The sequence below is a fragment of the Chenopodium quinoa genome, unplaced genomic scaffold (assembly GCF_001683475.1).
Source record: "Chenopodium quinoa cultivar QQ74 unplaced genomic scaffold, ASM168347v1, whole genome shotgun sequence".
Lineage (NCBI taxonomy): Eukaryota > Viridiplantae > Streptophyta > Magnoliopsida > Caryophyllales > Amaranthaceae > Chenopodium > Chenopodium quinoa.
This window is the reverse complement of record NW_018745170.1, coordinates 1,947,257-2,019,345: the sequence shown is the minus strand read 5'-3', so window position 1 is coordinate 2,019,345 and position 72,089 is coordinate 1,947,257. Positions and strand designations below refer to the sequence as shown.

The 72,089-nt window shown below is 36.2% G+C and overlaps 4 protein-coding genes across 4 annotated transcripts; 3 read left to right on the top strand and 1 right to left on the bottom strand.

Annotated features, from left to right (window-relative positions):
* Positions 1-18,112: 18,112 nt before the first annotated feature.
* Positions 18,113-25,287, bottom strand: LOC110710315 (endonuclease V-like). Its single transcript, XM_021888598.1, has 8 exons — positions 25,138-25,287; positions 24,752-25,037; positions 24,420-24,482; positions 23,464-23,503; positions 20,633-20,697; positions 20,089-20,199; positions 19,381-19,509; positions 18,113-18,902 (listed from the first exon to the last, which is right to left on the bottom strand). Exons 1-8 carry the CDS (start codon positions 25,212-25,214, stop codon positions 18,822-18,824), a joined length of 852 nt encoding a protein of 283 aa, XP_021744290.1. The 5' UTR covers positions 25,215-25,287; the 3' UTR covers positions 18,113-18,821.
* A 2,113-nt stretch (positions 25,288-27,400) lies between these two features.
* LOC110710367 (DDB1- and CUL4-associated factor homolog 1-like) lies at positions 27,401-40,692 on the top strand. Its single transcript, XM_021888655.1, has 14 exons — positions 27,401-27,798; positions 31,631-31,712; positions 31,850-31,966; positions 32,056-32,237; positions 32,323-33,226; positions 33,336-33,433; positions 33,551-33,971; positions 34,130-34,732; positions 34,805-34,984; positions 35,095-35,622; positions 35,864-35,974; positions 37,630-37,748; positions 37,860-39,462; positions 39,765-40,692. The coding sequence occupies exons 1-14, from the start codon at positions 27,509-27,511 to the stop codon at positions 40,443-40,445; spliced, it is 5,919 nt and encodes a 1,972-aa protein (XP_021744347.1). The 5' UTR covers positions 27,401-27,508; the 3' UTR covers positions 40,446-40,692.
* Positions 40,693-40,884: 192 nt separating this feature from the next.
* LOC110710368 (protein NRT1/ PTR FAMILY 6.4-like) lies at positions 40,885-45,314 on the top strand. The gene is made up of 6 exons (XM_021888656.1): positions 40,885-41,410; positions 41,500-41,617; positions 41,713-41,930; positions 42,757-43,304; positions 44,081-44,655; positions 44,759-45,314. The coding sequence occupies exons 1-6, from the start codon at positions 41,408-41,410 to the stop codon at positions 45,034-45,036; spliced, it is 1,740 nt and encodes a 579-aa protein (XP_021744348.1). The 5' UTR covers positions 40,885-41,407; the 3' UTR covers positions 45,037-45,314.
* Positions 45,315-62,878: 17,564 nt separating this feature from the next.
* On the top strand, positions 62,879-65,998 carry LOC110710230 (disease resistance protein RGA2-like). Its single transcript, XM_021888502.1, has one exon. The coding sequence runs from the start codon at positions 62,879-62,881 to the stop codon at positions 65,996-65,998; it is 3,120 nt and encodes a 1,039-aa protein (XP_021744194.1).
* Positions 65,999-72,089: the final 6,091 nt, after the last annotated feature.

Genomic DNA, 72,089 nt, shown 5'->3' with positions numbered 1-72,089 from the left:
AAGTTCAAAACTTTCGCATTAGCTAGAATGTAAATTAGCAACTCCAACCCACCATGTTTCCTTTAAGTCCCATTATCTTTATCGTCTTTAGTTTATTTAATCAACAGCTTGGTACAATATCTGGTGCACGCCAACATGTCTGCTCCATTCTTTTAAGTTGGGGAAGCATTGAAGCGAAGCCAACAGATCCTTGCAATGATCAAGACCAAACTTAAATAAGGTCACTTTAATACTGACTATATTAAAAAACATGGGCTGATTCACATTCAAACAAGTGAATATAGTAATACAACTCTGCACCACCAATAGCTCAAGCTCGCTAACATTAGGAATTCCTGTAAAAATCTTGGAGAACTGGTGAAGCTCATCATTAGAACAGACTCCATCTCCATATTGATTCATATATAGCCTCACCGAATCAATATATGCTTTGACTAATGCAGTTGTAATACTACGAAATTTATAAGGTAAAGCACAACCATTTATCACAAGGTTTGTTAATTGGGGTGCATCGATAGAAACCGGATTAATGCCCGGCAACACTCTCCAAGGGAACAACTCTAACTTCAATGACTTTAAATTCGGGAAAAATATATTTACGGAAGGTATTGCATCTAGAGGCTGTACAAAGGGTAGAGCAGAAATGAGAGTTAAATCTTCTAATAAAGGGGAAGATTTATATAAAGACCCTAACCAAAGAGGCAGAAAAGTAAGATTATTTAACGAAAGCTTCTTCAAATTCGGAAGTTGAATATCAACAGCTTTACTATAAGGAAAATTTGTGCAAAAGTACCTTTTAAGTGGTCGATTTTGTTTAGAAGGACCTTTTAAGTGAAAAGTTGTGAAAAAGGACCTTTTAAGTTGTATTATGTTGTGAGGGGTACTACGCTGAGTTTTCCGGATGGTCGACGGCGAAGCTCCGACGTTGACTCTCACGTGAGGTCACACGACTTCTAAAATAAAGTCCACACGTTTTTTTTTCCCTTTTTCCCGGCCCTCCTTTTCGAACTACCCCTTCCATTTTTTCCCCCAAATTGGGGGGATAGGGAAAAAAAACATGTGGGCTTTTTTTAAGAAGTTGCGTGACCCCCTCATTAGAGTCAATGCCGGAGCTCCGCCATGACCACCCGGAAAACTCAGCGTAGTACCCCCTCACAACATAATACAACTTAAAAAGTCATTTTCACTTAAAAAGGCCTTTTTAAACCAAATCGACTAGTAAAAAGGTCCTTTTACACAAATTTTTCTTACTATAATCATATGCAAAGGGACCATACAAATCCAATATCACCAAAGATTGACAATTAAGCAAACAATCAGGTAATGGGAAGATTATATCATGATCAAAGTCATTGAAAATGAATTGTTGTACATTACGACAGCAAATATCATGAATGAGTGATTCTAATGCATGGTCACATACAAACCACTCGGATATCCATGCGACCTCAACTTTGAATACGTCGAGTTTCGGGGAAGTCAGTTGCAGCAGGATGTTGCTGAGGAAGTTGGTGAGGTTTCTTGTTTTAGCTATATGATGACCTTCACCTCGGTATGGTAATAACAATGGTTTAGTGCGGAATTTAAAGCGAGTGACTCCGGTCCAGAGGTGATGACATCGATGAGATAAGACAGAGATGGTGGCTGCAGAATTGACTGTAGGAATATAGATGCACTTAGCGGAATTTCAAGAAACAATTTCTTAGCACCTAAAACAGGATCTCATGCATATAAATAATACGAATCACATAAAGTAGTATATCATACCCTCGATGCGTGATTTCCACAAAGTAAGAGGGCACTTCTTTCTTCAATTAGAGATCTTTAGAACATCAATTGTCGTTCCTCTAATATTGGTCCACAAGCAATGATCGAATCTCCACGTATGCTAGTATGGAATAAGGAACAATACCTTATTGCTTTTATTGGAGGTTATGTGAGAGAGAAGTTTTTTGTGATTAATGAAAAGATATATATCTTTCATTTATGTCACTTAGTCATATTTAAAATAGACTATCGCACCTCTTCACATAATTGCATCTCTTGGGCTTTAATGCCTTTTCATGCATATAATTCAATCATATACTCATATGTGTGACCTCATAGGACCGGATTATTATTAGTAGTAAACTAATCGCATTAGTTCACAAATCATAGTTGGTTTCTAGCAAAACATTATGATTACCTAAAATAACCGATTATAATTAATTTCCATATTGTCCTAATTATAATTAATGATTACACTTGATCGACGGACATTTCCTTCAATCTCCCACTTGCCCTAGAACAAGTGTGTGACCATAAATTCCTTAAGTCACTTAATGTCGAATTTGATAATATGATAACATCTTATATCATCCACATTAAGATTCAAATTGTTTCTTGAAATCTAAGTTAAGAACCGTAGAAACAAGTGATAAAACCTTTAATCCACTTGAGCACGGCTATGCATTTTCAGTTTCTAACTCTTCAAGAGGCCAAGACACCAATCCCATTTAAAATAGGAGGACTTATCCATTCTTGTCCAACCAATACTCCCACTAAACTTTTAGCATTCCTGATTGCTGCCTTTATTACCTCCTTTTACGGCACGACGTTTGACATCATCAAGGATATACCAATTATCTCATGGAAGAATGTTGTTCTCATGTATGAGGAATCCACTAATTATAATTAAGTTAGAAATCTTATTTCAATTTTGGTCTGTTCCATACGCATCACAATGCATATCTATGTAGTCGACTAAACATCTTTATGTCCCTATAGCTCATGAAACTGAGCTATCAATTGATCCACATACTAGTCTTTTGATTGAGCCATTTATGTTCCATTAATGTCTCATACTAGGAACACTAGTAATTTATAATTTATGTTCTCCTAATAGGGTTTCATTTGTCAAATCACGCATTTGACAACCTATAAAAATTACAATTACTTTGAACATTTTATTTAATTCTAAACCACAATTAAATAAGAATAATTTACTGATAAACATAAATATTACATGATTCAATGTCTTTACAATTATGAAAATCAATTACATAATCTAAAGCCATTCTCCAACATGTTTTATTCCTATAGCTTTAGCGTCGCGTGACTTTCATGCTTTGGCTGTGGTAGGGGTTTAGTCAATGGATCAGCGACATTCTCATCTGTATGAACTTTGCAAACTCTGACATCTTTTCTAGCAACAATTTCTCAGATTAAATGGAATTTCCTTTCCACATGCTTTGATTTGTGATGTGATCTTGGTTCTTTTGCCTGAGCAATTGCACCATTATTATCACAGTACAAATCAATACCATTCACAATGGTAGGCACAACTCCCAACTCAATGAGAAATTTCTTAATCCAAACGGCTTCTTTGGCCGCTTCAACTGCTGCCAAATATTCAGCTTCTATTGTAGAATTTGCTACAGTGCTCTGCTTTGAACTTTTCCAGCTGACTACACCTCTGATCCATTTAGACAAAAAAATGAAACCAGATTGTGATCGGAAATCATCTTTGTCGGTTTGGAAACTTGCATCTGTGTAACCTTTAACAACTAAGTCACTCTCACCTCCATACACTAGGAAACTATCCTTAGTCCTTCTTAAGTACTTAAGGATGTTCTTAGCTGCACTCTAGTGCGCATCGCCTAGATTTGATTAGGATCTGCTACATACGCTCAAGGCATATGAGACATCTGGCCTTGTACAAATCATAGCATACATAATGATCCTATAGCAGATGCATAAGGAACATTTTTCATTCGCTTAATCTCATCAGATGTCTTTGGACACTGAGTCTTGTTTAGCGATATGCCATGTTGCATTGGAATGAATCCTCTTTTAGAGTTTTCCATATTGAACTTTGTAAGAACCTTATCTATATAAGTTTCTTGACTTAGTCCAATCATCCTTCGAGATCTATCTCTATGGATTTTGATTCCCAAAATATATTCGGCCTCTCCTAGGTCTTTCATAAAGAAACAGCTTTTCAACCACTCCTTGACAGATTCAAGCGTTGGTATGTTATTATTTCCTATGAGAAGTATGTCATCCACATACAATACCAAGAAGACTATGTTGTTTCCACTTTCTTTCTTGTAAACACAAGATTCTTCGTTGCTTCTGAGAAAATCAAACTTTTTGATTACCTCATCAAATCGAAGATTCCAACTCCTAGATGCTTGCTTAAGCCCATAAATGGACTTCTTAAGCTTGCATACTTTCATAGGATTTTCTAGATCTATAAAACCTTCTGGTTGTGTCATGTACACATCCTCCTCCAAGAAACCATTCAAGAAGGCGGTTTTCACATCCATCTGCCAAATTTCATAGTCATAAAATACAGCAATCGCTAGAAGTATCCGAACGGATTTAAGCATCGCTACTGGTGAAAAAGTTTCATCATAGTCAATACCATGGATTTGCTTGAAACCTTTAGCAACCAGTCGAGCTTTGAAAACAGTTACATTTCCATCCTTGTCAGTTTTCAATTTGAAAACCCATTTGCATCCAATAGGTGTTACCCCATTTGGCAAATCAACCAAATTCCATACTTGGTTTTCTGACATGGATTCCATTTCGGATTTCATGGCTCCAAACCATTTTTCGGAGTCTGGACTTGTCAAAGCTTGTCTATAACTAGTAGGTTCTTCCTTGTCCAAAATCATAATTTCAGAGTTTTCCGTTAAGAGAAGTTCAACAAACCTCTTAGGTGGTCTTGTTGGTCTACTAGATCTACGTACGGGCTGAGCAACAGGAGAAATGTTCTTCTCAACTATTTGAGAAATTTCGCACGAATTTGATTCGAGTGGGACGATAGGAGGTTCTTGCGTTGAATGCAATTCCTCCATCACATTGTTAGTAGTGAGGGGAGGATCGTGCGTTTCAAGCACTAGCTCTTCCTCATTTACTAATGGCCTAATCGGTAAGAAATAGCCCTGTGATTGCATTTCTGACGTGGTTTTATCCACATTTTTGTTGCTCTTCTCGAATTTCTTCGAGATAAATACTACTCCCACTTGTCTTTCTGGAAATAAAATCCTTTTCCAGAAAGACACCATCTCGAGCAACAAACACTTTGTTCGTATTTCAGTGGTGTAGTAGCCCTTTGTTTCTTTAGGATAACCTATGAAGAAACATTTGTCAGATTTGGGAGAAAGCTTATCTGAGAGTAAATGTTTTACATAAGCTTCACAACCCCAAATCCGTAGAAAAGATAATTTTGGAATTCTTCCTGTCCATAACTCATATGGTGTCTTTTCTACTGCCTTTGACGGAGTCCTGTTTAGTGTAAAAACAGCGGTTTCGAGGGCATGTCCCCAAAAGGATATTGGAAGATCTGCAAGACTCATCATTAATTGAACCATATTAAGTAAGGTGCGATTCCTCCTTTCGGATACACCATTTAACTGAGGTGTTCCTGGTGGAGTTAGTTGGGAAAGTATTCCACAACCCTTTAGATGATCATCAAATTCTTGGCTTAAATATTCTTCACCACGATCTGATTGTAATGCTTTTATTGTTTTGCCAAGTTGATTTTGTACTTCATTCTGAAATTGCTTGAACTTTTCAAATGATTCAGACTTATGCTTCATTAAGTAAATATATCCATATCTACTTAAATCATCAGTAAAAGTTATAAAGTAACTAAACCCTCCCCTGGCCATAGTGCTCATTGGTCCACAGACATCTGTATGTATGAGTCCCAAAAGATCACTTGCTCTTTCACCTTTTCCTATAAAAGGTGACTTAGTCATTTTACCCATCAAACACCCTTCACATATATCGTATGATTCAAAATCAAACGATGTCAGAATGCCATCTTTTTGCAATTTCTGAATACGTTTTGGGTTGATGTGTCCTAAACAACAATTCCATAAATAAGTAGGGTTCGAATCGCTTGATTTATTTTTCTTGCAGTCTATGTTATAGATATGTTTGTCAAAATCTAATACATACAAACCATTAATTAATTTAGCACTAGCATAAAACATCTCTTTAAAATAAACCGAACAACTATTGTTCTTTATTTCAAAAGTAAATCATTCGGTGTCTAACACAGAAACAGAAATGATGTTTTTAGTAATAGAAGGAACAAAATAACAATTATTTAATTCTAAAACTAATCCAGAAGGCAAAGGTAGACTATATGTTCCAACTGCCAAAGCAGCAACTCTTGCTCCATTTCCAACACGCAATTCTACCTCTCCTTTAGCCAGCTTTCTACTTCTTTTTAGGCCCTGCACATCCAAAACAATGTGAGAACCACAACCGGTATCAAATACCCAAGAAGTAGAAGTTGTTAAATTAACTTCTATAACAAAGATACCTGAAGAGCCTGTCTTCTTCTCTTCCACACAGTTTCTCTTCCAATGGCCTATTCCATCACAATAGAAACACTTGGCATCCGCTTTTGGATCGCCCTTGGGCTTATTAGATGTCTTAGTCCGAGCAACTTGCTTGCCCTTTCCTTTGACAATCTTTTTGCCCTTCCCTTTCCTCTTGAACCCCTTACCCTTTTGTACCATAAGAACTTCTTTCTTTGGTTTTGGAATGTCATCTCAGCAGTGACAAGCATTCCGTGCAGTTCTTCTAAGGTTTGCACTTTATTGTGCATGTTAAAGTTTTGCCTGAATTGCTGAAATCCATCATGCAATGACATCATGATTATGTCAGTGGCCATTTTAGTGGTATAGGTCATTCCCAGTTTAGACATTTTTTGGAACAATTCCATCATTTTGAAAACATGTTCTCCCACTGGTTCATCAACCTTTTGCGCACAACGGAGCAACTCTCTATGAGTCTCGTATCTTTCTATCCTTGCTTGCTTCTGAAACATCTTTTTCAGTTGCTGGATAATGCTATGAGCATCCATACCATCAAACTTCTTTTGAAGGTTTGGTTCCATGGAAGCTAGCATGAGAAATGGGACAAACACTGATTTGTCTTAAACAACCTTATGACTGGCCTTTTCAGCATCTGATGTTGTGGCTGTCAAAACTGGTATAGGGGTGTCAAGGACATCCTCTCTTCCTTCGGCCCTAAGAACAATTCTTAGGTTTCTTTCCCAATCAAGGAAGTTAGTGTTGTTCAATTTATCCTTCTCAAGATATGAACGTAAGTTAGGACTATTGTTGTTGTTGTTACTAGACATGATATCTACAATAGTAATATAGCAAAGTTTAATTATATGTTTATCATAGTAGCATACAAAATTTGAACAATTCAAAGCTACTTATCACAAAAAAAATTGTCCCGTATAATTAATGTGAATACCAAGATCCTTTAAAACAATAAATTTTAGCGGACTTTGGCCCTATGTATAAAATCTAATGTTTTATTGGTAAGTAAACAACCTTTACTAATTATATCTCATATAATTTTTGGTCGCTAGATAACAACTTTTGTTTCCATCTCTATGTTTCAAGACCCAAAACTTTGTCTTTTGATAATCTTGTTGAGCAAAACCAAACAGTGACATGTAAATTTCATAAATATTACCCTATATTCTCGAGATTATATGCAACACCCCGCTTTAACGGAACCTATTACTTATGATCAAAGGCTTTATAGGTGTCTGTTTGGAAAAAGATATCTCAATATTGCTTTTAAGGACCTAATTTACTATGTTGATTTATTTATTAGAGAACTTATACCATAAATAAGCATAATAAAATGCAATAAAATTGTGATCCTAGTATGGCCCCTAATTCTATGAAAAAAAAAAAAAAAAAAACTATCTTCATAGTCTCCATCCATGATAAGTCGCGAATCTCCATCCATGATTCATCGTGGATCATGCCGGATAACTCTTGTTTTGTATTCTAATTTAAATAAACAATAAATAAATTACAAAAATACAAGTGGATTGCTAAACATCGCCCGCAAATCTCCACATAAAGCCCACAAAATTAGAGTGAAATGACACTTTTGCCCTCAAAGTAAAAAACACAATTTCTTCTCTCTATTCTCTACTTCCACTTTCTCTCTCTAAAAAACTTTTCGAGCGATGTCGAGGCGGCCCGGCAAGGAAGTGGCGGCACCGGCGGCGGGTGGACAGCGGTTTTCCGGCGAGAAGGTATTTTTTATTAGTTTTGTTTTTAAAAAATAAAAAAAAAGTTCGGAGGCGGTGGCGGCGCCAAGGCCAGACGCCACCACCACGGCGGAGGCGCCTAGGCCAGACGCCGTGACGGTGGCGGCGGCGCCTAGCCCAGACGCCACCACCACGGCACCAGCGTCTGGCCAATGCGCCGCCGCCGTGGTAGTGGCGTCTGGGCTAGGCGCCGCCGCCACCGTCACGGCGTCTGGCCTAGGCGCCTCGTTATATATTTTTTTTTTAATTTTTTTTTGGTTTTAAATTTGAAATTTTATTTTCGAAAATAATTTTTTTTTTTGTTTTTTTTAAATTTGTTTTTCTTTTTTTTAATTTTAAATTTTATGTTTCTGATTTTTTTTTATTTTGTTTTAAATTTTGTTGCTTTATAAAAATCCATTAAAAAAAACATAATTATAAAAAAAATCAAAAAAAAAAAAAAACAAACAAACAAACAAACAAAAAATTCAAAACAAAAAAAAAAGAAAAAAAAAAGAGAAATTAAATTAAAAAAAAAAAAAAAATTTAAAGCAGCCCCTAGTGGCGCCTGGCCAGGCGCCCCGGTCGTGGCTCCGGCGTCCTGGCCACGCGCCACTCCCATGGGTAAGGCTTCCCCACCAGGCGCCTATGCCACGGTGGCGGCGTCCTGGCTAGGCGCCACAACCACGGCATGGCCTTCTCGGCTAGGCGCCAGCCACCATTTCGTCCTTACGATACGTTACGAACCTCGTTTTCCGACGACGATGGCGACTCTCCGGTGCATATCGCCGCCGACGACGTCTCTTCGGTGATCCACATTTTTTTAGTGCGAAAAATTTGTTTTCGGTTAAAATTATAAAAAGGGCAAATTTGTCAAAAAATTATAAAATGCGGGCTTTATGTAGTAATTTGTGGGCGATGTTTAACAAATCCCAAATACAAACGGTGCGCAGACCATATTTACAAAAATACTAACGATACGCAGACCGTATTTTCTATCCTAATTTGGGTCATACTAGTCACTGCATGCAAACATAATATCACATATTATAAAAGGCATACAAATATTAATAAGATCACATATTATTAATAACATGCATAATAAAATATTAGATATTCAAAACATATCATGCCATTAACTAAATTAAAAGGCACTCAATATTTAATTTAATTAATCATATTAATTAAATTAAAATTGAATAAAACATTCCATTACTAATAAAAGTTACAAGAAACGACATGAATGAAACTCCATCCATGAACAGACATGAATGAAACTTCATCCAACAGCCATAAAACGCAATTAGAAACAATTAGATGCGATTATAAACCGTTAGCCATGAAGAGGCATGAAGGAAAACGTCGGCCAGAACGGTTCCAGCCAACGGCAGCCATAAACCGCCGCTCCGCAACTCAATTGCAGCCACGATCTCTGCCAGTGGCGCAACCTCGAGCAGCGAACTCTGAAAGTCGTGGCCGGAGTGTACTCCATGGCCAACGAATTTCGGAATTTAGTGGCATTGGGCGTGGCGCAGATGGCTTATTACCACTGGATTTCAGTTCGCCGCAACCCAATCTGCCTACCTTCATCGCCGGAGTTCTCCTTGACCACCGGAGCAGCAATCGTGGCCCATCAAAGATGGTTCTGCCACCCAGCCATGGCTGCTCACACTCAAAAAACTTTGCTTTTAATTTTTTTTTTTGAGTTAATTAATTTTACAACTTTTGTAAAATTAATCGGAGATCTTTGATGCGGTTTAGTCCCAAATTAAGAAGCCCTAATTGAACAAATTAATCAAAATCTCCATTCTAATTAAAATTAACAGTATACACATCAAATTAAATTAAAATTAATTATGATTATGATTATATTATTATACGCATCAAATTAATCGAATTAATTATGATTATATTATTATACGCAAGAGGCAAACTGATACCACTGTAGGAATATAGATGCACTTAGCGAAATTTCAAGAAACAATTTCTTAGCACCTAAAATAGGATCTCATGCATATAAATAATACGAATCACATAAAGTAGTATCATACCCTCGATGCGTGATTTCCACAAAGTAAGAGGGCACTTCTTTCTTCAATTAGAGATCTTTAGAACATCAATTGTCGTTCCTCTAATATTGGTCCACGAGCAATGATCGAATCTCCACGTATGCTAGTACGGAATAAGGAACAATACCTTATTGCTTTTATTGGAGGTTATGTGAGAGAGAAGTTTTTTGTGATTAATGAAAAGATATATATCTTTCATTTATGTCACTTAGTCATATTTATAATAGACTATCGCACCTCTTCACATAATCGCATCTCTTGGGCTTTAATGCCTTTTCATGCATATAATTCAATCAATACTCATATGTGTGACCTCATAGGACCGGATTATTATTAGTAGTAAACTAAGTGAATCGCTAAACATCGCCCGCAAATCTCCACATAAAGCCCACAAATATGTGTTGAAGTGACTTTATTGCCCTTTTCTTTTAAAAAAAAAAACACTCTCTACTTCTCTCTAAAAAAAATCAGAAAATCTACCTCTTAAAAAAATTAATTACGACAATGTCGAGGCGGCAAGGGAAAGAGGTGGCGGCGGCGACGGCGGAGGAAAGGCGGCGACCTGGTGGCAAGGTAATTATTTAATTATTTTTTTTTTAAAAAAAAAAATGGGCGAAGGTGGCGCGTGGTGGGGCGTCATGTCCGGCAGCCAACGCCGGTGGCGTGGCGTCTGGCTTGGAAGCCCAGCCACCGGGACAGGCGTCCAAACCAGAAGCCAACCCATTGGCTGTGGCGTCCAGATCTGGCGCATGTGCCTATGGGTGGGCGTCCAGTTCAGGCGCCTGCCCACTGGCTATGGCTGCCGGAGCTAGCGCCACCGCCAGTGGGTGGGCGTCTTGGCCAGGCGCCCCACCCTTTTTTTTTGTTTTTTTTTTTTTGCAAAATCAGAAATTTAGTTTTATTTAAAATAATTTTGTTTTATGTCTAATTTTTTTTGTTAATGTGTTTTATTTTTTTTTAAATATTTATCAACTTTATGTGTTTTTTTTTATAAATCGTGTATATTTTATTTTTATAAAATAAGATTTTTTTTTGTGTTAATGTTTTATTTTTTTTATGTTTGATGTTTAAACATTTTTTATGCCTTAATTGATGTAGTATGTGGAAATTGTTTGTGTTAATGTGTAATTGTTTTTTTTTTATTTAAAATGTGTAATACATTAGGGTATTATGTGTGTATTTGTGTATGTGTAATATATTTGTTTTTTATTTTTTATGTTTAATTATTTGAAATAATTTTTATTTTTTTTGGAAATCATAAATTTTGTAATATATTAGGGTATTATGCGTGTATTTGTGTATGCCGTATAATATTTTTCTATGTTTAATTAGTTGAAATAATTTGAAAATTTTGTTTTGTGTCCTATTTATTTATTATATCTTTGATTTTTTATAATTTTTATTAATTTTATGTTTATAAACATGACGATATGTTGGAAGTGTTGGTATTTTGTATCTGTAGGTAGTTATTTATTTTTGTAAGAAACTTTTGTATGTTTATATATTTTTTTAATTTTTTGTAGAATTCACTGGGTCGTCATGGTGCGGGGAAGAATGTAGAGCTTCTTAGTAGAAGCTATTCAGTGGAGAGGTCGGGGCATAGACATGTTAGATCCCGTGGTATTTCGGCCTCGGCTCGTAGAGAACGGATCCACCGTCGGGATGAGGATGACGATGACGATGATGATGCTGAGGAGGGTGACCAGGAGGAGGAGCAGGAGGATGACGCATATGAGGATGAGTATGTGGATGATGGGAGTGGACCGTATGATGATTACGGTCCATTCAGTCAGAGGGTTGATGACATGTACGAGACACATATGGTGGAGGTGCGTAAGGGTAGGGGTGGTAGGTTTGTTAGTAGATCTGGCACATCATCTACGTCCACTGTATCTGGGGCAAGCAGGAAACGGTCGAGGGCCGTTAATGGTTCTTGGGTTGTTAGGAGTGAGGTGGCCGGTGGGCCTGTTGACGGGAGTGTGATTCCTAGCTTTCTAGGACACATAGCTGCCCGTATTTGGGAGGACCAGGAGAGGCCTTCAGTTACGGGGTTGTTGAAATGTCATACCAGGGAAAAGACTTGTAGCTTGTAGCTTGTTGAAATGTCCACCTTCCGTTCGGTGAGATGACGATCATGTTACATGACGTCGAGGCCATTCTGGGGATTCGTGTTGAGGGTAAACAACTTTGTGCTGTGGCTGATGCGGATCAGGCCGATTTGCTGGCGGAGTTGTTGGCGGTGGACAGGGCTGCACTGTACACCGAGGCGCTTGGTGTTTGGGAACACGAGTGTGAAGATCGCATCCGTGTTGCAGCGGTGTTTGTACCCCAGTGCACGTAGGACGCACGACGCACAGCTGGGTGCTTATGTTTTTCTACTCCTTGGATGTACCTTGTTTCCGGATAAGAGCGGCGGAAACAAGCTCAGGCCCCGCGACATAGTAGAGGCGTGTGACCCCGACAGTGTAGTCCAGTTTTCTTGGGGATCGGCTACGTTGGCGTATTTGTATCACCAACTAGGATTTGCGAGTCGGGCTGACGCGGCAGGTATCACTGGGTGTCTGACTTTATTGCAGACTTGGATATACGAGTACTTTCCTGCATTGCGACCACATCGTGACCCAGTTCCTATTGATGAGGGGATGCCGCGTGCTTGTGCGTGGAGTCCGCGCTCGGAGAAGAAGTCCGTTGACCGCCTCCGATCGATACGGTTATTGCTTGACAGGCTGTCCCCCTTAGAGGTAACGTTTATAAATTATTTCTACATTTTATTATATGCACTTATTATATTCATGTTATTAAATTTTAAAACTATGTGCAGGTGAACTGGATGCCTTTCGGCCCGAACCCTAGTGTTAGGGTACCCAGGACCCTGTACACGGGACTCATTCAGTACGTGAGATCGTGGAGGCGTACATGCCCTAGCGTTGTCTTCGCCAGGTTGGATTTGTCCAAGTTGTCCCTCCTCCCCCGGCATGCCCGATGAAGGCGGTTCGACCTGCATCGTCGAGGGACTACGTCGTGCATTGGCCGGATATCATGACTGGGACGTGGGACCAGTTTCCGATGGTGGCCCGCTTATGGACTGCGGAGTTGCAGAGGCCGCCATCTGGGGTTCCTCCCATGTGTGACCACTACTACATGGAATGGTTCAACCGGTATTCGCACCCGAGGTTGATCGCAGATCTCGACCACAGCGATGATGATTATATGCCACCGCCTACTGCCATGGAAACGGTATGTCTCATAAAATATTTATCGTTGTTTTTTAATTAAGTTTTATATGTTGTTATTGTATTTCATGTTTTATTTTTTGTTGTATGCAGTGGATGGGAAAGATAATACAGGACGTACAGAAACTCTCTCTGGAGAAGGACAGCATGAGTGCAACAGTGAGAGCTGCTGTTGATAGTCTGGAACAGACCCTTGCGCATTGGGAGTCGGCGTCGAGGAGGGATTACTGATGGTTTTGGCATTTTATTTATAAAGCACTTTAAATATTATCGTTTTAATTTATTAAATTGGACATTATGTTTTAAGTTTGTAACATTTTAGATTGTTGTTTTAGCTTTCAACTTTGACATATTATCATTGATGTTTTTAAATTTTGACATAACCGTTCGTGGATCCGCGCAACTTACCCATGCAACATATAGAATGCAGTAAGCAATACAATATAAAAAATTAATATTCTCATTAAAAGAGCAACGTACAAATAAGGTTATATAGGAAGAATGTAAACATGAAAAACTAAAATGCAGCTAGGGTGTTCCATTCGTGGATCCGGTCATGATATAGCGCATCCCAACCCTCTACGCTCGCTGTGCGAATGGTGTACCACCGAGGTATAATCGGTGGCACTGGAAAATCGGATGACATGTCTAGTCGGATGAAATGTCTGTATGACGACCCAAGAAACGCAATAGCTACCTCTCTGACCGGTGTGGTGACAGTCTCACGCGAACTCCAAGGGAGAACCGTGGTACAAGGATAATAAGCTTGACTATGCAATCCCAGCCCGAAATGCATGACTGTGCACTTGTAAATGTTTGCAACGGCAAACAGATCTAGGGGCGCGTCAAAATAATGATTTTGACCGCAAGGTCCACCTCCCCACCGGATACGCCGCAGAGCGCCATCCAAGTCATCCTGGTACACATGACGATAAACATTTCGGTTAGAGGCAATTTCGCTGTACATCAACTGACGCACCAAACCGTAGTTGTCTTCGCCCATCTGGAAAACATCAGCCACGACCCGGAATCCGCAGTTACCATCTCCGACTACATCATTCCACCCTTCCAAGTACGGCATGATGATGTTAGGTATCCTATCCTTGTACGGAAACTGATCAACATCGTTTCTTCCTATTCACCATATAATTAAACACAGTTAAGAAGGCATGAGTAACCTTATAAACAATGTGCAATGTAAAAAACCAAAACGTACCAGTTCTCAGGGGCATATTCACAGACGATGAAGATTGAGTACGACTAGATGACGATGTCCGACCACGAGCACGACCACGACCAAGACCACGAATATACTCAAACGCACTCTTGTTCCGCCGTTGCCGACCTCGAGGACGGTCAACTCCTTCGGGTTCCTCAAAATCTAAGGTAGACGTGTGGAACATGTCATGAAGTACATGAGTAGCGTCACGAATAATAGAAGGATGACTGGAGGACACTCGGTCGTACATCGAACGAAACTACTCCAACTCCTCATGTTCACAGTTGGCCGTTTGAGTATCTGCATGCTCACCAATAACGAGCGTCCGCCAGAATGAATGAACCTGATCAACATGTAACGACGCCCTTTCTTCTGTAATAACGCGGTGAATGGTGCATGCGCAAGGTAATCCATGAGTTACTGAAATAGCACACCCGCACCGAGCATACACTTCGTCAGCCAAGTCCCTCATCCTGTTCAGCTCAGTGAGAATCAACCCCAAGCAGTAGTGCGACACACGACCATGGAGAATCTTAAATATGAAATGGCTATACATCGTACCATGTCGTCGTCTGGAGTCCTCTAGAGAGTTCCTGATGCCGTTCTTCTGAGTTTCAATTGACTTGTTAAGTCTATCGAACAGTGTATCCAAAGCAGCGGTCGATGAATCAATCCAGTCCTTGGTAGCTCTATGAGCGCTCTCAACTCTACATGTTGTAGTGTTCCCGAAATGAAGTACCTGGTTTGTCCAATATTTGACAAACTTTTCCCTGTGAGGGACCCATTTCTGCATCACCACTGGTACGAATCCCTGAAGTTAGCCAATTCTCGCTCGTACACTTCCTCTGTGGTAGCCTGTAGGATCTTCCGCCACTTACCATTCACCAATCTCTCTGCCATTTCCAAATTCTTGTTGAAAAGGTTGTAGGCTTTCACTTTCACGCAGTTGTTGATGTGCCATGTGCACAACAAGTGCTTCGACTCTGGAAATAACTCCCTAATGGGGGCAAAGAGACCTCCCTCACAGTCACTGACGATGGCTGCTGGATGAACATTAGGCCCGATGTAATTTCTCAGCTTCTCCAAGACCCAATAATAACTTGGAGCCGTCTCATCCTTGATGATTGCATGACCAATCAGAAAGTTCTGGTTCGTTGGAGTCATCCCCATGATCTCAACCAGTGGGAACTTGTACTTGTTTGTCTTGTACGTTGAGTCGATCAAAATCACAAATGGCCAACACTTGATCATATCAGCACAATCAGGATGCACAAGGAAAAGATGAGTCACCTCCGCTGTATCTTCATCAGAATCAAACCAGAACAGGTAACCACGTGATTGTGCCTGGTGTAGCAGCTGCTGTATAGGGTTCCTTCCCTCTGACCGTTCAAACCTGAGTTGCTGTCTGACGTTGTAGATGTGTCTTCGGTTTGGATGGTCTTCTGGAAATTTCTCTAACACAAATGCTAATATTTTAGCAGGCTTGACTTGAGCATCACTCATTTCTTTCACAACTAGTTTCGCAACAGGACTTAAGCCGCTCAGCTGTCGATGACCCTCTTCATATACTATCATCTCATGGTTGTGATACCCCCATTTAGATTAACCAATCACTTCCCAACCGTCACGACTCCGTAGTTGTCGAACCTTTATTCTGAACTCACACCCACAACCTTTCCGCTTTGTATCAAACCGAGTGGCTGTACGAAAATCTCTTTCTTCTCTTTTGCGATAACGGTCACATCTCAAAATGCGATCCATTCTACCATCCCGTTGAGATTTATGAGTTACTACTACCAAGCAAAATCCAGCTGCAATTGCAACCTATTTTGCCCAATCAATCGCTTGTTGAGCTTCTTCGAATGGACCATCATGTCCAAATATCCCACTGTAATCATTTCCGTCTCCACCATAATCCTGCATCAAATATATATTATAATAAATCCATTTAACGGATAATACATTTAATTTCTATATTTACACAGAATTAACACAAAAAAAAACATAATTATGTATAATATTATTCATACACATACACATACAAATTTTAAACACAATCATTTATAAAAGTCACATAAACAATTAAATATTTTGGTATACATTAACACAAATCTACTCACTACATAAATAAAAACATCAAATTATTAAACATAATTTAAAAAAAACACTGTTTTGAATTTTCAATATGAAATAAATTAAAAAAAAAAAAAAGCATTTCCAATTTTTTTTAATACAATTTCGAATTGTCAAACTTAATTTAAAAAAAAAAACCTTTCTCAACAATCAAACTTAATTTTTAAAAAAACCCATTTCGAATTTTCAAACTTAATTTAAAAAAATACCATTTCGAATTTTCAAACTTAATTTTAAAAAAACCTATTTCGAATTTTCAAACTTAATTTTAAAAAAACCCATTTCGAATTTTTTTAAAAAATCATTTTCGATTTTTAAAAAAATAAATAAAAAAAAACAACAACAAAATCAAAAAAGAAAAAAAAAACAAAAAAAAAAGGGTGGCGTCTGCCAGGGCCGCCACAGCCACTGGACTGGCGCCTGGCAGGGCCGCCTCAGCCAATGGACTGGCGCCTGGCCAGGACGCCTGTCTGGTGGTCTGGGCGTCTGGGCTGGACGTCGGTGTGGTGGTTCTGGCGTCTGGCTTGGACGTCCATGCTACGGTAAGGGCGTCCATCCTAGGCGCCGGAGCCACTGCTACGGTAAACCGTGAGTTTTAATGGTGACTTACCTCGTTTTCCGTCGACGACGACGTACCTCCGGCGTCCCCCGCATCTGCGGCCTGCCCTCCGGTCTCCCCCGGCGAGCCAGTACGGCTCCACATTTTTTAAATCGAGATTTGTTCAATTTTAGAAAATGGGCATAAACGTCATACCAAGTCATATTTGTGGGCTTTATATGGTAATTTGCGGGCGATGTTTAACAAATCCCTAAACTAATCGCATTAGTTCACCAATCATAGTTGGTTTCTAGCAAAACATTATGATTACCTAAAATAACCGATTATAATTAATCTCCATATTGTCCTAATTATAATTAGTGATTACACTTGATCGATGGACATTTCCTTCATTGATTGGAAGGTGAGATAGAGAGGATTTCGGTAAGGATTTCATCTGGAATGAGCTCAACCGATCTTGGCCTTTGCCCTCGGGAATTTGATCTGCCAACTCCATAGGCAATTTCACTCTCTTTGGGTTTCTCCAAAGATATTCAGTTTGAGCAAACGAGTATGGAGGGGATTAGAAGTTTATGATCTGTAAAATATGCAACGGATAAATATGCAAAGTATTTTAGAGTTTTATATTTTTGTATATATATATTCAATGTTTTCAATATATATCTTTTTACCTCATTTTAAAATGTAGGAAATTGGATTTTTCACTAATGATTATGTTGAAGTTTTAGATACAACTGTAAAGAAAAGATAGACTGGAAGAACAAAACAGAAAAAAGAGAGAGGGTAAAAAAAAAAAAAAACAAAACAAAAAAAAAAAACAAAAAAAAAATGAAAACAAATGACAAATTAAAATTACACAAATTTTAAACAAAATGACACAAGTTTTAAGCAAAATTATATGGAGTACAAGTTTTGATTATTCACGTAATCACGTTAATTTTCCTTTGGACATTACATATAAAACTCACCTTGTTAGAGACTTTGTGGAACTGATCTTTAAGTACATCCAATTCACCTTGTTAGAAAGCAAAATATGCGTTCACGGGGCAGAAACGTTCTTCGAGTTCCCTCTTTAACACTGCCCAGTGCCCATGTGTTAATCTTTATCTTTCCTGCTTTGATGTCGGCATGCTTAGTGAGCCACCGGAACTAGGCATCATCTGATAGGTAGATGATTGCAATATCCACTTTTAGATCGTCACTCAATCGATACACTCAGATGTACTGCTCCACGTCAAAGAGGAAGTTATCTCCTCTTTTGCGTCTTTAGCGCCACTATAGTCGCCAGTTTGGTAGGTTTGATCTTCACCGCACCAAAACCACCAACATCCACATTAGGACAGCACACTTCTCAAGTGCTTCCTCACCTTGCTCTTGTGCACAATTCAACTACTTACAAAGCATTTCTCTTTCTTTCATTAACTCGTCAACCACACTCTCAAGTCGATCGATTTGTTTGGACTGCTCGATCATACCTGCTTGAGCTTGGTCCATTTTTCTGACATGCCTTCGAGACATCAGGGTCTTTCTTCAATGGTTTCCATCGTTAGCCCTCACTAGGGTGATCACATGGGGTCTTTGTCAATGAGGTTTGCTTGCGCAGGTACTCTCTTGACCTTAAATCAGCCTGTGGAATAAGGAAAGGTGTAACTTCTTTTTCTTATTGATCTTTAGTCAGTTACATAATGAAGGCTAAAATATTGAAATTCCCATTCAAAAGCAGTTAAGGGTTCTAGTAAACGGTAAAAGTAGAAAACAGCAGTGACAAATAACCTACTGCAAAGGAAAATTACACATGAATATAAGTCGATGTAACTATGAAAGAAACCCATCAACCTACTCTTTTAAGTCCTTATCAGCAATTAGCACTGACTCACTTATAAGTTGTAATCTCTGTGAAGTACTTAATTTGTGAATGATTTAAGTGGTTCAACAACTTCACTTAAGCCTCACCATAAATGTAACAACAGCTATCTACATCAATTCTAAGTCCTCATTCCTCAATACTTTTGTAAATAGACAAGCAATTTTCACATAGAACAAGGAAAAGTAGAAGTGACACAACCCATACATGTGACTGTGAGCACGGAATAAGCAAGTATTACCTGCCTGATTGGCTCCGGCACACGGTACTTGCAAGTCAATTTTACAACCTTCATTGCCGTAGTAAGTGAAATTCGATGACCGATTGAAATATATATAGGCTTCAAAGCACCCAAAGTGGATCTCATAGCCTGCAACAAATAGTCAAGACCTAAATTTTAAGACATGTCAATCTGGAACTACATTTCAGCCAAGGGATCAATAAGAAACGGGTGTTGAACAGTTGACCTCGAACAACTCAATTTTCCACGAAAAGTTACAAGATATGAAGCTTTTATACTTCAAATTTAATCATTTTCCTACCACAGCACAGCTAGTAAACTGGCAAGAGATGGCATGACCTGACTGCCACTTACCCTACTCATCTACTTTTCCTGTATACAGAAATTTTGAGTAATGCTTACACTTGACCAGCCCCATAGATCAATGCAGCTTCAACAAATGACTTATCTAGAGATATTAGAGAGCAGAACTCACAAAATTCCGGCGACATCGACATTAAATTTTGGAAGCATGAAAGCAAGACATTGTGATTTCTAATCAAAATGTGGAGCTGAAGGAGAATCAATCAAATTACTCCCTCCACATCCATCAAAACTCGCCCTTTATATTTAAAAAAAAAAAAGAGAGAGAGAGAGAGAGAATTTCATAAAATGAGCTATGACAACTAACTGAAAAGATGTAAGCTTCAGTGTATGTTGCTTACTTACCACACCCAACGTCTGTCCAGAGTTTCCATTCAAATAAACTGTTTCATTATAATCACCGGTCTTAAAAAGGTCTCTGACCTCTGAATGATTTAAACCCTCAACGTGATGTAACTGCATTAAAGATTAGACAAAGTGAGCATCTTTTATTTGAATCACAAGATTGCCAACTCCTAAAAACACATATGCAGCAATGCATGGAATCATCCATGACAAAAGATGGATTATTGCCACAATTAACAAATCTACGATACACAAAGTATCACATATGATGAGCAGGTATATGACCAATTCCGTAAAATATCACTATATGTCATGGTAAACCTTTGAAAGAGAAGCTTTTGACAAAGCTGTCAAAAGCTGGCATGAGAACCTATCAAACAAAAGGCCATTAAGTGGAACACTTTTTTGGGGATAGTTAAAACCAGAAAGTGTTAAAATCTCTAACAGAATATTAGAGTTACCAGAATGAGCAGATGTAAGTATTAAAACTTTTAGCAATAAAATCAAAAATGGATTCATGCAGCAATATACAGACAGAACTCACATTTTTTCCTATTCCGATTGTAGGAAGATCAGCCATAACTCCAAGGTGACAAGCCAATCCAAAACCTGTAGAGTAACATTTCAGAATAAATATCTAGCCTTCAGCAGCAAAGCTACATCCAAATACATGAATAAAAAATGTATTTTGCACTAGCATATTCTACTTCTGTTTCAAAATTAGGGAACACCGCATACTTGCAGCTTTTTCAAAATAAAATAAATAAATAAATAAATAAATAAAAACATCTTTCTCAGATCATTGATAATAAATAAGCTAAAAGCCAGAGTCCAGAGTCCAGAGTGCCACTGCTCAGTATATAAGAATTCTTGAAAATACGGCTCTGAAAATTTGAGAAAGTTGAGCCACTATTATGACATATTTGTCAAAGTCTCATAAGAAAATATTGGCTCTCAATTTCACACAATACGAGCAGCTAAGACCCTAAGCTCTGTTTCTCCTTTCATATGGCATAGAGTATATATATATATATACTTAGGCTCATGTGAGAAGGGTGAGAAGTAACATTGACCCTTAGATATAGGATCCTACGGTCAAGATTAAAAGTATCTCTACTTCTATTGTTTCTTCAATTATTACTCCTTCAGCAAGCATATCTGAACATGCTCTAGTTCGTTCTCGACATCAAGCTCTTGCTACCACCATAAACTCGACGGCGGCAATGAAATTGACAGCTCCATATTAATTAATCGTTGGAAATTCGTTCGCAAATTCATCTATTTCTTCTCCTCTAGCATCAATTAAACTTATCTTTGTGATATTATTGACGATAAATCGATCGGCACAACAAATTTCAAGCTTAGATTGTTATGTTTTTCTTCAACTCTTCGATTGTTGTACGGAGTAACATATTAGCTGAATTTTGTTTAATTAATCTTAATTATTAATTAATGTATCTATTATCTATAAATAGAACTTGATGTATTTGAATGTATTAGTTGATGTATCTATCTTGGTTTCTCAATGTATTAGTAATTGTAGAGCTAAGGTAGTGTGCAAGATTGCGATAATGGAGGTTTGATTCGATAAAATAACAAAAAAAAATGGTGCACTTTGATTTAGAAAAAAGGTGGACTACATTTAATTGCCCAGATCCATTTTTAAAAGGAAAGGGAATTGATGTATTTTTAAAGTATTTCTAATGTATCTGTAGTATGCCATCAATGTATCTCCAGTGTATTTACAATGTACATGGGCTTCTCGCACTTCTCACCTTAAGCATGCTTCTCACCGGATCCTAACCCCATATATATACATGGGCTTCTCACACTTCTCACCTTAAGCATGCTTCTCACCGGATCCTAACCTTAAGAACAATATGTTTGAAGTAGTCAACTAAAGTAGAATCACGTAGATGTTTGTTAATTGGAATCAAGTCTTAAAGTTGACCAAAAGTCACCAAGCTCCAAGCCCTTCACAAAAAAAAATTATATTCTCACCTTAACCTCTATTGCTGCAGGCCACCAGAATCAAACATACTCCAGCAAGCAGAGGCAGCCACAAAAAGTTTTCAATCAGAATCCCTTAATGATCATCACATCATACACAGGACAAATAAGACAGATATTATGCATCTCTTATAGTATAAGGTTTTTATAAAGAAATCCTGTAATACTTAAGGGCTTTCATCTAGAAGAACTGTCTTAATTAAGGAGGTATTATTACAATTTTTCTATTGAGATTAACAGTTCCTACAGTTGGTTCATTAATTAGAGGAATTATTTAAGATAATCTATTTGCATTAACCAGAGCTGTGTGCTTGGGTTTAACCCTGTATAACAGGAAATCTTTAACCAGGACATGATATCATAATTTCCACCACATAGATTTTTTTTTTTTTTTTTTCCTACTTGGTGTGCAAGTAAGTATATAGTCACTTCTTTCTTTTTTTACACTCTATCTCTAATGCATGCCTTCCAAAATGATTTTTTCTTTTCTTTTTTTTTTTTTTCTTTTTTTTTTTTTTTTCAATTCAACTCTTTCCTTTCAAGAGCCACTTTTTGTCTAAAGTTCCATCTTCTAGAAAAGAACTTCATTTAAAACTTCTCAAAATAAAACTTCACTTATCTTCTTATATTGTTAGTTTGTTACTACAAACATTCAAAAGGATAAAAACACTGGAGCAATTGATGAATACTCTATAACCTGATTCAATTGATTCAGAGAATAAAAACACCACCCATCAATTCATCATTGACAAACAGAACTTGTTATTATAACCATAAGGAAATAAATTAAAGCCAGGCATGGTTCTCTCATGATGGGATAAAAAATACAAGTATTGAATGTAACTGTGGGTGGAGGAATAAAGCAATTCAGAACCCAATAGCCTATTCAAGTTTTATAATCTTTCCTGACACATTTAACTTCCAAAGCCAGGTAAGAAAAAAATATAGGTTTAAGAAACTATCGTATCAATAATAAACAAATCTCGGGACTGGACATCCTCAAGTACTAGTACCATGCATAGTAGTCACAACAAATTCAAGCAATATAATATGTACTTGTAGGCTGTAACAAACATGACATTTAGAGTATCAAGGACCAAAAGGAATTAATCGATGAGCTTTCAGGTTCAAGCAAAATATAGGAATAGTCAGAAACATGACAGGAACCAGTAATGCTAATTTCAAAACAATGTTTATGAGGCTCTGACCTATTTACGAATTACCATGATCCTGTTCGCAATGGTCAAACTGATGCAGTAGAACATGCAGATGCTGCTCTACAGTAATATTAATTCAGATAGAAGATGACTAATTTAATTATTGCAATTGTATATGCATGTTTGTGAGTGATCTAGGAAAACCTGCCTCGGGGATGAAGAATTCCATTGCCATCAACCATCAGTAGCTGTCAACAAAGTGTATAACGTCAATACAGTGAAAAAGGCAGGATTTATTTGGATAGAAACAGTACAATGTTAAATGAGAGGGGGACAAAATAGTTAAACTAGGACAAGGAGAGGAAGCAATAGAGAGAGAGGCTTTGAAGCTTTGTAGGTTATGACTAGTGAGCATCAGCAGGAATGTGATTGGAGAGATGAATTGCAGTATATCAAATTTAAATTAAGTACACTATAATGTTCTGTTACTTGTGTACAAGGAAAACAAGCTAGTGGTAGTGAAGATTTTAGAAGCCATCACTAGTTCACAAACGCAGCTCATTGGTTAAAACACATGTTTATAAACATTTGAAAACAATCAAATTCGGCAACATCCATCTCAATCCAAGTCACAGAGTCCCAACGATACTCATATCCATAAAGTTAAATTTTATCTAATCTCCAACATAACTCTACTAACTGGAAGCCCTTATACTCCAATGTATCCCTTTAAAGTAATTAAAAAAACATTTCATTAATACTTCTTAATTGCTTTTGCATAATTCACCAAAACAAGGCTTATCCTTGATATAAGTTATGGAAAGTGATGAATATCACCAGTTCACAACAGCCAAAGGTACCCACACAGGTTTGTAATATATGAAAAAAACAGGTAAGCAGAACGACCACAAATCAACTATAGTGAGTTCCTCATATGCATTTTCCATATCAATGCCAACCAAGTATAGACTTCAAATATATGCCCATTCTAGTACATCTTTTCTTAGTAAAACAAAATCCATTCTCCTAGTTTATGTTATCTCTCCCTAACATATTTTCAGTCACTCTCACATAATTGAAGGATAGAGAACATTCATAATAAAACTAACTAATAAATATAATTAACAATCATGTTTAGATCAAAGAACTACATTACACCAGTACCTGAGGATAGAATGAGTGAGCATTTTTCTTCATTTTGTCCAAAAGCTTCAGAAGAATAGGAGCCTGCAATAGAAATTAAACAAATTCATATAGCACCCAACAAATGCTCAAATGTTTCAAACAACAATTTTGCACTGGAAGTTGAACAAATTACCAACAAAAAACATACTATGTGCAATACGTGTATTGTATACAAATATACAAATATACAATGCTCTTAGTCAATCCAATCACAAACACAAATCAGTTTGGCAAAGAGGGGACTTTTAATTAGATACGGAGTACGAAATTAAATACACCCGTTGTATAAAAGACCGAACACGACCACAAACCTCTCTAAAAGCAAGGAAACCCGGAACATAGGGGATGTGAAGTTTGGCAACAGAGAAATCGTCATAGACAACATTCAACGAGTCAAGTTCCAAAACCACAAGGGTCCCACAAGCAACAGAAGGATCTTCCTTCAGGAAGCTAATGTCAACCCCTCCAACATACTTCAACTCCTCTTTTCTCTCTCCTCCATCACCCATTTCCAATTCCACTGAAGATGAAGATGATGGAATTTCCCATGAAAAACCATCTTCTTTTATTAATTTCTTTTTGAGTTCATCTTGAACCCTGAAATGTAATACCCAGAAATTGAAATATTAGAAAATTGCTAAATTTAAAATACCCATCAAGGAAAAAAGGTGCAGAAGTTGAGAATTAAAGAACATACTCAATCCAATGGTGTTGATGATTAGATGATGAGGAACTACTTTGTTCCATGCCTTCAGTAAAACAAACTTGATACATTCAATTAGAATTCAATGGATTATAGCGGAAATCAAATTTGGGCATGTAATTTTGAACAGTTCATAGCAACAAATTCAAGCCAAATTGGAATTTTGTTTAATGTTTGGGGCTTTTGTTTGTCTATTTGGTAGACCATCTTGTGCCGGGCCGGGCTCCCAAAAAAACAAAAAGCTGACCCATTTTGGGCCTACATTTTTCCCTAAACCCACTCTTTCGGGGCTGAAAAGAGAATTTTTTGGGTCATTTTTGGATTGGACCAAAATTATAACTATATTTCCTCTTTTTTATTTATAGATGTATTATTTCCTCCGTCCCGATTATCTAACACAGTTAATATTGCACACATTTTAATTTACTAACTTAATTTTTATATATTTAAATATTAATGAAAATTATTTTTAAAATATATTATGCAACTTTATATTAATATCTATCTAACAACATATTTTATGATAAAATATGCTTTTAATATGTTAGTAAAAAATTATGGTCAAAGCTAATATATGAATAGTGAAAAAAGTACAATGTCCCATATATGCTAGGATGGAGAGAGTATTTTTTATACTTTCACCGTTATATATTAAATGCAACTTGGAATATTTGTGAGATATAAAAAATTCAAAAGTTGCAACTAATATGTAACAAAGGAAGTTTATGAAAGTTTCAATTTAGATACATCATTTTCCTTAATAGCTAAAAACTTTTCTCGATTTCTCTCATATAACACGGGTCTTCTTTTTTTCTTTCTCACTACTTCTCTTATCTCCAAAAATTTGTGTAGGAGTTGTTAATTTAAAAATGATGCGTAAAAAAATGGATGAAGCTATTAGTAGGATGCTCTCGAAACCCAAAGAAATGGGTCAAATCGATCCAAGCCCAATATTCAGGCCCAAAAAAACTCTCCAAACTAAGTCGACTTTTGTGGCAAGCCAACTGCTCGATTCTAGTTTATGAGCATTTGGTAACTTGGGAATGAAATTTGAAGGAATATAATACTAACTTTTTTAAAAAATTTGTTTCAAAAGATTGATAAAAAATGAATAATTAGTGGTTCGGACTGTTGAGAATGAAGGTATGTTTAGGTAACAATTATCCACTTTCCTCTAAAAAAGAGAAAATACAAGTTTATCTTCTTGATAAACAAAATATGTTTATCAAATGGCAAAAATGTAAATAAATCAACAATTTTTATTTGTTATGGATCCACATTTTTGGGATTTATTTGTCAAAACGTCATGCTGACTAGACAATTTTGTTGATTTATTTACGATTTTGCCGATTGATAAGTAAATTTTGTTTATCAAGAGATAAACTGGGACTTCCTAAAAAAAAAAAAAAATCCATTTGCGGGTCATTTTTTTTTTTTTTTTTTTTACAGTTGATAATCCTTATTTTTGGTAATTTAAGTCAAAACCTAATTAAGAATTCATTGATTTGCAATTACAAATCTCATGTATATAAATTTGAGGTAATAAGATTTGTAATACTTGGAATATTATGGTTTATCCAATTTTAAGGTATTTAGTTCATAGAATATCGAAATTAGTGTACATAATTTGTGAAATTAATGTTTGTAATTTGGAGGTTTAGGGACCTTGAAACAATTTAGGTGTTTATGATTCTTACTTTCGTTTGTTTTTAAAATAAGGGCATTTTCGATCGTATTTAGTTTGTTTTTACGAAAAACATTTGGAATTGGGTTTTGGGAAGTACGTTAGAGAGTACTTTTTAAAAATAAAATAATTATATTTATACCTATATTATTTGTTGAGATTACATGAGTTGTATCACCTAATATATACAACAATTGCAATGATCTTAACGCCAATTGGTACTGTCGTTGTATTAGAAAATTGACAGATTCAAGGTTGCAGTTAATATTTTAGGTAAATATTAAGTTTCAAATAACATTTTTATTTCATTTAGCACCTTATCAGTTTTAGCTAACTTATCAATTTTTCATTGAATTTTTCTTTTTTAATTTTTAATAATTCATCTCTATCTTTTAACAATGTAATAACAATAAAAAAAAATTGGACACTTTTGTGAAAAGAACTCCTAGAACATTCCAAAAGTAGAAAAAACCAACTAGTAGCCAAAAAAAAGTCCAAACCCAAACACAAAAAACCCGACCCGAAAACCCAATCCCAAGCATTCCAAATTCCCATCTCTCTCTCCATCCCTAAACATATTTCACTGCGACACACACACAAAACATAGACGCGACCAAATAATATAATTAGGAGAGAGAAAGAGAAACTCCTTCTCAACGTATTTCTCTCAGCTATCCGTTAATGGAGGAACCGACTACGTCATCCATGGAAGAACAACACCAGCAACAACCTCCTTCTTCGCAATCTCAATCGCAACCTCCTCCGTCACCTCCACCGCCGCCGCCGCCGGAGATTCCCGAGGGTTCCGGCGCCGGCGAAGATGTAGAAGATGATGATGAAGAGGATGAGGAGGATGATGGGTTAGGTTTGAAAGCTCAGAAGTTTATGGAAATGATTACTTCTTCTCCTGATAACCCTAATCCTAAAGCTCTTCATGCTCTTGCTTCTCTTCTCGAAACTCAAGAATCCAGGTTTTTTTTTCTTTTTCATTTTTTTTTTTAATTTGAATTTGAGTTTTTGATTTTGTTTATTGTGAAGTTTGTTTTGTGAGGATTTTTGGACGTTTGATGTTGATTTTGGAAGTGGGGAGGTGATACTGTGAAGTGGGAAAGTTGGAATTCTTGGTTTTTTATTTATTTGTTTGTGAATAATTATATTATAATGAATAAATAAAGGGTTAATTTGTTTAAGGTTGTTGATTAGTGAAATTATCAAATTGATGAATTTCTCTGTTTATTATATAATATACCTGGTTATGATTGTAGTGAGCTGGATCACTTGGCTTTTATTGTAACGTTGCAATGATTATATCTGTCTTCGGATTCTTGTATGTATGTGAGGTTCAACCGGGTTTTAATCTGACCTTGCAATGATCGCAATCGAAGAATCAATGCGGTTTAAAGCTGGCTGGGCAAAGCTTAGGAACAGAGTTAGTGTTTTGTAAAGTTTTATGGGGTTTTAGCATCTGCTATATCGTTGTAAAGATTTGAAGATATAAGAAGATTTTTGGTAGCCATAGTTTAATGAAGGGGATTTAGGGTACTTGTTGAACTATAAAAAATGCTTCTTTTGTTTTTTCATTTATTGTAGAAGATAATTTTCTGATATCATGGTCCTGCGAACGGCTTGGGATTCTTTTCTTGCAATCAATTTTGAGGCTTCGGACAAGTCTTTCTCCTTTATCTTGCTATTGCTTTTTGTTATTTCAGTTGTTTTCACTCTTTATAAATACTTGGGCTGTTTGTTGCAAATATTGTTTCAGCCTTATGGTTCGGTGAATTGGTGTTATGGTGGAGGATAAGATAGAATAAATAAACATACCCCAATGTTGCATTTTATCACATTATTATTTGAGTTGGAATTCTTAATGGTATCCCCTTAATTCCATCTGGATTTGGATTTTGAGTGGTTTGTGAAGAAAAAAGTGATTTCATGACGACGGGTTTGATTACTTGAGCGACTTTGTTGCCTAATCTTGTTTAAGATGTACTTATATATCAATAAACAATTCATTGATTACTAAAAACTGTATAGGGTGTATGTTTTCTCTTCTTAAGAGGCTGAGACAGAGTTAAGCTAATGCCCGAGAAGAGTTTTTTCTAGATAATATACATGTTTCTTGGGTATTCTATCTGACGCAGTTCATTTTAATTGAGGTGCTAGATTTGATTTATGTAGTAATATCTCTTTAGAGAAATAAAAGTTGAGGGAATTTTGTTCCTTCAACTTCGTAGTCAACTTGATGGGCTTTTGTGGACGCTTCCATATAATGGCTAATCACACTTTGTGATTTACCATTATATTAGATTGGTTTGGGAAATTTGATATGTCATCAAATAAAAATGTTGGTCAATTTTTTTGACTTTCAGCTCAATTATTTGATGATTAATTTCAAATGTAGCATCTAAATACTTTGTTGATATGCTTCCTTAAATTTAGAGTTATAAAACAGTTGCTGCAAAGCATGATATGAGATGTTATTGTTTACATTGTAAAAGAGGGCATAGGATAGAACAAGTTGCTACAAGCAAGAGTGTGTGACAAAAGTTATCATTTTGGCAGAATGCCAAGGCAGTAGATTTTGTTTATTTTGTATAAAATAATGGCATTAAAAATCTAAATGATTGAATGTCTCTAATATAGGTTTTGGTGTTTATGAACATCTAGTTAAAATTATTTTAGCAAGGCACATGTTGTTACATGTTTATACAATAACAAAGCCCTATCTGTTGTTACTAAAGTATTTGGTGTAAACCTTTAGTAGGTTTTTGTCACAAGGCTGACTTTAGTAGGGCCAAATGCTGACTAAGCTAGGTTTCCTTGGCTTAAGTTTCAAACTCGGATTAACCTTAAGGTTGAGTTATAGATTTTCTTGAATTGATTTTGTAAATTAATCATTGGAGCGAGCTTGTGTTTTATGAAATGGAGCTACTTGTTGTGGGCCTTAGATTTTCTAATGACAGAGTTTTGCTAAGCTTGCTCAAATCTGGTAAAGCTCTTATTGAAGCTTGATCGAATTAGCTGATTTGAATTTTTGAAATGTTGAGGTTGCTTGACATTAGCTGTGATCTCGGAGACAATTTTGTGTTATACAATAGTACCCAAACTACATTTTACTTTCAATTTGATTCAAATCTTGGATGAAGTTATTATAGTTGTATTTTATTTTTTAATGTTCAATTTATTGTTTGATGTATGTCAACGGGGGGAACATTAATTATGTAAATGAGGGTGGAAATTACATATAAATATATTCAAAACCAAGTAGTACTATGTTATTTTTGTTCTTTTATAAAATTATATAGTGTAGAATATTAATGTGCACATGGTCTAAATGATTTTAAGTAAAGTAATAAAGATGTTAGTAAAATTTGTATTAATTTCATTATTAAAAAGAAAATTGGTAAGGTGTAGCTTACAAAGAGGTCGTTCAAGGTCTCTTGTCTAGCCTGTTCTGGTTTTGACTGAGTTGAGCTTGATATCTTATGAATTTTGTCCCTCAAATGTTTTAATAGCTGAAAGTACGTGTAAGGTTTTTCCCATCAATGAGACATAGTATCATATGATGATCCACTCTTCTCTTTTTTTCCTTTTTTTTAAAATTTTTTTTATTTTTGGAAAATTAGGAATTATTATTAAGGCGGTTTTTCCCTTTCCAACTCAACCCCACAAACACTGGAATGTAACATTTTAAAAGAGTTGAAGCTTTAGATATCCAAATCATAAACAATGCTATATCTCGTGTCAGAACTGGAAGTAGTTAATTGGTTGAAACAAAGGAAATAAAAATGGGATGAAGAGTAGAAACAATGCTGATTAACACTTTTAAGAGAGAGAAGAATGTGACACATGAGAATAGGAGGCGATGGGGAAGGGAGATATTGGTAGATTCATAGGTATTGGGCCATGATGCTTTAGGTAGAAGAGATGCAGGGATATCGTATGGCTTGGTGGAAGAGGAACAACAATAAAATTGCTGATACTAGCTTTATAGTTGCACCCCTTTGAAAATGTGCTCCAAATGACAACAAAAAACAGTGTGGCATTCTTTTTATGCTCTACAAGTAGTTGAGTGTTGAACAAAAGGAGTTTTCCCTCGCTTTGCAACCCCTTGGGTAAACATTTTACATCCTTTCTTACGTTAAGTCATTACCATAATGGATTAATTGTGTCACAAGAAGATGAACTTGGTTTAAAATTTTATGGTTCATTTTTATAAAAAATTGGTGCTAGAATGGTTCTTTTGGCTGCGTAATTAAAGCTACAACACAATTTAACATGTTATCATGAGATGTTTGGTTATGTTGTCATGGTTTAAAATCATCTTAAATGTGGTCAACTGGTACTTACGGTGATAATTGGAGGCATGGGTTTTCAAGAAGAAAATATGATCTTAGTTTCCCATGTTAAACTTTAAAGCCTAGATTGTGGTCTGCACGACTGTTTTAGTGCTTGCTGTCTGGATGTCAGGTATTTTTGGCTACATGCTGTATAAACAGCTATTGTGGTTTCTTGTTTTCTCTCTCTTGCTCTAATTTGAGAGAGAGAGAGAAGGGGGGGGGGGGGGGGTTCCTTTTCCTGATACTTCCCCTGGGTGTGGGCTTTTTGGTATATTATTTTGTTAATGTGCTCTGCTGAGTAATTTCTTAGATTTTTTTTTCAAGTTCACTGACACTTTTTAATTAATAAAGAGTGTCTACATAAATTTTTTTCTTGCTTTCCTGCATTTTATTGTGTTCTGGCTGTGGAAAATTTTCAGTACTCATAGCATTGAATAACTGGTTATCACACACATTGATACAGGTATATGGAAGAGGCAGATCATTCCTCCCCCAATCACACTCGAGCTTCACATAGTATTGGACGCTTGGGTAATATAATTCGGGTAATGGCTAGAGGACAGTAGGAGTTTAGACTTCGTAATATTCTCCTTCATCAGAGCATCTACAATTTGATTATGGATTTGATTTTAATTTTTTTTTTGAAATTTTTCTCAGCTACCTGAATTGTTATCTTCTTCAGGAAAATGATGAATTCTTTGAATTAATCTCATCAAAATTTCTATCGGAGTCTAGATATTCAGTATCTATCCAGGCTGCTGCTGCGAGGGTGCTTCTTAGCTGTTCACTAACTTGGATGGTAAATTGCTGATTGATTTAGCTCACATTGTCATCATGCAACATCATATGGGTATTTAATCTTACTAAATAGCTGTAATATCTGTGCAGTTCCCCCATGTATTTGAAGACGATGTTACAGAAAACATAAAAAACTGGGTTTTGGATGACAGTGCGAAATATTGCAGTGGTGATGATGGCTTATGGAAACGACAATTTGGTGAGAAAAAGTGCTCCGATTTTGATATGCGCAAGACTTACGCTACAGGCCTTCTTGCATTATGCTTAACTAGGTATGTCAGAGATTCAATATCTTGTTCTGCACTGTGTTTTTCCCCCTAAAATTTGCTCACTAATTTTCATACATCAAATTGGCAGTGGTAGTCAAGTTGTTGAAGATGTCTTAACTTCTGGTTTGTCGGCTAAGCTGATGCGTTGTCTTCGAAATCGTGTCTTGAGTGAGACAAGTTGTAGTCAAAAAGATACAAGTCATGTGGCTGAGAATAAAGGTGTTTCTACAGGAGGTGGTGGAAGAGGTAGAGATGAAAGTCGTACCAGATTACGACCACCTATGGAGACTGCTTCTCTAGATGATTCTAGGATACTAGAAGATGGAGGTTCAGCTGATCTAGGTGGTGAAAGGGATCATGATAGAAGCTTTAACAGGCCGGTGCATGGAGAAGAACGATGGATTAATGGAGAGCCACCTGATGGATTGGCTGAAGAGGTTGACTTTTATGATGCCGATATCGATGGTGAGGATCGTTGGCATGGGCGGGATATGCACGATGGAAGGTTGAAAACTGGGGAAAGAAATGGACCAGGAAGATCCTTGCATGATGAAGATAATGATGAAAGCGTAAGAGATGATTCAGTTAGGCGTAGGGTGAATCGTGGGTGGATGAGATCTAGGAGTAAAACCAGGGGTAATGAAAGCACTACAGAGCCTGAACAATCTATTATGTCTCCTGGGTCAGGAAGCCGCGGAGGGCAATTGCGTAGTGGAAGGGAGAGGAGTTCAACTAAAAATTTGGATGCTAAGCGAGTAATTGATAGCAAGAAAAGCTCAAGTAGGACAACTGCTGAAGGCATTGCAATGGATAAAGAAGATATTGATGAATGCATCTGTGAGTGCAGAATTGGCTCCAAGGACATCTCAGATCTTGTAAAAGCAGCTGTTAGGGCTGCTGAAGCTGAAGCAAAAGCTGCCAATGCACCGATAGAAGCTGTAAAAGCTGCTGGAGAGGCTGCTGCTGAACTTGTGAAAAGTACTGCATTGGATGTAAGCAAAACACCCTCCCCCTCTCCAAGTCACCACCATTCCCCCTCCCCTTGAGTTTTGTCTTTCATATAAAACACATTTTCTAATTTTGTGTTTTTTACATTAATAGGAGTTCAAAACTACAAATGATGAAGAGGCTGCATTTTTGGCAGCTTCAAAAGCAGCATCCACTGTTATTGATGCAGCTAATGCAGTTGAAGTTTCAAGGTTGTCATTTTAGAACATGCCATACAATACATGTTGCAGTATTAATTAATTGGTTTTGTGACTATGTTTTATGGATTTCTTTTAAATATGCTAAATGTTGTAATTGATTGATTGTAGGAATACTGACAGTGCTAGTGTGGATTTACCAAAAGATGGAGCTGCTGAGCCAGAACAGAATGAGGATGTAGAATTTTTCATACCAGATAGTGATACACTTGCCCAACAAAGGGAGAAGTTTTGCATCCAGTGTCTTGTGCTCTTAGGAGAGTATGTTGAAGTATTGGGGCCTGTGTTGCATGAGAAGGGGGTTGATGTTTGCCTCGCATTATTACAGAGATATTCTAAAGAAAAAAAGGAATCAGAAATAGTCTCTTCCTTGCCTGAAGTGTTGAAGCTGATTTGTGCTTTAGCTGCTCATAGAAAATTTGCTGCAGTATTTGTGGATCGAGGTGGCATCCAAAAATTGCTTGCTGTACCAAGAGTCCTTCACACTTTCTTTGGCCTTTCCTCTTGCTTGTTTACTATTGGGTCTCTTCAGGTAAGATATTTCAGTTTTCGGTTTGCCTTGTGAATATTTTGGGATCTATTTTGTAATTTATCCTATTAAGTATAGCTCCATGTCTGTTTGTACCTGTTGTTTATTTTTATTTCCAAACATCTGACATCAAAATATTTTATCTGGAATATGTGTTTTAGGGTATCATGGAACGTGTTTGTGCCCTTCCTTCTGATGTAATTTATAAGTTGGTTGAGCTGGGCCTTCAGCTTCTGGAGTGCCCGCAGGATCAGGCTCGAAAAAATGCAGCCTTATTCTTCGCTGCTGCATTTGTCTTCAGAGCTGTCCTTGATGTTTTTGATGCACAGGACGGTCTGCAGAAATCACTTGGCCTTCTGCGTGATGCTGCTTCTGTAAGATCAGGAGTTAATTCAGGGACCTTGGGGGCTTCTGCCCCAGGAGCACTTAGAAATGATCGATCAAACGCTGATGTACTTACGTCATCTGAAAAACAGATAGCTTATCACACTTGTGTTGCCCTGAGACAGTATTTTAGAGCGCAACTGTTGCTGCTAGCGGATACTGTTCGTCCTAACAAAAGCAATCGAAGTATAGCTCGTAATATTCCAAGCATGAGAGCTGGCTATAAGCCTCTTGACATAAGTAATGAGGCTGTGGATGCAGTTTTTCTCCAGATACAGAAGGACCGAAAGCTTGGCCCTGCTTTGGTCAGGGCTAGATGGCCAGCAGTTGAGAGATTTTTAGCTTGTAATGGACACGTGACAATGCTGGAGCTATGTCAGGTGATCATCTTTCTCCCCTATTTGATTGTTTCTCTTGAATCTTAAATATAGTACTAACTTTTATAAACATAGGCTCCACCTGTTGAGCGATATCTGCACGACTTGCTTCAATATGCATTGGGTATTTTGCATATTGTCACATTGGTACCATATAGCCGGAAATTGATAGCTACTGCCACATTAAGCAATGATCGTGTTGGGATAGCTGTTATTTTGGATGCTGCTAGTGGGCCTGGCTATATAGACCCTGATGTAAGTTCATTGTTGTTGTCCTATGCCAATTATACAAGTGGAGATATTCTGATAAGTTCCTTGAAGCCTTGACTCCTGCTTTGCTAAATTTTTGTGTTTGTGATTATCAGATTATTCAGCAGGCATTAAATGTGTTGATCAACCTTGTTTGTCCGCCACCATCGATCAGTAATAAATCACCTCTCCTTGCACAAAACCAGCAATCTGTTTCAGTAAATCCTTCTACAGAGGCCAGAGATAGAAATACAGAGAGAAATGTCACTGATCGAGCACTTTCGAGTCAAAGTGAAGCAAGGGAGCGAAACGGTGAACCCAGTACTGCAGATCGGGGTTCGTCTGTTAATAACACCATGCAAAGCCCATCTCCAAACATAGCCTCTGGATTAGTGGGAGATCGTAGAATTTCCTTAGGTGCTGGCGCTGGTTGTGCTGGCCTTGCTGCTCAGTTAGAACAAGGATATCGCCAAGCAAGAGAGGCTGTCCGTACTAATAATGGCATTAAGGTTCTTTTGCAACTCCTTCAAACCCGTGTGGTATTGCCACCAGCTACTCTTGATTGTCTGCGTGCACTAGCATGCCGAGTCTTGCTTGGCTTAGCCAGGGATGATACTATTGCACATATATTGACAAAGCTTCAGGTAAGATACCTTCTCTGTATAGGTTATTCTTTGTCGCAGGCACCTCTAGTTCAGTATTTGTAGATGGGTGAAATATGCTTGCTTTCAACTGATACAAGAAATAAATAAGTTGTAAATATAAAAAAAAGGATATTAATGTGAGTAGAATGATGAGCTTTTGTGTGTATATTTCTCAAGGCAGAAAATATGATAATTTGGCATATGATTCAAAAACATATCTTCTTTTAAACTGGATTTATAGGTTGGCAAAAAGTTGTCAGAAGTGATCAGAGATTTGGGAAATCAGAACCCTGGATCTGAGCAAAACCGGTGGCAAACAGAGCTTACACAGGCAGCTATTGAGCTAATTGCGGTATGTGATGGTCAGAGATGTATTTGCATTTTGCATATGTTGTCTTTATCCGTTTCTCTCAACTCCTCCATTTTCTTGTTAGATTCAGCGCCTTCTTGACTGATTTTGATACTACACCTCGGAACTTCTTATGCTCAATATTACTATTTTAGTATTTTTATATCATAGCTTATTTAGGACTTCAATGTTTACCTTTGGAGTATTTTAAATTCATTCTTAGAGGAAGATTCCATTTGCATGTTGTTTTTTTTTTTTTTTGTCAGTTGCATCTTGTATCCATGAGCTTAGTTTGGTAAGTTAACTTGTGAGTTGGCCAGTTCAAAGTATTCTAGGCAAGAGAAGCATAACTTCATTCAAACAATGAGACTAATAATTGATGCAGGATATTGGAACAATCGAATTGTAGAAGAGAATAGAGAGATGTGGGTGGAAAAATTTACAATATATTGGTGTTAAACACTAAACTGTGGCATTATACATGTGCAACCAAAAAATTGGGATATACTACTTAAATAGCAGAAGCCTTCCTACAGTAAACAGAAAACAAAATATTAAGAGAATCAAATTCTAACAAAATATGAAAACCTTTGATGCATGTCTATTTTAAAGTATAGTAAGATAAGATACATTGATATTTTAGATGTCAAAAGAAATCTAACATGTTAAGTTTTTTCCCTCTCCAATGCTCCCCAACCAAAAATGGTGTTTCAGTACAATGCTGTTGGGGATAGAGATTCTTTTGAGTTTAAAATCAAGCATTTTGTGACCCTTTGCTTGGAACTCATTCTAGTAATACATGAAGCATCAAAATTTTGGCTTCTTTTTTGTTGGATAAGTTGGTTAAGAAGACTTCCGTGAGAATTTTGTTCTCATCAGGCACCAACCATATTCCATTCTTGCACTTGTGAGGTTTGGGAAGCCTAGCGACCCATGACTTGCAAAAAACTAGTGGGAAAGGTTGGGAGGATCAAATATGCCTTGGTGGAGCGTTGAATTTCCATACTAATATTTGGACTAACAGTCAACATGTTAAGGCAAATCAAATCATTGGTCTAAGCCTCTAGGTATATGGTATCTATGGCTTCAGCGTGCAAATCATTGTTGGATAACATTGTAGTGATTGCATACTGTAACTTTGTCACCTTGATCAAGTTCTGTAGCCTAGTAGCCTAAAACAAACATTAGCTTGAAATTAGTAGTTGACAGCATGGCTGATTTGTCTTTCCTTAGCTTGCTGATTCAGATTGTGTTGCACAAAGGTAGCTCTAGTTTGTGAAATACTAGTACATCTGGGGTAAAGGGAAAAACTCATTGGGTGTTCTTGAAGTATAAACCTGGTACATCGTCAAACAAGGACTCTTGCCAATCGATCCATTCACTGTGTGTGTGTGTGTGTGTTTTATTATATTATCTTTTTATTTTACACTGGAATGAAACTTAACAACATGCGCGGTTAAGTTCCAACTTCTAAGTATCTAGTTTGCACCTAGAATTTACCTTAAGTGTTCACCTAGACAGCTAGGCTAAGTGTTCTTTACATACTTCCGGCTGTGAATTTGCTGTTAGCCATGCTTGTATATTTTTATAAAATGTTAACGAGAGTTTTGATTGTTTACCTATTTAATTTGTTATTATATTTCTCTCTTGATCCACAGATTGTGACAAATTCAGGCCGTGCAAGCACTTTAGCTGCTACTGATGCTGCTACCCCAACACTGAGGCGTATAGAGAGAGCTGCTATTGCTGCTGCTACCCCTATCACATACCATTCAAGGTACCTTGTATTTGCGATTCTGATCCTAATTTAGTCTCTTGTACTTGTTTGTTCTAATTTTTTATTTATTTATTTATTTAATTTTTTTTTTTTTTTGTATTTTATTTTCAGGGAACTCTTGCTGCTTATGCATGAACATTTACAGGCTTGTGGTTTAACCTCTAGTGCTGCTACACTGATGAAAGAGGCACAGTTGACGCCTCTGCCATCCTTGTCTGCACCATCATCTCTTGTTCACCATGCTTCTGTGCAAGAGATGCCGTCTATACAGATTCAGTGGCCATCTGGTCGAGCTCCTAGTGGATTTCTAAACAAGATAAAATTGCTGGCACAGAATGACGAACTCCCCTTGAAATGTGATTCAGCTGTCTCTTCAAAGAAGAAACCTCTTTTTTTCTCATCTAGCTTCAGTGCTCGATCAAAGGGTAGGCCTTCATCTACTGAGCTCCAAACACCTTTGATAAGCAAATCACACAGTTTTTCAAGAAGGGCTCTGGGACCTGCTACTCTTCCAGAAACTTCTGCACCAACTTCAGATATGACGGCCGATGCCGATACTCATGTGAAAACTCCAATAGTGCTGCCTATGAAAAGGAAGCTTACGGAGCTGAAGGAGGTTGCACCAGCCTCGTCTGCGAAACGATTGAACGCCAGTGAGCATGGATTAAAGTCTCCTGTATTCCAAACTCCTAATGGTGTCCGCAGAGGGAGTCTTTTAAATGACCTTTCTGGTTCCGTTACCCCAAATACTAGTTTCAAGGACTTTTATGGGAGACAAACGCCTTTAGCAGGCCAGATTGATAGTGTTGAGGATGGTCAGTACAATGATACTCCTTTTGCACCCAACACAGGGCTTTCAGGTGACTTACAACCTGCCAACTCTGAAAGGCTGACCTTAGACTCCATTGTTGTTCAGTACTTGAAGCATCAACATCGCCAGTGTCCTGCTCCCATAACTACTTTACCTCCCCTTTCTCTCTTACACCCTCATGTTTGCCCTGAACCTAGACGAAGCCTTGATGCTCCATCTAATGTGACTGCACGTCTCTCTACTCGTGAATTCAGAAGTATGTACGGTGGCATCCATGGTAGTAGGAAGGATCGTCAATTTGTGTACAGCCGGTTTAGGCCATGGCGAACTTGTAGGGATGATGCTGCTGCCCTTTTGACATGCATGACATTTCTTGGCGACTCTTCCCAGATTGCTGCTGGGAGTCATTCTGGAGAGCTCAAAATTTTCGACACCAATAGTAATAACATTTTAGAAACTTGTACCAGCCATCAGACTCCTTTGATACTTGTTCAGTCGTATCCTTCTAATGCAACTAATCTAGTGCTGTCTTCCAGCTCCCTTGATGTTAAGCTGTGGGATGCATCTTCAATATCAGGTGGTCCTATCCAAACATTTGATGGATGTAAGGCCGCTAGGTTTGGCAACGCTGGTTCTTGTTTTGCAGCCTTACCAACTGAAGCATCTCAACGGGAGATTCTCTTGTATGATGTGGCAACCCATAGGTTGGATCAGAAACTTTCAGATACCTCTTCTGGTCCTTCTGGTCGAGGTCATGCATACTCTATTGTGCACTTTAGTCCTGATGATACAATGATGCTTTGGAATGGAGTCTTGTGGGATCGACGGGCTTCTGGTCCAGTGCATCGATTTGACCACCTTACAGATTATGGTGGCGGCGGCTTTCATCCTGCAGGAAATGAGGTGAATCATTATACTATAACATATTTTAATTTTTTATACTTCTCCAAATATTCTAATGGGGGTTTTACCAGTATTAGACCGTCCTTGTCTTGTTTGAATTTGTTAATTATTCCATGCTGTTATTTTAGAATTGCTCCTGAGTTTTGCTTTCTGTTTAATTGGTTGTATGGAGTTAAGTTATATTGTCCAGGTTTTGTGGCATACACCACAGTTGTAATTTTCTGATATTCAAGCTGCACCTTTCCTTTTATTGTGATTTATGTTCATCACATGACAAAGTTTATTTGCATTATGTTTTTCAGGTTATTATAAACTCAGAAGTTTGGGATCTCCGAAAGTTTAGGCTTCTTAGAAGTGTGCCTTCTCTTGACCAAACTGTTATCACATTTAACAGTAGCGGAGATGTCATTTATGCCATTTTAAGGAGGAATCTTGACGACATAATGTCATCTGTTAACACTCGTCGTTGCAAACACCCACTGTTTTCTGCATTCCGCACATTGGATGCTGTCAGCTACTTTGATATAGCCACAATCCCTGTGGACCGTGCTGTTCTAGATTTTGCAGCCGAGCCAACAGATTCATTTGTTGGGTTGGTCACTATGGATGACCAGGATGAGATGTTCTCGTCTGCTAGGGTTTATGAGATCGGTCGCCGAAGACCTCCTGATGACGACTCCGATCCTGATGATGTTGAAAGTGAGGAGGACGACGACGACGATGATGATGAAGATGACGTGGATCTAGATCCTATATTGGGCCCAGATCTTGATGGGGATGGTGATACTGACGGTGATGATATGAGCAACGATGATAGCGGGTCTGACATCGAGGACGATGATGAAGACGATGGTGACTTCTTGGTTGATGGTGGCGGTTACGATGTAGGGGGCGGGCTTCTGGAAATCTTATCAGAAGGCGATGAAGACGACGATGACAGTGACATGATGGGGTCTTTTAGCAGTGGGGATGAATTCATTTAATGACAATGGCCTGATTGAGGGGAGTGGAGTTGTTGGGTTTCAAGGGTCCATATAGGTCACCATTATCTCAAAGGAAAAATGGGGTTTGGTACTTGGTCTTGTAACTATAGGTAGTTTAGGTCACAAATACATCACCTGCCTTCCATGAGTCATAGGAGAGAGAGAGAGAGAGAGAAATGGAGGCTATTCCTTTCCTGTTCAGGATTTTGATTTCATTAATCTAAAGTGTCCTCAATAATTTTCCTCATATGATTGTCATTTTGTTGTTTTGTTAGTTATTATTGTCTACCGTTAATACTAAGTCTATACATACTTTGCCACGCGTCGCGAACTCGTTACTGCCTCAAATGAAATTTAAAGTAAAAAGTTTTACGCAATTTGGATATTTCCAGTCATCATCCCTTTTTTGATGCTGTATCTCCAGTTGTTCAAAAGCGTTTTGATATTGTCTAAATGAAAGGAAGTGTGAATCACTAACCTCCCTCAATTATGGCACTATATGCTAAGAAATTCATGATAATCTTAAAAAATAAAAACAAAAAAAAACCTGACATGTCTTTTTCTGCTGTGGGTTCGTTCATTCATGCACCCTATAAAACTATAAGAACCACATGAACATGCTATGATAAACAAGCTCTTAAGACTCTTCACCACTGAAAGTTTGTGTGGTTTACTAATTTTAAGCTGTACTTCCAAAGTTACAGTAATTTGTTTTTTCTTCAGCTTTTCGGGCCACCGTTCAATAATTCATTTGCCCATTCATATGTTTGCTGTCTTTACTGCAACTGAATCCAGGACAAAGTTGCTTTCCTGCTGTATTATTTAACTCTCTTTGATTCTCTCTCTCTTGCTCCCACATTCTCTATTGGTTCATATATTCTCTCATTTCTCATAACCCAGTAGCAGTATCTTTTGAGTTTCAGCAGTGTTCTTTGAAGCTTAAGCTCTGCAAGTGTGATATCATGGTAATGCTACATGAGTTTTTTTTTTTAACTGTCTTATATGTTTGTGTTTTCGACTTCCACCTGATTTATTTTTGCAATGATTATTGCAGGTTTTGGTTGGAGATTATGACAAACATGGTGACGATAGTGAAGCTGTAGTAGACTATAATGGAAATCCAGCAGACAAGACTCGTACTGGAGGGTGGCTTGCTGCTGGCCTCATTTTAGGTTGGTATACATGCAGTTTTGAGCTACGTTCTTCCCTGTTTTTACTTTTTATTTGTGACAGCTGAATTCTGACAAGTTTTTTCTTGTTATTATAGGGACTGAATTTGCTGAGAGAGTATGTGTTATGGGGATTTCGATGAATTTGGTCACGTACTTGGTTGGATCTCTGCATCTTACATCATCAAAATCTGCTACTATAGTGACCAACTTCATGGGAACTCTCAATCTTCTAGGCTTGTTTGGAGGATTTGTCGCTGATGCTAAGCTAGGACGGTACTTGACTGTTGCTATCTTTGCATCCATAGCAGCTGTGGTGAGTTTCAGCTTCAGAGCTTACAAATCTAGATTAAAATAACTGAATAAGCTTATTTTATATTTTTGTTCCAGCAAAAAGTATGTCACTAACAAATCATATTTTTTTGCATGACATAGCTTCTAGAAGTAGAATATTAGGTGTATCTGAATTCGATTCTATATTCCAATCTAATATAATCATCTCCAAGCCTCGCGGAATCAAACATAATATTCTGAAAGTTACATAATATTAATAAATAGAAAGTAAAATAAAAATGAAGAACTTGAGAATTACATTAAAATATCAATATGTTGAGTAAATCTTCATGTCTACCTTTTACATTAACCATCAAATTATGTGGCTGCTTAAGATACTTTTTCATGTTTCAGGCCAATTTAAGCTGTCTGTAATATGTCCAGTCTAAGACTTAAACATTTCACCAAAAAAAACAAAAAAAATTAAAAATAAAAAATAAAAAATAAAAATAAAATAGAGAGAAAGGTTAATTGTCCTAGGCATGAGCTCCTGAGGTAGAAGGAAGGGATGAAGTAATTGCAGCACCTCTATTACTCACCCGGGTTCTGATTGATATACCAATATTTTCTTGGGTATCCCTAGCTTTAGGTATACGTTATACCCAGGTGTATATAAGAATTTCCAAAGTGAATGGGCTCTTAGGACTGATTGTGATTTTATTTCTGTTTGTTTCATTTTATTCATTGCAGAGTCTTAAGTGCTTTTTCTTCTTGTTTTATTATTTCTCGTCGAGTCTAAAAACATTTTTCTCCTGTTATGTAATGTGAAGTATTGGCTTAATTTATGTAATCTTTTATGGATAAACCAGGGAGTGTCACTCTTAACATTGGCAACCTCACTTCCAAGCATGAGACCCCCTCCATGCAGCAACATAGGGGCACCAGATAGCGACTGCATTCAAGCCAATGGCAAGCAATTAGCCATGCTCTATGCCGCTCTTTACATCCTCGCCCTAGGTGGAGGGGGCATAAAGTCCAATGTCTCAGGCTTTGGTACTGACCAATTTGATCCATCAGACCCAAAAGAAGAAAAGGCCATGATATTCTTCTTCAACAGGTTCTACTTCTGCATCAGCATAGGCTCGCTGTTTGCTGTTACTGTCCTTGTTTATGTTCAAGATGATGTAGGAAGAGGGTGGGGTTATGGCATTTCAGCTGCAACCATGATGGTTGGGGTCCTTGTTTTACTGGCTGGAACACGGTTGTATCGGTACAAGTCTCCTCAGGGAAGTCCCCTGACAGTTGTTTGGAGGGTGCTTTTCCTGGCCTTTAAGAAGAGGAAGCTTCCTCATCCTTCTCATCCCAGCTTTCTGAATGGGTTTCAGACTGCCAAGATCCCTTACAGTCCTTTGTTCAGGTAAATATCTTCCTTTTGACACATTTTTTTCCTTTACTAAATAAAATAAAAATAGAAATAAAGGAAATCTAGAAATATCTTTTAATGGGGTCCTTTTAGTCCTTTATTTAATTGCTTTGGCTGTTTCTTTTTTTCTCTAAATTATAAACTTTTAGCATATCCTATATAATACATACAATAATTGGCCTTTCTTCTAGGGTGGGGGTGTTGGAGGACCCTATTATGGATAATTTATAAGCTAATCTTTGGAATTACAACTTTGCATAATATCAATCAATTAATGCAGTCTCTGGCATTTGTTATACCAAACAAATTCAATCATTGTCCTGGGATTCCAAATCTGTTCTTTCTGTCCTGTATTGTTTTGTATTTCGTATGTACTCGAAAATCAAGAACAGTAGATGGATAGAAATAAGAGGATGTGTGAGGTTAATTAAAGAAAAAGTAAGAGAGTGTGGGGATTGAGAGAAAAATAAACACAAAAGAATAGATTCAATTAAATATCATGTAGACAAGTGTGTGACTAATTTTGACAACAATTTGACTTAGCAAAACTGAGCCGACTTGAAAGAATCTGACCATACCCGAAATTGGATAACCCTATTTGATTCAAATTTAAATTAATCCTAATCAACCTGAATATGACTAAAATAAGCCAAATTTCTAACTAAATTGACAATTTTTGAAATCTCCTCTGAAGCTTTTAGAAAACTTTTTTTGGATGAGAAAGAAAGTTTAGATATGAAGACTAAGTTTGTGAAATTTTGAACCTGCAGATGTCTTGACAAAGCGGCCATCATAGACGATTTTGCTGCAAAGGACGAAAACAGGTACAATCCATGGATAGTCTCAACAATGACAGAAGTTGAAGAGGTGAAATTGGTGCTTAAATTGTTCCCCATTTGGTCTACCTGTATCCTCTTCTGGACAGTCTATTCTCAGATGACTACATTCACCATTGAACAAGCAACTTTCATGGACCGAAAAGTAGGATCCTTTGACGTTCCTGCTGGCTCGTTCTCTGTATTCCTCTTCATTTCAATCCTCCTCTTTACCTCCTTGAACGAAAGGGTATTCGTCCCCATTGCCAGGAGACTCACACACAATTCTCAAGGCCTCACGAGCCTTCAAAGGGTCGGGATTGGTCTTGTGTCTGCTATGTTAGCGATGATTGCTGCTGCCATTGTTGAGATACACAGGAAACAGAGAGCACATCATGGAATTAAAATCAGCGCGTTCTGGCTTGTCCCTCAGTACTTATTTGTTGGTGCAGGGGAGGGATTCGCTTATGTTGGCCAGCTCGAGTTCTTCATTAGGGAGGCCCCTGAAAAGATGAAATCTATGAGCACTGGTAAGTAGCAGAAGTTGTACTTTTCATACAGAAATTTCCCTAAAACTATATCTTTAACGCGTTCTCAATATCTAAAATCTAAACTGTCTTTTTACAAATGCAGGGTTCTTCCTGAGTACTCTTGCAATGGGATTTTTTGTGAGCAGCTTGCTAGTTTCGATAGTAGATGAAACATCACATGATAAATGGTTGAAGAGTAACTTGAATAAGGGGAGGTTGAATGATTTCTATTGGCTGCTCGCCGGGTTGGTGGCAATAGACTTCGTTATTTTTCTAATTTTCGCCATGAAACATCAGTACAAAGTAAAGCAACACTTAGAAGTGTTAAAAAGTGATGAGAAGGAACTCGAGAGTTGGGAGAAAGGTAATGGAGTTGCTTAGTGTAAGGATGCATGAAAGAAAATGTTCATGTACAATTGATTAGGGGAGTGTTTCATCCGAACTATGTAAATCATGTAGAGCTCGGAGCTCGATCCAATAGTTTCAATAACCTCAAGGTACAAACCTTAAGAGGTTAATTATTGTTAGGAATTGTAGTGTGCTTTAGTTAGAGTAGTTTATGTCTTGCACTAAGATTGTCGTTGATTCTCTACAATGTGTAAATTGCAAATTCTCCATCTCTATAAAGAGTTGAATATGTAGCAATGGTTTTTCTTTGATGTTTTGACTATTAACTTTTAGCTAATATAATTCACAACGGTTGATGACTAGGTTGCAATTAGACAAAGAAAGGCACAAACGACAAAGTTTAAAATTGTTTAGTTATGAATAAAAGAAAGTGACAATGAATGTAAATAATTTCATACTTTAAATAAAATCTTAACCGCACATTTTATAAGTTTCTAAAAGCAAATCGATATTACTTTAATGTGTCGTTTTATATCTTTTGAGGTGGCAATTTCACATAATCACTTTAAATAAATTCTTGTTGGAGGAATGTATCAAAAAATTGGGCACAAAAGATCAAAGTTAGGTTAGATGACATGACAATGGATAGATGAGGTGTGGAAAATATAATAAGGAAAATGTATACGTTATGTTTCAAAATAAAAATTTAGCTTGATATCTAGCATTGATCATTTTTTTCCCATCCTCAATTTTTTGTTAAATTGAAAAGGGAAAACGAGAACAAAAATGTCGAGCAAAGTAGCATCCTAATCACTGCACACTCATTTCGTTTTCTCTTAAATATATCACTTTAATTTTTTTTTGAATTTTTTCACTAATTATAGTAGATGTTATTTTGTATCATATTATTTGATTATTCACAATATTTATTTTCATATTTCAGTTTATTTTCTTAAAATTTTTATTTATCGACAATTTAACTATATTAATGATTAAAGTTGTATTTTTGCCAATTTAGCCCTCAAAAAGTTATGCATTTCAAACAAAAACATAGAGAACATTAATCTTGACAAATTTATCTAATTCATTAAACGAAAAAAATTAGATGAGTCGGATTCACGGTGAGTCCAATATATTTGACATTAATAATTTAATATCTGACATTAGACTATAAGATTATTAATGCCAGATATTAGATTATTATTGTCAGATACTTCCTCTGTTTCTTTATAGTTGCAACACTTCTCTTTTCACTCTTTTCACGTTTGCCGATGCATGATTTCAATCGTTAATATCTTTAACTACCAATATGTACAAATTATAAACATTTGATATTAAAATAGTATAAATCTAGACGAATGTAACAAGATTCCACCAGACTATATTTTTGTATAGCTATAAATCATCAAATTTAGTCAAAGTGGAACACATAAATAGTGTAAAAGTGAAACTGTTGCAACTATAAAAAAAAACAGAGGAAGTATTAGATTTCTCATGTCAGATATTAGATTATTAATGTCAGACATTAAATTATTAATGTCATATATTAGATTATTAATGTCATATATTATATTATTAATGTTAGATATATTGAACTCACAATGATTCTGCTCTTACGCAAAACGTTTTCTTAAAAGCCTCAACATACCACATTTTTTTTTTTTTTACTTCTTTTTTTTTTTTTTTTTTTTTTTTTTTTTTTTTTTTTTTTTTTGTTGTTGTTATATGTAGTCCTCAATTAATCTAAGGTTTAATACGCTCAAACCATATATTTGACAATGGTAGGGAAGGGAGCAATACTAAATTCATTGTCCCATATCATATTGAAGACAATTTGGTAATTGAGACGTCGTCCAATAGCCATACTTCTACTCTCTATGCTAGTCATTGTAGACCACATGTTTAATTAGCTAGAGTGTACAAGTGGTCATTATAGATCATTTAATTAGCATGTTTATGATTAAGAGGTTTAGCTATCTTAATTGCGATTGTTGGGACCACGTGCATGCCAACTTGCAAGAACATTCAAAGAAGAATTAGCAACATAATCTAAGAAATTAAGGAGGGAGCACAATTAACTTAAGCAATAAGAAACTTAGAAGTAGTAAACAACAAAATCCATTATTTCATGTAAAATCCTTAACTTTCATCAAAGTAATCATCATTGGCAACAAAATTAATTTGATTTTTCAATAATCATTCAATGTCCAACATGTAGCTTAATCCATATCAATCATTATGGGAGTGATAAAAAAAATGACTCTTATAAAAATGAGACATAAATATATGAAAATGATATTTGAGTGTCATAAATGAGACTAATATTAAAAGAAATAATGCTTATAGAATTGAGATTAAGTATTATATAAACGAGACTCAAGTGTTTTTTACAACCAGATTTATACGGCTAGTATTTCAAAATGAGCTAAGTTTGTAAAAAATAAAATTGAGAAACTTTTTTTTTAATTAGAAATTAATAAAGCTTAATTAAACTACCTAAATAGACGTTTAAAAATGAGAAACTTATTAGTTTTTGAAGGATATAATTAATATATATAAACAAGGTCCAAGTAATATTTGAAAATGATATCTGAGTGTTCAAAATTGAGACCCACCCAAAACACCACCAATTTCAACATGAGTTTATTTTGTGGAATGTCTTCATTATGAAGTCACTTTTTGTCACTTTTTTGGTTGCTAAAACTTGTAGAACTTGAAAAATTAAAGAACATATGATCAAGAATAAACATGTGCCATATAAATTAGACCTTGTGAAAGTAGTGCACCTTACAGTCGAGTATATAAAAATTTTCAATGAAAGTTTGGTATGCGACGCATTGTTGATGTTGATATTGTCCTTGCTACTCCATCAAACTACCACCTCTTAATTTTAGCTTCTTTCTTCCAATATTTTTTTGAATTTACTTTTGGGGTTTGTCAAATTTAAATAGATAAATTTTATGTTGTTTGAACAATAAGAAATTGAATGAATTATAAACTATATGTGATGATTGATGTTGTTTCAGATTTTCGATCTTTATAGTTGCAAACGACAAATAAGACAAGGAGAAGTATGTAGAAGAGAGAGTATAATGGGTGGGCCAATTTGTGTCAAAGTGGGATAAAAAATTATGTCCGTTTTTTTTATTATGTGCAACATAGTCTATCTATATATGATCTAGTCTAGTCTATGAAAACTCAAATCACTAGCTCCTTTTTTTTCGCTAATTTAATGTAATGTATGTATTGAATGATTTTTTAATATAGGACTTCTCCATAACTTAATAATTTTAATGCATTTATCTAAGTATTATGAATTGTGATGTTTATCTTTCCTCCCCTAACTCATTATTTTATTTTTCTAAATCAATTGTCATTTGGGCTTTTACATGATTTTTATTGGGCTAAAATTCATAAATCACAATGGCAAGTTGCTACTCCAACTTTTTGCAAAGATGTTTTAGGGACCAAGTACTCAAGTATGAGCCCTTAAATGATTTGTCATTTGATCTTAAATTTTGTATGTAAGGTATTCCTCCGTTCTTTTTTTTTTTATTGTACCATTCACGCTTGTCAATGCATTATTTTAGCTATTAATATCTTCTATTATACTTTTGTAAAAATTATAAAAATTTGATATTTGAAAAGTAGATTTTGAGACGAATCTAACTATGACTATGTTTTTCCTAATGAATAAATCACAAATGTTGGTCAAAAAAAATTAAGTGAATAGTGTAAAAGTCCTTATGGTGCAGTAAAAGAAAAACAGAGGAAGTATTTTTTTTTTCTTTATTAAATATACTAGTACTATGTAAATAATATGTTCTCTAATACTATCTCTGTATTTTATTATTTGCAACAAAGAGGTATTACCTTTGAGATATAATAATAGAGCAACTCCAATGCCAAGCTAATTGTCAAATTAGTTTGTCATGCCACATAAGCTTTTTGGCTAATCATCTTTCTAGCTAATTTGACTCCTAATGGCTAGCTATTAGCTTACTGTTTAAATTAATAATTTATTATTTTCATCTTAATTACTTACTTTTAGCATTCTCTTTGGCAAGTTTCTTTTTTCAAGCATTTGCTTGGCCAAGCTAATTGTATATTCTAGCTCAAATGGCCAAGCTAGTAGCTAGGGATTATTTAAAATTGCAAGCAAGTCCCTAGCTATAACTATTGGAAGTAACTCTAAATTCCTTTGTTGCAAATAATAAAACACAAATGTAGTATATTTGTATTAAAAAGTTGTGGCATAGTTAAGAATTTTAATTTTTGAAATAGAATTGTTGGATTAAAAACCCCCAACTTTAATTTTTTTGTCAAGAACCACCAATAATGATAATTATGGTTTTTAAGCTCATAAATATTAATTGTTGACGAAGAGCTCATAAACATTGTTAAAGCTCTATTCTCTTCACCTTATTTTTCTGAACTAGAACTATTTTTATGGATTTGAGATTATCTTTACTAATTAAAACATATTTTACTGATTCTCCATTATATATGCTCTTTAAAGTTACTAAATATTATTGATAAAAAATTATTTTTACTGAATTATAATTATTTTTTTAATGAATTTATTTTTACTAAACTAAATTTATTTTTACTAAGTATTATTATATTTTATGATGAAGAGAACATAGCCTAAGTACGGTAGTTTAAAGTTATGAGTTTGGGTTAGTATTACTCCGTATGATTTATGGATTAGTTATGCTTTATTGATAATAATAATCTTTTCGTCAAAAAGATAATAATAATAATTTTTGGCTTAATATTATGAATTCTTGTCATCTAACAGATTTGATCACGTTAAACAATCTAACACATAAATTAGCATAACTAGATGAAGCCCGTGCGATGCACGATTTGTTTGTATTTTTTCAAAACAATTTTTTTTTTTTTTTATATTTATAAATTGTGAATCTCCATTCATTCGTTATATATTTAGATAAAATTCCTAATTTCAAAAGATAATATATTATATTTAATTAATTCAAACTTTAAAATCCCATTCGCCAATTTTGCGTGGCATTTGAATTATTTAATTCTAAAAGAAATTACAAATCTCTTATTTGATTGGCTATCACTTAAATTTATACTCTCTCGTTAAGAAAATTCTATCCTATGTGGCTTTCTAAAAACTCGGGAAAAAACTCCCTTTATATATATACTAGTTTTGTGCCCGGGCGATGCTTGGATTGTTGATAAAATTTTAGGATAAATTTTTTGGCTTAAATGTTAAATACGATCCTATAATCCCTTTTGAAAATGAAAAATATTTAAGCATATGATATCATATCTGTAATACCCGTATATTTTGTGATTATAAAGTATAAAATACAAATCAGAGTTTTCGTATAATTTATAATTGTATCTTCTTATTTGATAAATATATATATATATATATATATATATATATATATATATTTTAGTATCTCTTTCTCTTATCAATTATAAATATCTTTGAACCCTAAAATACTTTTTTTTAGATGTACAGCCGTGTGTTTGGTTTCATTGGTGTTCATATTGATTTTGTCTTGCGGTTGTGCGTGAAAAATCTATCCATTAACACTTCCACCAATTTATGCACATAACATCATCATTATGATGATCAATTTTTATTTTTATTTTTGAATCTTTGCTAAGAAATAATTTGCATGACTCGGATACATCGATTCACTCTATCAATATTTTGGAGTAGTAATGTTTATATTTTTGTCGAGTAATCACACAAATCTACTTTGGAGTTGTTTGTATAATTGTTTTATATTATTATTGTATGTTTATAATATGTTTGAGTTTATATATATAATTAATGTATAAAATTTTATGATTTGATCAAATTTAATTGTCTTATTATTATTGTTGTATATGATTAATCGTATCATTGTATCAATATGATAGGGTTTTTTAATGGAGTCGGTCCTCATTAATATCAGATATCAACAAGCAATGTTAATATTATGGCATTATCGTAAATAATTGGAAGTTTTTCTGAAAAGTGTTGGTAAAGTAGTGGAAAGCTGACTTGGACACCGTTGCTGGAATATTTTATTGGAAAAGTGTAACGGATCTTAAATTGACGGCAAATTTTCCGCCGTCTGCTACATTTGATGAAATCTGGGTAAATGTGGATAAGAGGAGAGAGAAACAAAAATCTTAAGTAGAGGAAACGAAGATGGTCGACGGTGGGTAATCCGGTACCACCGTCACACAAACAATCAACTCATAACTTGGAGGCTCGTCGTGATTTCTCTACGGTACTACGATTGGTTAAATCGGGGTAAATGTGGATAGGAGGAGAGAGATATTGCAACTTTTCGATTGTGAAGTCCTAAGTTAGATCCTGTAACCGGAAATTTTCAGGTATGGTTGTTTACTTGATAATTTATTAAATGTGGCTCAATGTTGTTGGAAAATGTTGATTTTGTAACAAATTTGTGGGTTACTTGACTGCGAATTAATTTGGTTAACAAAGGCAAGAAATGATGGTTGTTGGTTATGGTTTAATGTATTATCCCATTTTGATTTCATATTTGTTAATCGAGTGTATGATGAAATAAGAAATGGTTATCTTATGGATGCATTTGGTTGTTTGGGGTTGTAATTGTTATATTATACTTATTTACTCCTTGTATATTGGATGATACGAAGTTGTCTTGTATGTCATTTATCTATCAAAAAGTCGTGTATTGTTGATTGGGTAATTGGAATGCTTGTGCACTTAATTTGCAATTTCTGTTAATTTGTAGTTATGACTTAAAAATTGGCTTTGATTATGTTTTTGTGAATCCAAAAAGTGGGTGTCTCATGGAAGCTAAACTTGTGTACCCTGATTCTGGTTTGGTTTGTATCTCCTGAAACAGAAGTTCCATCTTTGGATTGCTTGACACCTTATGTTCAGCCCTCCCAATGTAGTCAGTATGGCCTTTCTTTAACATGGAAGTGTGTGGTACAGGGGCTGTATTGAATGGGGAAATTGGAGAAAATGAGTTGAATCGCGGGAAAAGAACCTCCAACAAATGTGAATATATACAAGTGAGAATTCTCAGGGCGAGTGGGTATTGAGGACTGTTGTACTTGACCACGTCCACAACTTTTCTCCTACCAAGTCCAAATTAGTAAAAGAATTTAACTAACATAAATCCATTTCAATAATGACCGAGTAAAACCCAAACCAAGTTTTCTAAACTCGTCTCCACTTGTTAAACATTTCTTTTTAAATGTTACAAAATACACTCCAACTGTTATTAGAATTGACTGTTATGATTAGTAGATTCTAGTAACAAATAATATACTTCCTCTATTCCTAATTAGATGACACGTTTTGATTTTTAACACTATTTAGAATGTAACTTTAACAAGTTTTTGTGATTTATAGATAAAAAATAACATAGTCACATGGGATCTTGTTACAATCACTCTTAATGTGTACTTTCAAAATATCAACTTTTTATAATTTTTACTTATCGAGAACTAGATATATTTACGATTGAATTTATGCATTGGCAAGCATGATAAAAGAAATGTGTCATCTAATTTGGAACGGAGGAAGTAAAAATTTGGGAACAAAATATCTATTCACCAACCCCTTTAATTTGAGGCTATTGGTATGCATTAGTGGCGGTAAATTTGGGCGATTCATACAATCCATTCCTTGCTTCCTGTGATTCTTGTGTTATATGAACATTGCATGCCTACCATTTGTTTGATAATATGTACGAGGCTCTCATTTACATAGCCGGAAAAAAAAAAAATCATAATAACAAGCCTTAAAACAAGTCGGTGCTGCTGCTGCTGGCGCACGTTGGTGGTGGCTGTGATGGTGGCTGGCCGCTGGTGGTGTGTGTATTCTCCACCTTGGACATATGATGGGTATTTATAGTCTTTCTTAATAACCCTCATACTTAAAATTCCCTTTCTACCCTTAATGATCCCTTTCCTAATCAAACTAGTATTTTGACTTTCCTAATCAAACTAGTATTTTGACTTTTAAAACTTCCTTTTATAAAATAATATGCCCTAATATTTCCAAACCATGAAATAATAATATTTTTAAGACTGTTAAATAATTAAAAATAAACTTTTAATTAAAATAATTCTTTTTAAATTAATGAAACACCATAAATAATTCATTTTGAATTATTTAAATACTTTAAGAAATACTTATTTAAATTAAAATACATATAAAAATATGGGGTATTACAGTCTACCTCTTTAAAAGAAGTTTCATCCCGAAACTTGGATAACGAAATTCAAACTTTTTCCTCACTTTGTATAATATTGATGTACTCTTTTGTCATACTTTTGCCTTTAATGTCTCTTTGAAATCAAAATTACTTGAAATAACTGTTAAAAATGTGCAAAAAGCACAAAAATAACTGAAAATACAGGAAAATAGCGCGAAATTCTACCGCATTTTACCACTCTTCAAGAGCACGAGTTACGTCCTCGTAACTCAACATACCTCAAACAACTCGGGATACTTCTTTTTCATCTCATCCTTAGCTTCCCAAGTTGCTTCCTCATACTCTTGGTTAGACCATAGCACTTTAACAATCTTAACTTCCTTATTGCGTGTACTACGCACCTTACGATCAAGGATCTTGGCAGGTCTTTCGTCAAAAGTTAAGCTTTGATCTAACTCAATGGTTTCGGGTTGTAGCACATATGACTTATCAGGGATATACTTTCTTAACTGAGATTAGGGGTGTACACCGATCCAAAATCGGACCGGACGTGTTGGGACCGGGACCTGAATTAGGGGATTTTGAGGACCGGAGACTGGACCTGATTCAACAGGTCTGGTTCCGGGTCAAACCTGAAAAATCAGGTCCGGTCTGGGTTTAGACCTTAACAGACCTGAATTTGTATTTTTTTCGATTTTTTTTTTTAATAAATAACCTGTTAAACCTGCATATGGACCTGTTTTTTGTATTTTTAGATCTGTTGCATAATTTAATAATACAATTTGACTTTTGCTACCACAAAAACACCAGCATTTCACTTTTGCTACCGCTTTAAATTTTTATTTTATTTTACTACCAGTAAAAATCACATTTGTTAAAATTTGGTACCAGTTGACGGAAGCAGTTAATTTTGCCGTTTGTGGGCCCTATTTTCTCTCTCCTCTCTCCATCTTCTTCTTCTTCTTCCTGCTCTTCAATTCATCCTTCATTATCCTCTGTTTTTTTGGGATAATAATGAAGCTGCCCTTCTCTAGCCTATACTACTGTATCAATCATCCAGTATTAATCACTAGATACCTTATACCGAGATATGTCTCTTAATCGATTATGCTACATCCTCCCTACGGAGACGGAGATGGAGACGTCGATGGTGGATAAGGAAGTAACAGCCGCGTCTGAGCTATCCAAAGGGCGTAGGAGCTGCCATGATCAAGTTGTTTCAATGGTGAGAAGATAAATAAGGCGTCTTTGAATTCAAACCACACCCAGTAAAGAGAATAGTACCAAAACCAGTTAAAATCAATCAAATTACTCTAAAAATCAATTCTTGCACTGAATTAGATATAGCCATGAAGATCCTAACCCCAGAAATTTACCCAAAAATTGTCAATTGAAGAATTTAGGAGAGAGAGGGGGAAACTGACTATCTGGAAGGGGAATAGAGACCGCGATTTGTGAGTTGACGAATTGCATTTCGGAGTGAATAATGAAAATAGGGCCGAACATGGTATTGACCCAACCGGAAAATACACCGGAAAATAATGAAAATAGGGCCCTATTTGTGAGTTAGACGAATTGTCATTTGTGGAAAAAGAATTGAAGAGGATAATGAAAAGCAGGAAGAATTGAAAAAGGGCCGTATTACACCCGAAAAGAGGATAATTGAAAAGAATTGAAGATAATTGAAAATTCGTATTACACCGGATAATTGAAAAGAATTGAAGATAATTGAAAATTCGTATTACTCAAGAATTGAGGAAGCAAGAAGCAGGAAGAATTGAAGAGGATAATTGAAAAGCAGGAAAAGAGGATAATTGAAAAGAATTGAAGAGTTGACGAATTGAAGAGCAGGAAGAAGAAGAAGATGGAGAGAGGAAAGAGAAACTAGGGCCCACAAATGGCAAAATTAACGGCTCCGACTGATACCAAATTTTAACAAATGTGATTTTCGCTGATAGTAAAATAAAATAAAAATTTAAAGCGGTAGCAAAAGTGAAATGTTGTTGTTTTGGTGGTAGCAAAAGTTTATAAAATTACATAAAGTCTCTAAGTCTCAAATACTAGAAATACATAAATTCTCCAAAGACAACTTGAATTTTGACGAGTTGTTTTCCTTTTGATTGTGTGATTCACACTAATGAGTCCACGAAAACAATTTCATCGTCTACATCGTTAGATTCATCACGAATAAAAAACAATATAGAATATATTAATGAATGATAACATGAAATAATAAATTTGGTGTAACAAAATTTCAAGTACATAAAATTAATACTACCTTTCTCTATTTCCTAACTCTTTCAAATTTTCTTCCACATTAACGATTGGCACTCCCTTAGCTCTAAACCAATCTTGTGTGCAAAGTAGCGCTTGAACCATCTTCAATACAAAAGTATTACAAAAATATGCATAAACAAAGTCATATTTAGATATAAACAAACTTGATTTTTTAAAATAAAAAGATAAAGATGCATTAGCTTAGGAGTTAAAGAACTTCGAAATGGATCTAGAGTACGACTTTTCGTACTAAAAACTGATTCCGATGCAATGGTCGACAATGGGATGGCTAGTATGTCACATGCCATGCGATTAAGAATCAGATTACGCTGACCATTCTTACCCCACCAAGTCAATGCATCTTGTTCTTCCTCCTCCGGCCCTAATTGATCATTTAAGTACCTATCCAACTCACTTATCGCATACCCACTTGTCCCCTTCAATCGTTTTGCTCTTTCTTTTAGTTTTTTCACATAATCGGAACGCTCTCCTATACTATTATCAACATCCATTGACATATTATCTCCACATTCTCCAGATTGGGTACTTTGAGGAATATTAGAAGCATACATTTTCCTATATTCCTCAAATAAAGTGTAAGTGAACTCCTTCACATCATTAGCAAATTTCATACCCTTTTCCGGTCCATGCATATCCGTTAGTGTCAATTCAACAATGACCATCTTAGAGTGAGGGTCGAGAAGAAGAGCAACATAAATGAACTTATTCATTTTATCCACATCCCCCCAATACTTATCAAACTTTTTTTCATTGCAATGGCCATAGCTTGAAAATTCAAGTCCCCACTTTATTCCCAATTATTCAACATATCATGCATAGAAGCAATTTCACCTAAACCTTTATTAGCTGTCACATAATGGGACCAGAAATTCGTTTAGTCAACACATAAAACCCCTCTAGAAACAAAACCAACCTCTCCACTTTTTCCCAATCTTCGAGTTCAGGAGGCCTTTCATTGTCATTCACATTTTTCCAACTAGGGGGCAATTTATCATTTTGCTAGAAACAACAAACAACTCATTCATAGCAATACCATGTTGTTCTAAGCTACCATAGATACGTTGCAAATCATGAAATTGATCCATTACGGATCGACCATCAACAAATTTATAATTATTGAAATTGCTAACAAGAAATTTCTTACTTGAAGCGTCTTCCATCATGTATTTGCTCTTTAAGGACTTCCAGAGCTCCTTAGCCGACTCCACATTTTGGTAGACATCAAACAAGTCATCCTCCATCCCATTCAAGATGTGACCACGACAAATGAAATCGTCGTTGTCCCATTTCGATCTTTCCCGAATGGATTCCAAGGTCTCATTCTCATGTTCATTTGGCCTTGGAATATTTATAACATAGGCAACATTAAGAGATGTAAGAATAAAGTACATCTTCTTCTTCCATCTCCTAAATTCAACACCGTCAAACTTCTTGAGTTTGACGAAGTTAGAAGTAAGTTCCTTCACACTAGACATACTTGACAATTCTAAGAAAAATTAATCCCTTTAGATTGTTAGGTTTACAGTGTATTCAATCAAGAAAAAACACTTAATAAATTGTGTGGGACAAAACCTAAGTAATGTAATTACACTAACAATGTAATTTAATACAAACAAACACAACAAAGGTGTTACAATCAAGTATTATAATATAATACAAAATACAGAAAATTTCTAAAAGAAACACTAATATGAAGACTTAAGCACTTGCCTATACTCCAAGCCAATCAACCAAGCATGAACATGAGAATTGCAATGTCCCTTGAGACTATGATCTTGATACACTGTCAAAGGCGTATGAATACTTTCCAAAAGGATTAATTTCCCCCACACGGTGCTAGGGTTAATCCGGAAATTCCCTTTGAGATACAATTGACAGCCCTTTCCGTTCTTAGCACAAAGAATCGAAAACAAAGATGAATGATTATGAAAGATGGTTAAAATCAAGAAGTTTTTCTCCAATAGTTTGCAAGAAAATTTAGAGAAAAATGGAGAATTCTTGGGGAGAAGAAGAGAAAATTATATTCTGTCTGTTTTCTGAGTTGTCTCCCGTATTTCACGAAAATTCCCTCTTATATGAGGGTCAACCGTCAGCAAATAACCGCAAAACTGGCTAATGGAGCGGGCGCTCCTCACTGAGGAGCGAGCGTTCCTACCCAGAATATGCGTTTGATGAAATTTTCCAGTGAGGGGCGCGGCTTGAGCGCGATCAGAGGCGCGCCACCAATGCAGCGCGGGGGCGCTAAAACTTGCGCGGCCGTGCCTCTCACTTTCATCTTCCATGCTGAATTCCAGAGAGGTACGCGGTTTAAGCGCGCTCTCATCGCGGCCGCGCCTACCAGGCACGGGCGCGCTTTACATGGGCGCGAGCGCGCAACCATATAACACTCTAAATTATCTAACAGAGCATAAGAGAGAAGAGAGAATGATTTGGTGCCCCGAGAATGAGGAAACAACCTCGTATTTGTAGAGGAAATGAACAGGGTGATGCACAAAACCCTAGAAATGAAATGCGCCATGGAGGAAACCCTAAAAATTGCCGCGTCACGGCAGGATTTGCCGCGACACGGTGAAATTTTCCGTGACACGGCATGAAAATTGCCGTGGCGCGGCATTTCTGCCATGACACGGCAAATCTGTTTTTCAGAAATTCGTCTAAATTCATTTTAACCTTTTTCTTTCGCATTAAGCACGTGTTAATTAGGGTTCATTCCAGCTGTTCCGGACTAATTTCAGGCTTAGGGTTTTATTATTTATTAATTGGGCTTAATTAATAAATAAAACGAAATGAATTAAAAAGGGTTTGGGTTAAAATGTGAGTTGGATTGAGTTTGAATGAATGTTTGGACTGATTTGTGTGTTGTATTTGACTGAACATGGATTTTAAGCACTCCCGATATTAAATACTTGACCCGACAAATAATGGCGGTGAAAGGTTGTTCATCATCGGGATTAGTTTTGGAGAGACATTTTTTGGTGTCTTCATAACTGTTATTTCTATTCAAAAAAAAAAAAAAGTAACTCTTACGAGTATTAAGTTTTAATTCATATTTTTATTGTTGACTCAATTGGAGAATTTAATTGAAAAAATAATTAAATTAGTGAAATTGACAATCTATTTAAATTCCACAAAAATAGGTAAAGAAACACAACATCAGTAGAAATTTATTGATTACTAAGATAACACAGTTCAAAAAGAAGGTACAGAAGACTAATATGTTGATGCACATAATGAGCAGCATATGAAAAAATTAAAATTAAAACTTCTGTAGCTAGGATTCTTAATGTGACTTTTTGATAACTACTTTTATTGTATTATATTTTGTATGTTTCAAAGGGTGTTTAGAGTGCGACCTAGAGTAGAGGTGATCATTGGGCGGGTGGGGCAGAAGCCAAAAAAAAGCCCACTTCTCGGGTCGGGTCGGTCCAAGCTTTGGGCCGGATTTTTTGGCCCCAAACCCGCCTAGAATGGTCGGGCTGTGGGGGCTTTTCGGGCCATTTTCGGCCTAGGCTTAAAAAATCAACTAAAAATATGCATAAAAACGCATTCCCAAACCCGCTCAAAAATAAATAAATTTTAGTTCGGGCCGAAAAATTTGCCCAAAACCGGGCTGGGCTAACTTTGATCACCTCTAATCTAGAGCACACCAAACCGTCAACTAATTTAATTTTTTTCTTTTTTTTTTTTGGCAGTTTTGGTGCAGTTTGTGGTTTTCAATTTTGTTGTGCAGTTTGAACCTTGACCAAACCAATGGAACTTCGACCGAACCGAGCTTTGCAATATAGGTGCAGTTTCCTAATTTTGAAACGAAACCAATCCACACTGTAATGTTTAATACGAATATGTTTTTTGGTTCAAACTACAAACCACAAACTATATACGGAGTATAAAATTGATGTTTACAATGATACCACATATTGACGAGGTGCATACAAAAGCATAACATATAGTCTTATAGGTGCATACAACACCAAATATAGCCTTAGGTGCATACATTGACATAAATGAGGCTGGACAATGGAGATTCATCAACAAAACATATTCATTTGAGATCTTGTTATAATTGTCTTAATAAATACTTTTACAATATCTAATTTTTATAAAAAAAATTAGTAACTAATTTTTATTCATTGATAGCTAAATATACCGATGGTTATACTTACGCATTAGTTGACACACATAATAAATGAAACAAGTCAAGTAAAATATAACCAAGGAAAAAAAAAGTGAAAACAAAATCATGCGAAAAATTCAATGTATAATTTTAGAATATCAATATTTTTACTAATTTATAATTATTAATAAATAAGATATGCTATTAGCCAAAATTCAACATTACCTACATCCAATCGAAGTGAAACACTTATAAAAACGGGGGGAGTATATCATATGGAGGTAACTTAACACATTCAACTTTTTTTTTTTTTTTTTTTTTTTTTTGACAAAAGCAAAGGAGAACGAGCAAAATTACAACAAATTAGAAAGGGTAGCCCAACATTATCTTGCGATATCATTCGCCCTTTGAACCTGATCTCTATGAACTTTTAAAATCGTGCATCTTTGAAAAGAAGCCCCCACTTCCCTTAGCTCCTTTAGTATCCTAGTTATCGAGACCTCCTTGCCAGGGTTATCCTGTAAGTTGTTCAAAAGGGAAATAGAGTCAGATAAGAGAAGGATTCCGTGCCTGCCTTTAGCTCGAGCCCACTTCATTGCTTCTAGGCAAGCCCAAGCCTCACATTGAATGACGGATGCTGTTGCTCTGTGTTTTCCACCCTCATCGAGGGCATAGCCTTGGGGATTAGTCTTAACTGCCCAACCAATTCCTGCTCTCGTAGTCTTCTTATCCCAGGAGCCATTGGCTTCCACAATGAAATCATCATAACCAATCTTTTCCTTCCCTAAATGAACGTGATTAAAACCCGGTGGTATGATTAGATTATCCCTACTAGTAGCCTCCGACTCATTTGTTGGGCTAGCTTGTTGTGTAAAAGTTTCATGATCTTGCATTGCAAGATTTATAAACTCCATCACTAAGCTTGTAGTCCCCGAAGCTCCCTTGAAGCATCTTGCATTCCTAGTTTTCCATAGACCCCATAGAGTTGCAATAAACAACGCACAACGGGTACCCTGCTTACCATCCTCGCTATAAAAAAGCAGGATATAGTGTTGAATCCATCTTTTCAAAGAATTGGACCCATGAGAGTCAGGGCAAATAGTTAGGGAGCCATTCTCCCAAACTTCCTTTGCCTGATTACAAAACCTAAAGAGGTGTTGGCTATCTTCCACGTCCACCCCACAGTGATCACACACTGTTTCAACTTGTATTCCCTTTCTAGCCAGATTAACTTTGGCTGCAATGCCATCATGAAAGAGCCTCCACAGAAAAAGCTTCCACTTTGGCTGGATATCCATTCTCCAAACCAACTTAATAAACTCTTGATCCCTTGCCAAGAAAGTAGCTCTTTCTAACCCCAAATCCTTTGATAGGTAGTAGTACCCGGTTTTAACCGTATACCTACCCAAGGGATGGTACTTCCAGTAGAGGAAATCATCCTCAATTGAATGCGGAAGCCACATTGACAGAATTGATTTTGCCCAATCCCAATCGAAACACTCCCTAACCTTCCCAATCACATTCAACTATTTGAGAGTCAAGATTATTGCTATTTCAGTAATAAACATATCAGATCAGATTATACAACATTTGTCACCAATCTCAGTTTTATTCAGGTTTAGTTTTTGTTAAATATCATTAACTTCGTTAGTAAAATTTCGACAAAATTACAACATTTGTCACCAATCTCAGGTAATTTGCTTTAACCTCCATTGCTCCATACTATTAATTCAGTTCTTTTTATTTAATTACGAGTGTTTTTTTTTTGACAAATAGTTTATTTAATTTTGATTTACTACACTTTAATTTCTTTACTGCCAGAAATGCTAAGCTAGGATTGTCCTATGTTTGTTCTACGATGCTGGTCATTTGAGTTATTTAATTACATTGCTCCATACTATTTAATTCTATGTTTTGCAAAAAAAAATCTTGTTAACTTAGAAATTTGGATGATCCAAAATATGAATGTGTCTTTAAATTTGATTAGACTGTCTTGAGAAGTTAAATATCCTATGAGACATGGAAAGTGACTTACCCTCCCAATTATCGACGAAATCAAAATTTTCAAGTCAATTTCTTGACGAATGACTTATAAATACCAACATAACAAGAGTGAGTATGTAATTTCCTAGCAAGTTAACACATGAAAATTTGCTTCCTATTTGATTCAAAGAAACACTTGAAAGTTGAAAGTTCTAAAACTTGCCTACAAAAGTATACTAAAAATTATACTTTTTTTTTTTTTTTGAACGAATTTTAAAAATTATACATTGTACAAAAGTAAATGTATCTAGTCAAGGTTGGTATATCTTGTACAATTGTGGTTCATAAACAGTATTGTACTCCATGGGGTGAAATTGTGAATAATTGGGCAAAAAAACATAAGACGCTCGCTGGGTTTTTAATGAAATAATTGAGACGTGAAAGATGACGCAATTACTATCTTTTATTTTTTCATATTAATCTGAATTTAATTGGCTTGAAATTTATAAGTCTACTCTGTATTAAAAGTCTACTTCCTTTATTTTTTAAGGGACACATTATGATTTTTTTTGCATGATTCACTTGTTAAAATTTTCATTTTACTTATCAATTTAAAATTAATGTTATTGTTCAATATGTTCATTCTATTATAATCCGTATTTCCATAATATCAATACTCCTTAATTCCTTATGTATATACTCCGCATCTGAATAAAATTAGCTTGGCATAAATTCTATGAACCTATTAAAAGCGAAAGTTCGAAGAAATTACAACTTACTGATACAATTGTCCCCACTCAGCAGTAGTATCACTAGTGTGAAAATGGAATAGCAACTTTATAAACATGGAAAAATCAGAAGAAATTACAACTTACTGATAAAACTGTCCCCACTCATCAATAATTCAATATCACTATTATTTACAAGCGTGAAAATGAAAAGTGACTTTGTTGATTCAATAATTGATATGAACCACTTATTGTTGTTAGGATAACTGTTGAAATACAATTACTTACTACCAAAACTGTCACCATTCATCAATAATTCAATATCACTATTATTTACAAGTGTGAAAATGAAAAATCAACGTCAACATGGAAAAGTGGAAGCAATTACAGCTGGCTTGAAAGTGACTTTGTTGATTCAATAATTGAGATGTTAGGATAACTGTTGAAATACAATTACTTGGATGGTATTTGGTTATCACCCCATTTTCACCATTACTACTTTTACTATCACTCTTCTCTTCTCCTCTTTCTCGCACAAATTTCTGCAAATCAAATCAAAAATGGACATTGGAACAGCCATGTCTGTTGCACAAACTTTGTTAGCAGCGCTGCAGTGTTCTGAGCTCAATGAGATCTGCTCCATTGCTGGCTACAAATCCAAACTCGGTGAGCTCCGTGCCACTGTCGTAAGAATCAAAGCTGTGCTCGAGGATGCTGAGGATGCTGAGGCCAAACAAGTGCTGTCCAAACAAGTACAACTCTATATTGAAGAGCTCAAGGATGCAGTTTATGAAGCCGATGATCTCTTCGATGAGTTTGTCACTCTTGCTGAGCGTAAGCAGCTCACCGAGGGTATCAAGGTTCGTGTGCTTTCTCTTTTTACCAAGTTTGGTACTGCTTACAATATGACTCAGAGGGTGAAGAAGATCAAGAGTAAGCTGGATGCTATTGCTCATGATACGCGGTTCAGCTTGAGCATCGATCCTAAGCCTATTAAGGATCGAAGGCTTGAGACCTGTTCTTATGTATATGAAGCTGATATCATTGGAAGAGAAGCTGATTTAGAGAAGATTGTTAGCATGTTGCTTGATCCTAATGTTCAACAAAATGTTTCTTTCCTTTCTATTGTGGGGATTGGTGGGTTGGGGAAGACTGCTCTTGCCCAACTTGTGTATAATGATGCAAGAGTCACAATTGATACTGCATTTCAGTTGAGATTGTGGACTTGTGTTGCCGATGAAAATGAAAACTTGGACATAAAAGGGGTTCTTTGTAAGATTCTAGCTCCAGCTACAGGTCCTATGATGAATGAGGGCTATACCATGGATCAGTTGCAAATCCAACTACAACAAAAACTTGCTGGAAAAAAATTCTTGCTTGTTTTGGATGATGTGTGGACTGAAAATCCTAATAGTTGGTATACATTGACACAATTTTTGATGGGAGGCCAGAGGGGAAGTTGGATTGTTGTGACTACACGTTCACGGGAGACAGCGAGAATCGTTGGAGCCGGTCCAACACATGAGTTGCAAGGCCTGTCAAGGGAAGATTCATGGTGTTTATTTAGAAGAGTAGCATTTAGATCACAACACTCAAGCTCTTCTGAAGATTTGGTTGAAATTGGCCAAGATATTGTTAAGGAATGTGCAAACGTCCCTCTTGCAATTAGAGTGGTGGGGAGTCTTCTCTATGGCCAAAACAAACAAAAGTGGCTTTCAATTCAGAAGCTCGGATTAGCAAAAGCATGCCAAAGTGACATAATGCCTATATTGAAGCTGAGTTACTACCAGCTTGAATCCCCACTGAAAAGTTGTTTCTGTTATTGTGCAGTGTTTCCTAAAGATTATGTGATGAAGAAGGAAACATTGATAAGGCTTTGGATGGCACATGGCTACATCCCATTGGATGATCCTCAGAGTCCGGAAGATCTTGCTGAGGAATATTTCTCGATCTTGTTGCGGAGATGTTTCTTGCAAGACGTGAAGAAAGACGGAGACGGTAGCATTTGGTCATGTAAGATGCATGATTTAATGCATGATCTTGCTCAACAAGTTGTGGGAAAGGAGATTTGCAGAGTGGAAACCATGAATGGGGATGTAGACAAAAAAGTTCGCCATCTCTCTCTTATTAGACCTACAAATAATTTCTCTTTTACTAATAAGAAGAGCCACCTACGTTCATTTCTTCATACTAATGAGTCGTATTGTGATCAGCTTTGTGTGGCTGCATTAGTAGGTAATTGCAAGTATATAAGGGCATTGGACTTGCGTGAGTCAAGAATCAAGAGTTTGCCGGGCTCAATAGGTGACCTGATACACTTGAGGTACCTAGACCTCTCATGGATTAGCGGTCTAGAAGTTCTCCCAGGATCTATTACAAAACTATATAATCTCCAGACTTTAAACTTAAGTTGTTGTGAGAAATTGAAAGAATTGCCAAAAGATTTGAGCAAGTTGGTTAAGTTGAGGGTCTTGGATTTACTTGGATGTAATGAGCTGAGGTATATGCCAAGGGGCATGCGTAAGTTGAGTTGCCTTCACACTCTTAATACGTTTGTGTTGGGAGACATGAGTTCAAGTAAGAATAACTTACTTGAAGGGCTGGAAGATCTAAAAGCTCTAAGTAACTTGAAAGGTTCTCTTGATATCAAGGTTCGATATATGAAGACAGGTTATAAAATAAATGGTGGAAAGGAAGGTGGGTGCCTGGTGAACAAGGAACATCTGAAAGAAGTGGACATTGATTTCGGCTGGAATGAAAGAAGGGAGTATGAAGAAGCAGTGATGGAGGAGTTGCAGCCTCATTCTAATCTCAAGATATTTGGTATGGTTGGATATCAAGGTGTGAGAATGCCAAGTTGGGCAAGGGACAATTATAACTTGGCAACCTTTCTCCCTAATCTTGTTCAATTAGAGTTTTATTATTGTCAGCAATTGCAGCATTTGGGACAATTACGACTTCCTCAATTGAAAATATTAACGTTGTTTGGATGTCCAAACCTAACAGCTATTTTGGAGTGTCCTGCATTAGAAATGCTGGAATTAATGTCATTCAATGAGAGATTGAAAATAATACCAATATCACGGGAAGAGGCCTCACCTTATGAAATTGGTCCCAATTTAAGGGAGGTTAGAATCGACAATGTGGCATGGCTTAATTCGCTGCCCATGAACTCTTTTCATGATGGTGCAATGCTTATCATATATGCGGACAAGAAGGTGGAAAGTTTGGGAGAAGCTATGGAGGTGTTTCGTAGCTGTTCGGCTTCCCTGAAGTACTTGGAAATTAGTAATTGCGATAATTTGAAGAGTGTAGTCAGTGGAGGTTTAGAGCATCTCTCTGCCTTAGAGGAGTTAACAATTGGCAGTTGCGATAATTTGAATGAATCAGAAGAAGTAGAAAGAGTATCCTTTTGTCAATCCCTTCGCACATTGGAATTACATGATCTTGATCGGATTGTAAAAGTGCCCAATTGGATACAGTACTTGTCTTCCCTCCAAACCCTTACTATTATCAATTTCAAAAAAGTGGAATCAATGCCGAATTGGATTTCCCAACTCACCTCTCTTAGAGAGCTTGAAGTCAGCAATTGTTCAACGCGGCTAAAAGAAAGATGCCAAGAACCAAGCGGAGAGGACTGGCCCCACATTCAACACATTCCTTCCATTGAATTCGCGTAATGTGATTATTAGCTCCTCTGGTTTAATTATGATCATGTGAACTATTCAACCTTTTCATCTCTGTTGTATAAGTGTATTTCTAGACTTAAGGATTGCATTGCTTTGTTAGTTTGTCAATGAAGAATAATTACTAATTCCCGTGTCCTGTGATTTGATGAAATGACTTCTTTTACTACAAATCTCAGCGACTCCGTATTATATGTACTAGTAGGACAAATTTCTCTTTCCGTATTATGAAATGGGTTTTGTGATGGGTTTATTAGGTGACCTAAGGTTGGTACCATTTTAACTGGGGTTCTTACGTTGTTATTATTATTATGTATTGATGCTCTGGTTTTTCTCATGGTGTCCAGAACTCATGTACTTATATCTCAATCAAGGACCCTAACTCGCTATCTTGAACATGTAGCCAGCCATTCTACTATCAGAAAATTGTAATGTTTTACTTTTGTACTGTTACACTACTATCCAAATGTTCTTGCAATCTTTTCTTTTTTTCTTCTTTTCCAGGTAGATTGTATGACATTATGTCACAAAATTTGCTAAGTTTTCCTCATGCACTCTTATGTGATTATGAAATAGCTGAGATTCTGATGAACTATTTGCTTCGATATTCTTCATACTAATGTTGTCATTCTAGTAATTTGCTTTGACGGGTAGGGCTAACCCAACTATTTAGTTACATATATGCTGTTATCATTCACACTACCTGAAGGTCCATGGGGTTGGTTGGTTTCCGAACCACTAGGCATCGTACTGTTTCTGAAGAATTTTCATATACAGAGTATTGAATATGCAACTATGTTATGTGTACATTGTTATATATACCGGTGAAACCGAGCCTCTACTAGGCTGTAAGTGTTTTGATCAGAAACATCAGTCCTGCGTATCATGTTTTGATTTTTGACAGAGAAGCACATTGCACATATAGTTTACTCACACAACTGGCAGTGAGAGGGAAGCAACAGTCCCCCCAAATCCCAGAGATTTGGACTATCCCGAAAAGCATAGCGTGAAAAGCAAATTTATCAGCATTTTTGCAACTATCCCAATCACAAAGACAATAAAAGCGTTTGAGAAAAACTTAGTTAACATACATAAAGGCTACCAAACATGAGCAGCCACTTAACATAAAAATCTCATTGCAAGGTTCTGCTCAAAAGCGAGAAAATTTAAGATAGTACTTTCATACAAAATCCCAAAGTAGGGATCTCCTACTAAAGAACCGAAGAAGAAAGCATGGTAGTTAAAATGAAACATATTCTACTTACCTGTCTATTGATTTTGAAGGTAGCCGGAAGAGTATGTTGACAATGATGTCTTGTGGAAGCACCTCCATGTATGCTGGTGATTTGAACTTTTTTGAATGATAAACAGAGGCTTCAGAGGATTAATATACAATCAAAGAAGATTGGTTAGAGCATTTAATGAATTGCAGCTATTACCAATTCCCGGTGTTGGTAAAACACTTAAAATACGAGGTGAATACTTTCACTCAAACCTTTTACATTCCTACTGTGTCCCAAGATTCAGGCTCTCCCAAATGCAACTGTCCGTCCTACTGCAAGTGAGGACTGTCTTTCACTCTTTTGTTCACATCGCTTAGTATGTTATTTAACTCCGTAACATATACTACGGAGTAACATTGAAATTACTCCGTATTATTTTAAAAGATAGATAAATAAAAAGTACAAGTACATGTATATAGGGGTGGGACTTTTCAAACCGAACCGTGAAACCGCCCGTTACCGAACCGACCATCACGGACCGATCCGTTTATAAACCAATAAATGTAAACCGAAAACCGAACTGAACCGTTCAATATCAAACCGAAACCGAATTGAACCGCTCAATGTCAACCCGTTACGGACCGTAAACCGATAACAAACCAAACTGCGCAAATCCGAACCGAAACGAAACCGAACCGAATGGTTTATAAACCCATTAATGACCCGAACCGTTTATAAACCGAAACCGTTTAAACCGAAAAAAAAACCGTTTAAACCGAACCATTTGTAACCCGCTAACCGTTTAAACCGACCCGTTTATGAACCGAAACCGTTTAAACCGCACGTATAAACCGAACCGTTATAATCCGCTAACCGTCTAAACTGAACTGCCATAACCCGTTAAACCGTTAAAATCGAACTGTTTTCGAATCGCAACCTGTTTAAACTTATCCGATTACAAACTGCTTAATTCAAATTGAATTATTTACAACCTAAATGGCTAAATAGTAAATACAATTAAATAATTAATGTTAATAAATGTAGATCTAATCAAACGGCTTAGGTTTATACAAAGGTTTATATCACCTAGATCTAGGCCAACGGCATTATTAATATCGTTTTAGATTACTTATTTATTTTAATTACAAGATATATCATTTGTATCTTTTCATTCCAGTAATAATGCTAGTCCTCCCAAATTATCTTCATTGTTCCTTGATATTCATGATCATCCAATAAGATAACATAAGATTGGAGATAAATAACATTAAAATTAGAGTAATATCAACAAGCAATTAAAAAAAGTCACCATTTTCATTGATTAAAATTCACAATACATATACCAATACATAATGAAACTACTATCACTACTACCCAGATTAGATTTCAGATTTATCAACTGAAACATCATCAAGTTTAGGGTTGCAAAAAATGATACATGATAAGATGAAGGGAGGAGTGAGAATGTGAGTGATTTGGGAGCAGAATCTTGAAGCAGCAGCACAGCACCCAAGAGCAGAGGAAATAGCAGCAACAAGCAGGAACCAGCACACGCAATAACAGATCAGCAACTTATCCGAAGCAAGGAATAATATAAGCAGAAGGGACTCAGCAGGAACTTATTTTTGTTTTTCAAAATTGCTCTCAGATTTACGTTTATCGTATCATCAATGAGCAATGGCTGTTTTAACTTAAAACTTGAAAAATGCTGCCAGCAAGTACATATACATTGAAGTCTCAACATAAATGACAAGGGCAACGATGATTCAAGAAAAATTAAAACAGCAAGCATAAGAAACAGCAGCAACAAAACTTATCATAAATTCATAACACAAAAGGCAGCAACACAGCTGTTTCGGGGTTTTTTGATGTGTCCTGCGGGAGAGTTACAATTCCAAGAATGCCCTTCGACGCCTGTGCCTGCAAAATCACGAAGACTCCTGGGGGTAGGAGCTCCGCCTCCGACGATCAAGTTAGTAAAGATACGGGAGGTAGGATGCACGTAATGTAGAAGTTACTTCTCGCGTAATGGGAGAATTCTGCAATTAATATTGCTCGGGGTAAGTGTTTTTCTTTTTGAGGAGTATTCAATGTGAATAATAAATGTTCCAGATGCCCATTAATGAGGGTCCTTCCACTATTTATAGTGGGGAAGGGATGGTTCCCCTTTTAGGGTTTAGAGGACACGTGTCAGCAGAGGATTGGAGCCCTGCTGACCAACGGCTGGGCGCCACGTGTCACTAGGCCATTGGGCCACGTGTTTAGGGTATTTTTACCCCAAACAACAGCACCTCAAGCTGGCAGGAGGCAGGAACCAGCTCATGCAGGCAACAATATAGGCAATAACAACTCAGCAGAGACAACAACCAAAAGGCAAAAGCACTACCAGCAGGCAGCAGCTCATAACAAGTTCAAGCAACTTCAAAATTATAGCTTTTGTTTTTTAAAATTGCTCTCAGATTTACATCACCGAGCAATGGTTATTTTAACAAAAACTTAAGAAATGCTGCCAGCAAGTCTGAAAATAAATGACAAGGGCAACGATTTTAAAAGTCTAGAAAAATGCTGCCAGCAAGTCTGAAAATAAATGACAAGGGCAACGATTTTTCAAGATAAAATAAACCACAATGAGACACAAATACCAGTTATGCAGATGAAGCACTTTTGGCTTCAATCTCTTTACCAATAAGGAGGACGTCTTCCTCAACATCCGCTTGATAACCACGGCACCAATTTTGGGTGGTAACCAATGCCTCAACATTCTTTGGCAAAAGTTTACCCCTATATTTGTTCAAAATACGACCACCCAAACTAAAAGAAGATTCAGAGGCCACCGATGTAATAGGAATGGCCAAAACATCCCTTGCCATATTAGCTAAAATAGGAAGAGAAGAAGCTTGAGATTCCCAATACTTGAGAACGTCAAAATGTTCCCCTTGAATTAATCGCGAACGAGGTCCATTCAAATATGCCTCAAGATCAGCCAGAGGGCAACTAGTTGAATCATCACATTCGTCATCAACCTCACGCAACTGCAACAGATTTTTTTATTAAAAGTTAAATTATGACATTACAAATAAAAATAGAAGACTACCATTAATATTGAGTATATTGTATAACATAAATACCGTGAAAATATTTTGAGATCTCAACGTGCGATTAGAATTTTCAGATTGAGCTGTGTTTGAAGAGGCAGGATTTCTGCAGCTTGTATTAGATGCAGTAGAATAAAATTTATAGAGGTCATAATAAGCTTCCTTGATCATCATAATCTTTTCGTCGCATGCCTCATCATTATACAACGAGTTCAACATATGTCTCACTCGAAACAACTTATAACGAGGATCAAGAGCAATAGCAACTGAAAGTATCAAACTATAATCCTCCCAATAACTCTCAAACTTCTCAAGCATAACTGCTGCCATGGGTGCAAGTTTAGGGTCTTTAAAGGCTTGAGTAATAGCGTACTCAATTTTTAAAACACTAACAAAATACAAATTAGAAGTGGGATATTCGGTACCAGAAAATAACACAGTTTTATCATTAAATGGCTGAAGGAAATCACAAATTTTTTGAATGGTATCCCATTCATCAGCATCAAGTCTATAAGAAATACCCAAAAACCTACTAGTATATAGAATCAAGGCATCCTTAGCTTCTAAGGCTTTTCGGAGCATTGTATAAGTGGCATTCCAACGAGTCACAACATCAAGACATAACTTACCATTAAAAGCAGAATCTAACTCAGACAAAGCATTCTCAAATTGAGTTAATCTAGAATCAGAAGCATCAATATATTTAACAACCTCACGCAATTTTTCAACACTTTCATGAACTTCTTTTAAACCTCTTTGAACAATAAGATTTAAAACATGAGCTGAACATCGAACATGAAAGAATTTCCCATTACAAGGAAGAGGAGAGCATTGCATTAATTCTTTTTTCAAATATTCAACCATAACATCCATAGAACGAGCATTATCAACAGTCATTGAAAAAGCCTTACCTTGAAGGTTCCACTCTTTAATCAGTTTAAACACAAACTTTCCAACCTCAACACCAGTATGGGGAGGGCCACAATATCTAAAATTTAAAATTTTAGACCTAAGAGACCAACTGTTATCAACATAATGAGCAGTCAAAGTGAGATAGCCTCGGTTAGTACATGCAGTCCACAAGTCACATGTAAAGCTAACTCTACCAGAAACATTAGCCAAAGACTCAAGCAACAAGGATTTATATTTATCATGCTCAGCAATAACATACTTTAACATAGTTTTTCTACAAACATGCTGCACCTTAGGATTCAAATATGCATGAAGTTCCCTAAGATATTCATGCTCTACAATATTTAAAGGATATGCATGGCAGATTATAGCTTTAGCAAACTTTTGTAAATAAGTTTTTTGATCAAATTGTGATTCGTTACCGGACTGGAGACCATGCTTTTCCAAACATGCATTAATATGAGCTCTACAAGTTGAAGTACTCGCTTTACCAGGTGCTTTATATTCTTTGCCACACAAATTACAACGAGCATAATCTACATTTTCATTACCTATCGTCTTTACAAAAAAAGTGTAATGCTTCCATATACCTGCGGTTCTTTGACGTTTATTAACAGAAGGATTGATAGTGCCGGTATTACTAGCATCATCAACCGGGACAGAGGCAGCTCGAGAGCTAACAGTATCAAAATTTGATTGCCTCTCATAGTCAAATTCATCATACTCGCGAGACATGACTGAAAAAAAAAAAAAAAACAGCATTTATAACTTATAAGTACCAAATTAAGTGACAGATTCTACTAATAGTGAGCAATTAAGCATGCATTGTCTCATGTGACTGACACTGAAGTCACG

Bases quoted from the DNA above. Each gene is read 5' to 3' on its own strand.
- LOC110710367 (XM_021888655.1), top strand. From the start codon at position 27,509: ATGGAGGAACCGACTACGTCATCCATGGAAGAACAACACCAGCAACAA. The intron at 33,434-33,550 runs GTTGTCATTTTA...GATTGATTGTAG, and splicing joins AATGCAGTTGAAGTTTCAAG to GAATACTGACAGTGCTAGTG. The intron at 34,985-35,094 runs GTAAGTTCATTG...TGTGATTATCAG, and splicing joins CTGGCTATATAGACCCTGAT to ATTATTCAGCAGGCATTAAA.
- LOC110710315 (XM_021888598.1), bottom strand. From the start codon at position 25,214: ATGTATCAAGTTTGTTTTACTGAAGGCATGGAACAAAGTAGTTCCTCA. The intron at 24,483-24,751 runs GTTTGTGGTCGT...TTTCTATTGCAG, and splicing joins GTTTCCTTGCTTTTAGAGAG to GCTCCTATTCTTCTGAAGCT. The intron at 19,510-20,088 runs GTAAGTAAGCAA...TATTTGTTGCAG, and splicing joins CTGGACAGACGTTGGGTGTG to GCTATGAGATCCACTTTGGG.
- LOC110710230 (XM_021888502.1), top strand. From the start codon at position 62,879: ATGGACATTGGAACAGCCATGTCTGTTGCACAAACTTTGTTAGCAGCG.
- LOC110710368 (XM_021888656.1), top strand. The intron at 41,618-41,712 runs GTTGGTATACAT...TTGTTATTATAG, and splicing joins TGCTGCTGGCCTCATTTTAG to GGACTGAATTTGCTGAGAGA. The intron at 43,305-44,080 runs GTAAATATCTTC...TTGAACCTGCAG, and splicing joins CCTTACAGTCCTTTGTTCAG to ATGTCTTGACAAAGCGGCCA.